At 47.4% G+C, this 60,948-nt stretch overlaps 1 protein-coding gene and 1 pseudogene across 1 annotated transcript in view; both read right to left on the minus strand.

The window, feature by feature from the left end:
* The window catches only part of Ankrd60 (ankyrin repeat domain 60), a 7,811-nt gene extending 5,026 nt beyond the window's left edge, over positions 1–2,785 (minus strand). The window contains exon 1 of the mRNA XM_090352895.1: positions 2,422–2,785. Coding sequence (XP_090209021.1) covers positions 2,422–2,752 — 331 coding nt within the window. The 5' untranslated portion in view covers positions 2,753–2,785. The remainder of the gene's footprint in view (positions 1–2,421) is intronic.
* A 1,546-nt stretch (positions 2,786–4,331) lies between these two features.
* Positions 4,332–59,784, minus strand: LOC150050649 (serine/threonine-protein phosphatase 4 regulatory subunit 1-like; annotated as a pseudogene).
* Between the last annotated feature and the right edge of the window lie 1,164 nt (positions 59,785–60,948).

The raw sequence follows: 60,948 nt of genomic DNA on the forward strand, positions 1-60,948 counted from the left end.
TCCTATAGGAAAAGAAATATGTCATGGAAAAATGTTTAACCGATTCTCAAGAGCACAGAGGCAGGCGATTTGGCCTTCCCTGCGCTTTGGGAGATTCCAGAGTCATTTCTGTCCAAGGAGGAACCGCACCGAGCATTCTAGACATTATGGGACTCGGCTGGAATGGATTAGGAGGCTGAGGCCAGGAAGAGCAAGAGGGCAGTGAGTGGAGCTCTGAGCTGGCGGAGGCAGCCGTGTTCAGATCCGACTTCCAGCCCTGCGGTACCACTGCCGTCTGCAACATCAGTGCCTCACAATCTCTGGGCTGCTGCACAGAGACCGTTTTCTTGAAATGTTTTATTGTTTTGTTTTTTGGTTTTTTATTGTTGTTTTGCATTGATTTCAACCAAGAGGGGAGAAAATGGAGCCCAGAGGCTTTGAACCTCTACCCGTATCCTAAATAGTATAGAGGGGTCAGGATAGGGGGGCTGCGCCCTGGGATGGAGGGAGGAAGAGGCAGCCTGCAGGATCCTCAGTTCCACTCGTTCCTTGCCGCGTGGGATCTGTTGGGACAGGGGGTCTTGGGATCCTGACGCAGGTACAGTGAGCTTCGGGTACTGGGTTCTGATTCGGATGGCTCTAACTCTGAGTTCCTAATGTAGCCAAGGACCTAGACTGGAATTTGGGGTTCTGATACAGACTGGGTTAGTGCCAGTACTTGGACAAGGGTCAAAGGTGGACAGGGTTTTCTTTGAGTTTGGGGTCTCTGATAAGAGCAGAATTTACTCTGGATTTGGGGTTCTGGTGAGAGGCAGATCTCTTGTCTGTGGATCCTGCTCTGTTCTGGGACTGGAACCCCTTATGTGGCCAGGAGTTGTTTGGGGAATTGCAGTTCTAATGGAGTCCTGGGAAGAAGAGGGAAGAGGGGGGTGCATGGGGCAGGAATCAAGCTGGACTACCCTGAGATTTGGGGGATCTTGATGCTGATAGGTTCTACTCCAAGATCTGAGACCCTAACATAGGGAGGGTTTGGTTTACAATGTTGGGTTCTGATGAGATGGTTTGACTAAAGGTTTGACTGTATATTGGAAAGTTTGCTCTTAGTTTTGGGGTCTGGCTGCCAGCAAAGTTTACTTTGAGCCCTGACTTCCTTATATGGGCCTGGTTGGTTGGCTTCTGTTCTGAAACAGGTAGACATGGTTTTCTTAGGGATTGGGAGAATCAGATGAGGGTAGGTTTCACTTGAATTTGGGGGTTCTGTTGGGGGCAGGGTCTGGAACCCTTGTGAAGATACTTGGCTTAGATTGGGATTCTGGTGTGGGGCCAGCTTTCGGAAGTAGAAAGACTTGGTTTTGGATTTTGGGGTTCAGATACGGACAGGGCTCACTTTGGGCAAACAAGTGGCTGCTGGGCTGGGGTTGGAAAGCATGAGTGGCAGGCCGGAGACTGGGGGCTCGGAACTGGACAATCTGCTTGGGAATTTACATCTGTGAGGTGGGCCTGGTGAGGTCTGCTCTGGGCTGAAGGTTCTGTGGTGTATGGGCCATCTGTAGACTTAAGTTTAAGCATGGCAGAGTGGGCTTTTGCCTGGGACACTTTGGTGGGCAGGGTTGCCACGGCTTTATGTTGCCATGGGGCAGTGGTCCTGAGGGACACACGGCCTGCCAGAGCTCTGGGGCTCAGCTCTGGCATGACAAAGGTTTGGGGGTCCTGAGGTGGGCAGGAAGTGTTACTCTTTGGTACCTTTGCAAAAACAAGGTGGCTGGAGGAGCTAGGGTTCTCGGTGGTGGCTGCCCTGGAGATTTGGGACCCAGTCTTGGATCTTGCCCTGGTGCAGATTTGTTCAGCCTTGCATTCTGTGTGGACATCACAGCTGGGGAAGGGGTCAGGGTTCTGAGGTTGTCATAGCCTAGGGGTTTGGGGTTCAAGTCTGGCCACATTTGCTTTTTCCTTTTTGGTGTGGTCCTACACCTCTTTGGGTAGTCACAGATGAAAAACTTCGGGGTGTTGAGTTAGTTTGTTCTGCGTTTGGAGACTCTGGAATGGGCTAAGCTTGGCTCAGGCTTTAGCCTCTTAGTGCGGATACAATGGAAGTCTGAGGGTTTTGCCTAGAGATTTAGGGGTGCAGTCTTGGGCAGGTTTGCTCTGCTTTAGGGGTTCTGACATCAGCAGACTTTCTGGCTGACCGGCACCTGGTTGCTTTGAGTGTGGGGTGCTTTGGTTCCAGGAGGTCCTCAGGGCTGGCTTCACCCCAAATCCAGCAGTTACGGGGACTTGCCTGGCCCTGGGACCCAGGACACAAAGGCCCGAGGCACCTGGGGCGGGGGAGGGGGTCTGGGCTTCTGGAAGGTTCTACTGTGGTTTTGAGATCTGGGCCCTGAGCTGGGACAGGGTCCCAGGACCTGGGTGTGGGGTGGGGTTGCGTGGGGGCGGGGCGGCCACCTTTGTCCAGATAGTGCAGGTACTGCAGGTTGAAGGGGACGCCCACCATCAGGTCCAGCTCCTCCTTCAGCTCCCGCACCGTCATGTCGCTGTGGCAGTTGGGGATTCGGAAGATCTCCCCTGTCTCCTCCAGCCGCACCCGCATGCAGAATTCGGAGGGGGCCAAGTCCAGTGACAATGTGAGCACCTGTGAGTCCAAGGCCCGGGGATGACTTGGGCCCCGGCTCCGTCTCCGGCGTCGGGGCCTTGGGGAGGTGGACTGGGCCCTGTGCTGGGCCCACAGGGCATTCTCCGGCCGCCGTCTGGGGCCTGTGCCCCGCATCTGCTGCATGGTGCCCCTTCGACTGGTGGCAGCGTCACCACCCCACTGTGATGCTAGTGGAACGGCCCTGTGCCCCACCGGGCCCAGCGCCCCGACTGGGCCCTGCGCCCCCACCGGGCCCTGCGCCCCCACCAGGCCTTGCACCCCACCGGGCCCTGCGCCCCACCTGGGCCCTGCGCCCCTACCCGGCCCAGCTCCTCTGTTTAGGCCTGCACCCCTGCCCCCCCCCAGAGCCCCGGGGTGAAGGATAGGCCCTCAAGTGATGCGGAGGCGGGTCTGGAGCCGTTGGAGGCTCCCCCGAAAGCGGAGGAAAAGGGAAGAACTCGTCGGAGAGTTCTCGGGTGCTCCGCACGCTCTTTCCTCCACGTGTGCACACGTGAGTCTCGAGCGCAGCTGGAGGCTCGCGTGGGCTGGGGCTCTGGGCAGCTGGGCGGGGCGGGCAGCGTGAACGCCCGTCTTGAGCCTGGCAGGCGGGCAGCAGCGCTCGGGGAAACAGATTTGTGAAGTTGGATTCGACCCACCCACTTGAAGTGACCGCGCCCCCGCCCTGTCCGCGGGGAAAGCCGGCCTTCCCGGCGCCCCAGCCACCAGTGGCCTCCAGGAAGCCACCAAGGCCCTTCCGGTCCACCGTGCGGACTCCCAGCGGGGCCCAAGGCAGACAGAGCAGTCCAGAAGAGCAGGCGGCGGCCCACGGGACACAACCCTCAACTGCTGCAAGAAGAAGAAAACGAGAAGTCAGTCATTAAAAACGAAACCACAGGCCCAGTGGTGGTAGATGGAGATTCCCTTCTTGAATACCTGTCTGTTAAAGACGTCATTTGAAATATGATGTAAAAATCAATGTTAATAAATTCTTTAATTAAAAAAGATAAAAAAATAAAAAACAAAACCACAGGCCCAGCAGCATGGCCTACTGGTAGAGTGCTTGCCTAGCATGGTGAAACTCTGGGTTCGATTCCTGGGTGTACGACATACACAGAAAAAAACGGAAGTGGTGCTGTGGCTCAAGTGATAGAGCTCTAGCCTTAAGAAAGCTCAAAAGACAGTGCAGGGTCTGGCAAAACAAAAACAAAGAACACTTTCCATTGGAGAGGCATTCATATTGTTAGGTAATTTGACCATTTACACAAATTGTGAAGGTTGGGTAATTTACTAGTCTTGGAATCTTTACAAAAGCCTGTGATTCCACATGTAAATTCTGTACCTCACATCACAAGCTGAAGCTCCCTCTTTCCTTAATGGAAAATTAAGCTCTGCATAAAACATAAAATTTCAGCTGAGTAGTCTTAGTTGTTGCTACATAACAGATTTGAACAAGAGGATAATCTCACTTTGTAAGCAATAAAAAGAGTTAAAACATTGTGAAAGCAAGTTTCTCCAGGCAAGGACTAAAAACAAAGTCAGTACCCATACCATTCACCTACCAACCTTCCTCCCTCGTCTTAAAATAGGGCAAATCCAGCAGCCTTCTCCCTGTCAAAGACCAGAACACTTCTTAGGGACGGATTTTTGTAAGGGAAAGCCCAAGGGCCTAAGGGAAAGTTCCAGAAGTACAGTATCAGAAGGGCTGCCATAAATCATTCTTTAGATGTCTTTGAACTATCACAGCTTTCAAAAGTAAACAAATGGAGCTCTATTTGCAGTAACTCAAGTGGAACATAAATTTAAATGATGTATTTATTCAACTTGCTTGTGGGAAGCTAACAGTCCATTCATAGATTTTCTTCCTGTCAAGAGTTATTTACATATGTACAATATTTCAGTTAAAAATAAAAAATAAACTATATTTTATAGAAAAGCACAAGAAAATATGCAGGCCTATGAAAGACTTACATAAGCTTCTAATAAATTTATGACTTTATTGGCCAGAGGGAATGTTAAATAAAAGTCTATCAGAGAGATGCAAATTGCTGGCAACAGTCTGCTGGTGTGGAGGCCCGGGGCGCCAGCTGCCTGAGCCCAAATCTACAGGGGTGGAGAAGTAGAATGCCAAACAACTGCCTGAAATAGGCCCCAAATGGAGTTCTGGTTGTAGGCTGTGTGTCAGAAAAGAAGATGGCCTTCTGAGCGGGCCCCAGGTAAGTACAGGCTTCTGCTTCCACTGGCATGGTGCAGCCAGCCCTCCTTCCGTTGACAAGCCATGTGTGCCTTTGCGTGCAACTGTCCACATCACAGTCAGTGCACCACAAAGGAGCTAGTTCTGCTTGACTGATGCAGGAGAGTCTAGAATATTCTTCCCCTTTGGTTCTAGGGTGGCAAAGAAGGAAACATCTTGGTCCTGATCAGATTGCAAAGCCAAGACGGTTGCTTCAACGACTTCAAGATGAGGGTTTCTGGCATTTCTAAAATAAGCTAAGACGAAAACAAAGTTTGAATCACATGTGCCATGAACTGTGTTCCCAAACACCCTGTAGTCTTGCTGACTTAACACCATGTCAGGCACTACATGGCAGCAAACCATGTCTCACAGAATAGCCCTACACCATCCTTTGCAAAATAAAGTGCCATCAAAAGATATTTAATAGGCCTACTTAAAACATTAGACTTTTGTAATATTCTATTCTTCCTACAACAATGAGACTTCCATGTAGAGACACATGGAAGAGCGGAAGCTTTCTGCATCAAGCCATCCAAGAGAGGTACAGCTTCTATAACACCTCATTCCAGTTGATAATAACTAGCTAGGTCAGATTTGCTGGCTATAAAATAATAAAATTTTCAATTCAATAGCAGCTGAGGCATAGTCTGCTTCTTCCCTAATTATTTTCCTAACTCAAAAGTTAGGGAGTTTCTCTTCTTGCTGGAAAGACAGGAGGTATTTTATATTTTACACTTTTATTACACACAGATCAAGTTACATCCAACTTCTGTGTCATTTTATACATAAAGAACATTGTGCACTAAAGTTGGAATGTTGATTCATAGACTAAAGGCCCAACGTGCTGCCCTGTAACCTGCCCTGGTGAGCCAGAGGCTCGCGGGTGGTTCTGGGAAGTGTAGAGGGTGCTGAGTGCCACATATACCCTTCTCCTGGAGGGTGTGTTGCAGGGCCTTGGCCAGCAGAAGCCTCATGTTGGGCACAGGGTTTGACACGAGGCTCAGAAGGCTGGGAAGCAAGTGCTCCACGAACTGGTCCACAGGGATACACTCCTTGAGCACCACAGACAGGACCACCACAGCCCACAAGTGACCTTCACGTCTTCTACACACACACACACACTTCTGGAATCCCAAAGAAGCCACTTTGGAATCAGCACATCTGGGGGATGCTTGCTATGTGCAAGCTCTGGGCTTGGCTGGGCTACAAACTGATTCACTCCACCGTAATGGGGGACAGGTGCGTGAGATCCGAGGGGTACATGGGGGTTTGAAGCCAGACAGTCTGAAGCACAAGTGAACTTGGTCAAGGTGTAGCTCCCTGGCTGGTCAGCATAATTGGTGGTGTGGACTGAGGTATCTTGTATTGCAGGGAATAAGTACTGTGAGCAGTGAGCACTGCATCGGGGAGCACTGCGCAGTGAGCACTGCAGTGAAGAGCACTGGGCAGTGCGCACTGCCATGAGGAGCAGTGCACACAACAAGCACTGTCGTGGTTACCAGCTGCCAGCTACTTCTTCATGTACAGGAGTCACATCTACTCCATCTTCGTGGTGAGCCGAGGACCATGCCTGCGTGTATGCTGTGTCCCGTGGCTATTCCCACTGCAGGACAGGTGCCAGGGGGTGTCCACGGGTGTGTGGCACACACCACGACAGCCCTGAGCCACTGGCACCCTCACCAACCACAGCTGGAGGAAAGGCACCCATGGCACCCCAGCAGGAAGGCACACTGACAGGCAGACACAGGCTTGGCCCTCGCCTCGCTGGTCTGACTGCAGGTCAACCCTGACCACTGCAGACGCCTCCCCAGGCAGTGTGGAGGCAGTGGTAGCTGGGCCCCGGGTTGCGGCAGTGCGGGGCTTCTGGGCCCCCCTTCCTCTGGTTTGTGTTCTTGTGAGAATTTTGCACAGTTATTGAGAATGACCACCAAACATGCCTCACGGATTTTTCTTGAACGTTTGTCAGTGCACTTTTAATTCTTACAGTTTTTTCCAAACCTTAAAGAATTGAAAAACAAGGGCAGAAACCCTTGACTTTCTGCTTTCCTGATTCATGCTTCTTCAAAAAGGCTGCTCTGCTGTAAAATGTCCAGTCATACCCCCAGGGTCCCAACAGGGGGCGCTCGCGAGTCCTCTGGCTGTGGAGGTTAGAGGCTGAAAAAGGGCTAGAGGAGTGAGGTCCAGTAGGGCCCAACCCTGGCTTTGGTCTGCTATCACACAGTAGGGATGAGACTCTGCGGGGAAGGGGGGCACCAAAAATCCTCCTTTACCCCTGTGAAGACGGATGTGGTGCAAGGCACAACTGCAGAGAGGGCTGTGGGGCAAGAGACTGCAGGAGCAGGCTACAGTCCTGGTAGTAGAGCTGGGCAGGAAGAAGACAGCCCAGGGAAGGGCTGGGCATGGTCTGGGTGTGGGGTGTGAAGGAGGGCTCGGCAGGGCCTGGAAGGGCAGGGCAGGCACCCTTCTCCGGTGGTGGTCTCCTAACCTGGCAGATGAGAGTGAAGGCCTGCCTCCCAAACCACTTGACGCAATGTCCGAAGTACAGCACCAGCTCCTGGATGCAGTGCAAGCCGAGGGGAGCCTCCTTGTGCCAGCAGAACTTGTGCAGCATGGCTGCAACCTGGGGAAACAGCAGGGCTCTGGTTGACTCTGGCCAGCCGAGGACCGGTCGGCTGGCCAGACATTCTCATGTGCTCTGCCACTTCCCAAGAGCAAGTCATTCTGGTCACAGTAATCTCAGAACGCAAAAGGGAAAAGATGTTCCAATTTATGGAGACACGGACACACAGTAAACAACATAATGCTCTTCATTAAAAATGAAATTAGAGCCAGGCACCGGTGGTTTGTGCCTATGATCCTACCTACTCAGGAGACTGATGCCTGAGGACCATTGTTTAAAACCAGTGGAGACAGGAAAGTCTCTGAGATTCTTATTTCCAATTAACCCCCCACCAAAAAAAAGGGGGGGACAAAAATGGAGCTGTGGCTCAAAGGGTGGAAATAAATAAATAAAAAAAAAATCCAGGGAGAGCGCCCCAGGCTTTCACTGAAGCCAGGACTGACACACACACAAAAACCAAAAAAACAAACAAAAATAAACACCAAAAAGCACAAAAAACAAAATAAACAAAATAAACAAACAAAAAAGACCCCAAACCAAAAAAGAAAAAAAGAAAAAAGGAGAAGAAAAAAAAAGGAATTAAGAAAGTACCGGCAGGAGATAAATATAAATGCATAATTAAACTGAAGGTTCCAAATTTAAGAACATTCCCTCTTGCTAAGTAAATCATTCTTGTTCGGAGCATGTCGTTTTTATAATTTTAATATCTTCTGAGGATCTTAAAAAAATTAGTTTTCACATGAGATCGTCTCTGTCAATGTTCAGCCGGTATGAGCCGGGGGAAAAAAATCAAGACTGGATTTTCTGCAGTGCAGTCTGTCTCGGTAAACACTATTCCACAGAACCAAGCTGTGCAGGATTAAAAAGAAGCTATTAAAGGGTTTCACGCAGGAAATGACCGATGTGCAGTTTCCATCCCCTGCACGCTGGCCGAGCTGTAACAGGTCTCCTGCTTTCCGAGGGCAGGGCTGCGCGGCGGGCAGCGCCGGGAGGAGGCGCGCCGGGGCCGGGGCCGGTGGTGGCCGTGGCCGGTGGTGGCCGGGGCCGGTGGCGGGCGGGCGGCGGGCGGCCTTGCGAGCCCGGGAAACTGCGCACAACTACCTGCACGGCGCTGTGCATCAGGTAGCTGTGAACATGGCGGGGCTGCGCAGCTCCGCAAGCAGGGCCCGCTGCCTGCAGGGACCAGAACGCACGCACTTCGGTGCTCGGCTCCGTCGGCGCGGGGCGCGGGGCGCGGGGCGGCCGCCGGCGCTCGGCCTCGCACGCGCCGCCCGGGCTCCGGGGAGCACGCGGGACCTCACACGAAACAAACACCGCCGGGCGCGCGGTCGCCCGAAGAGGGGCGGCGGCGGCGTGGTGCCCCGCGCCCGCACGGCGGTGCCCGGCGGTGCCCCGGTTCTGCCGCCAGGCGCCGCCCGGCGCCCGCCCGGCGGCTCCGCCCGGCTCTGCTCGGCCCGCGCCGGCTCCGCCGCCAGGCGCCGCCCGGCGCCCGCTTGCGGAGAAACGGCCGCGCTCCGGGCGGCGCGGAAACACACGGGGCCGCGGCCCGCGGGGCGGCGGGCGGGATGCACACGCGCGCGGGGCGCGGCTGGAGGAAATGAAAAGGAGATGGTGGGGACTGCGGCCCCGCGGCGGCTTCGCGCGCGGGGAAGGCGAGCGAGCGGCGACTTCGCCGCCCGGCCGGGGATGCTTATCGCGCCCGGCTCCGGAGAGCGCGCGGCCCGCGATGGCAGATGGCAGATAGCGCGCCCGCCGCCGCCGAGATCGGACCGGCGATCGGCGGGATCAGCGCGAGGACCGGGGCCCGGCCCGGCCCGGCCCGGCCCGGCCCGGCCCGGCAAGCGCGAAGCCCGGTCCCGGTCCCCGAGCGCCGAGCCGCCCGCCGCTCCGCGCGCCGCCGACAGAGGGCGCGAGGCAGTCGTGGAAAACCGGGGCCTGTTTTTCTCCATCCTCCTGCAGGAGTGGGCAGAGAACAGGGCATAATGACTAAACCTCAATCCCTCAAATTAAGCATAATGATTAAAGCTCACAGCAAAGAGAAAATCTTCAGTCTGCCCCTGGCATCAGCCAAATCATATCCTGAATAGCTGCAAAAGCCTGATGAATTTCTTTGGGGAAGACAATTATTGGAGATTTTTGGTTGCGGATAAGAAAAATGAAAACTAAAGATACGGAAATGAATCTCAACCAGGTGGAAACAAAACCCCGAGAAACACCACAAACAAATCTGCTCTGTGTCAGGAAAGTGCATTACATACCCCGGGAAAGGGCCATTTAAAATACATTCTCTCTCTTTCAGAACCACTAAAACCTCCAACATTGTTTTTGCCAGCACAAAATGGAACTGAATGACACCTTTGCACATGGATGATGTACAGATATGAGCCTTGGGGAATATTTTTATTTAATAATCGTCTCATCTGGCTGAGACCTTTTCAGATTTCTCCCTACCACCTGGTTTCCCCTAGAAGAGAAAGTACACAGGCAGAATGGACCTTACAGAAGGAACTGCACTCAGAATGTTCGAGAAAGCTCTGAAAGCCGGCTCCGATTAATAGGAAAATATTGAAGAGTGGGTGATTCATCTTTTATTTGGTTCAAATAAATTGCCTATAGAACAGCAGAGCACTTCGGCCGCAGAGTCTTCCTGTGGAGACAAATGTCTCCCCAGAGGCCACGGTATTTGTAACCTAGAGCTTTAGAATTCACTTTATACCTTAATAAAAACACACTCTCTTTATCCAAAAGAACACTATCACTGCTGGCTTAGGAATCAATTATAGGTAGGAAAATGAAGGATGACTCCTGGTCTGCCACTCACACCTTGGATAGGTTGTACTTACTCGGCTAGTTCATACTGAAATCTCCAGTTCCTTCTGTTGTCAGTCACTACGAATTCTCGAAGCTGGTAAAGATATTCTCTTCTCTTGTCTTCATGGAGCAACTATTGGGGAAGGGGAGAATGTATACATGAACAAAACACAGCATCACAACGACTCAGATGCCCCTCTTCCTTTTGTTTCAGGTTGCCTGTGTATCCTGTCAGGCTCTGCACTGCCTCTAGCCCTGGGGTCTGCTGGATGGCCCCCAGGTGGCTGTCTTGCTCTCGTGTGTGTGTGTGTGTGTCGGTGTATTCTGGAGGCCCCTGGGACTTCTTCCTTGTATAATTTCCACCTACGGAAGACAACATGGCCGAGCCTTGGGGCCGAGCCTGCTCTGTACCAGTGGAGGCTGCGTGGTGAAGCCCTGAGGGAAGCAGGAGCAGGCTCGTCGCTTATGTAGGTGGGCTAGGTCTTAGTTTTATACTCATCCTTTATCCTTTTTTGTGGGGAGGGGAGAAAAGCCGAGAAAAGCAGCAACCTCTTGTAGAAAAAAAGCCCTTCATGTGGAACTGAGACCGGATTTCAGCCAAGGCTCTTTCCCCGGGTGACTTCTGGGCCTCGGTTTCTTTTCCTGTACAGGGCGGGCCACCTCCCTCACCCCACCACACTCTGCAGTATGGGCAAATGTTTCCTGTTGATGCAGCAACCCCGCGCGGATGCTGCAGTGTGCTGAAGGAGGCCTGACTGCGGCACTGGCAGCACCGCACCGCAAGACTGACACGGAGGAGAGCATGGCATTTGTTTTTAACTCTTTCCTACCTTCAAAAAAGCACACAGATGCTTAAGCACTCTCATGCCCCCTTCATCCAGATCCTTTAGAAACCCACTGAAGACAGGCACCAAGTCCGCTGCTGTCCGCTGGTCCTCAACAATGACAGCCAGCTCGTGGCCGGAGGAGACGAGGGTCCGATGGACTTCCACTGGGGGTGCAGAGCAGACACGCCAGCACAGTGAGCAGTGGCACTCAATGTCCCCAACATCTTAGGTGGCATTTCTGAAGCAAAACAAATGCTTCCAGGCATCAGCCACTTAGAGCCTCATTGGAGCCGAGACCAGTAAGGGCTCCGATTCCTATCTACATGCAGCTTGGGTCCTGGGCCTTGCTGCAGCCTCTCCGTGCCTCCTAATGAGATGCCCCTACCCCATCTGCATGTGCCTATTAGAGGCTTCCTTTACCTGGACATCGGCAGCCAGCGTTTCGTATGTATCTTTCAGGCAGTGCCAATTCTGCCTGCCCAGCAAGAGGGCCACCCCCGGGAGGTGGCAGGCACAGTGCTTGGTTATGTCTGTATCAACAGTCTAGGCCCGAGCTGGGTCAGTCATAGACACAAACTGGTCGAGCAGAGGTTGAGAGACGGTGTCCGAAGGATGGGAGAAGGAAGCCATTATGCTTGCAGGGCAGACCTGGGAATGGAAGGAGAGAACAGCAAAGCAGAAATCTGAGGACAAAGGGCTTGGGAGTGGTAGGCTGGTTTTCTCCAGGGCGAGGGGTTTCAATGCTGACAGAATTTGTTAAGGCCCTGCCCATGGGACCTCTTTGTCAGACTGGTGTGTCTGGACCCTGGAAAGTGGAATGGGCAGCAGCATGTGCAGGCTGGCAGCCTGGCTGCTAACAGCCAGTGCATTCATCTCTTCTCAAGAGTCTAGATTTAAAAAAAAAAATCATTTACAAGGCAGGCGCCGGTGGCTCATACCTATAATCATAGCTACTCGGGAAGCTGAGAGCTGAGGATTATGGTTCAAAGCCAGCCCAAGCAGCACAGTCCCTGAGACTCCTATCTCTGATGACCCACCAAAAAAAGCTGGAAGTAATGCTGTGGCTCCCATAGTTGAGTGCCAGCCTTGAGTACAAGAGCTAATGGACAATGCCCAGGACCTGAATTCAAGCTCCAGTACTGGAATATATGCACATACAAAAAATCATTTACTTAACTTTTTCCACCTGATGGAAGGCCTCTGACATCACCAGTGTAGGTTTTTCTCAAGTGAAGTGTGTCACAGTGACTTTAAACACTACAAGACACTACATGGCACAAGAGGCAGACCCATAGGCTATAACAAATGAAACACAACTGAAGAAATAAACCTGTCACACAAAAATGCAAAATGACTCCTATAAACAGACACTAAACATCAATGCTAGATAACAGTATTTTTTTTCTTATGCTGATTACCTTTACTAGCAAGACAACCCTAAGGACCCAGTGTGGTGGTGCCCCTTGTAATTCCAGCTGCTCAGGGTGACCGTAGCTCTGTGGCGGCTCCAGCATTAAGGAGAGCTTATCTAAAAACAGACCAGACACAGGAGCTCACACCAGGCACGCAAGAAGTGGAGGCAAGAGAATGCCAGTTCGAATCTAACTAAGGGAAAGCACAGGAACTTTTTTGGAAAACTAAAAACCAAGGGACTAAAGGTATGGCTCAAGTGGTAAAGCACCTAGCTAGCAAGCACGAGACTCTGAGCGCAATCTCTAGCATCACTAAACCAATCAATCAATCAATCAATCTTGATTGTTCAGAAGACATTAAGCAATATATGGAGCTAGACAGGAAATACTGGTTAATATCAACAGAAAAAAATATTTGGCTATCCTTGAATGTAAGCTTTAAAAAAAACATATAAAGCCCCACAACCAACAAAAACAAACAAACAAACATATATATATATATATATATATATGCATGAGGTGCATTTTCCCCTTTTTGTTCAATGAACAAACCTGCAATTTAAATTTATTCTCCTTCGGGGTTGTGGGTTCACATCTCTGCTCAATCTCCAAATGGCCACTGGCTCTGTTCCGCAGGTTGCCTGGACACTACAGAGTTGATAAGTTACCAACGCACGTGGAGACCTCGCCAACCAGGCCAGTGTCGTCTGCCCACGTGGCAAAGACTACATGTGCGGTGACGTGTGGCATCACACGGCACGGCTGCCCATGTGTCCGGGAAAACAGCTTTCGTGCATTTTGACTCCACGATTGTTGAGGCCTTTACAATAAACAGATAAACATAAAAAGCAAGGTTCACATGAAAGTTACTAAGAAACAGCAACGTGGCCCCCACCACCCAGTCTGCAAGCTCTCCATTACCCTGGTGCAGCTTTTCTGCAGAGGCTACAGGACAGCCGCCTTGGACAGAAGCTGGGGAGCGAGGCCAGGGGCCGATGTGGAGAGTGCTTACTGGGTAAACTGTCCTCAAGTTTCATAAGCACAAACACTCCTAATGTTTGATGATGAACCTTTACATTAGGTTAACAATTAAAATGAGCAAGAACGTTCACTGGTGACATATTGGTCTCTGATCATTGATTAACATTAACTGAGATGGACCTGACCTTCTCCTTCAACCATAACGTGGATTTCCAACTTGCACTTGAAATGTCATACTGTCTACCAGCTTAATGGATTCTGACAAATCAGTTCAATATAGGGTCTGGGAAAAGTCGATTCATATACCAAGAGATGATGCCTTTGCTCTGACCATGCTACCAGAACCTTCGCATCCAAGGTTTTCTCTGCAATGCACTGTTTAGCAGAATGGATGAGAGAACACAACTATTTTAGAGTGAGAAATGACAACTTCACTTTCTCCAAGTTCATAAATTCTGGTGTATATGCTGCCAAGATGTGTGACTGGAATCGTAGTATCATTTTAGGAACTTACTTTATTCCAAGTCTTTAATGCAACTGTTAGCATAGCCCTTTCTTCAGGGGACAGGTCAAGCTTGAAGCCAACACCTAGCTGCCTTTCTAATGGCCCTTGGGCGGAGGCCAGAGGCTGCCTAAACCCACCATGGCCCAGCAACCCCATGTAGCACACCCAAAAGCACAAAGAGCTTCCCTGGCTCTGGGTACAAGGCTGACCCAGTGCCTGAGGAAGCAGCAGGGCCTCCAACATAGCACCACTTCCCACCATCCACTCTGCCGAGTGCTGTCCTCATTATCACGCCTTGAGTTTCTGCTGCTTCTTCTTCCTGCTCTTACAACTGGAAGTCCCTGGTTGACCCCAGTAGAACCTTGTGGCCAAGCTGCAATCTACAAGGTCTAAACTAAGGTGCAGGAGCACACAAGCCTTTCCAGTCCCAACCAACAGCTGGAGGATGCTGCTTCTTTGTTTGTGCTTTGGTCTGATGAAGAAGCCCAAAGATCACCTCCTTCCCCCAGAAGTCAACGAACCTCACCTCTGTACATTACACACCTGATTTCTGTGAAATGTGAAACAGGAGAGCCCCTTTCCTCTCACCCATCAGAGATAACCTAAAGTAACTCCTACACATCGTGTATTTCTAATTTTTGCTTGACGGGAGTAGGCCTATGGTGACACATGTAAACTGTCACTACTGTGAGTTTGATCAGGGTACACAGTATGCATGCGTGGAAATATTGTAATGAAGCCTCCCTTCCACAATTAATGTTTGCTAAACAAACAACTGACAACTGGTCCAGAAAGATGAGTGTGAAGAGCCTGCCTTCACAGCCCACACTGACAAGGAAGGCTTTCCTGCTCAAAGTCCTCCTGGTGAGACCCTCTGCTGTCACCCTACCAAAGGGGTGCAAGTGCAGGCAGAGCAGAATAGCAGGTCAGCCTCAGGGGAGGTGTGCTGAACTGTCCCCTAGGAGACACCAGGAGTTCCCCTCCCCACTCAGAACCCAGAGATGGGTGAGGCCAATGGGGAAATTATATAAGACTCTGAATATAAAAAGGAGCCAGACTCAGCCTTCGGAACGAAGAAGTAACTATTAACACAGTCCAGCTTCCCTCCTTTGAAACGAGGTTACAAGGTCAAGCACTAAGGGGAGCTGGCTATCTAAAACCCTCCTCTCTCTGAACTCCAAAACCTGGCAACTCTCTGAGAGTGGGTAAGAGACATATCTAAGGAAGGAAAGCCCTAAAGCTCAAGTCCTCCATTTAGGGAAAGCCTGGAGACTTCATGCTTTAGAATCCTAAGCAATACCTATCTTGACTGGCTTTAGGCATTGGTAAGAGTGAGGGGATTGTTAGATACTTTCCCAGCAGTAGGTTAAAGGCAGAAGGCTTCAGTGCCCTTTTTGGACTCTGTAATTCCCATTTCCTGATGGGAGTGGGAAATGTGCCCCTGGCTCTTTGGTCATCTAGCTGAGGCCACCATTTCTCTCAACAGTATGCTGTCTCTGTCTCTGTCCTTCTCCCTCTTCCTCTCCTCTCCTCTCTCTTCCTCTCACTGTCCTTGCTCTTTGGCATTTTATATTTGTGTGTGTGTGTCCTCATTCACTTCTTTGTTGGAGATACCAAGAACTGGGGATTGTCAACTACATGACCACTCACCAGTAATCGGATTAGGGGTTCATAAGAGCCCCAGAAACAATGAAGGCTAGAAAGCATCTAGAGAAATCAGACAGAGGGACTGGGAGCAGAGCCTAGTGGTAGAGTGCTGGCCTAGCATGCACAAAGCCCTGAGTTCAATTCCTAGGTACCACATACACAGAAAAAGCCAGAAGTGGTGCTATGGCTCAAGTGACAGAGCTCTAGCCTTGAGGAAAAAGTGCCCAAGGGCAGTGCCCAGGCCCTGAGTTCAAGCCTCAGGACCAGCAAAAACAAGAAGGAAGGAAGGAACGAAGGAAGGAAGAAAGGAAAGGAAAGGAAAAGAAAGGAAAGGAAAGGAAAGGAAGGAAAATAAATCAGACAGAGGGTACACAGGCTCCCCACTCAACCTCAGGCCAGGCCTCAGGGAGGCTGGCTGTAGATCACAGGAGAACAGTGAGCAAGGCTGGGTTTTCAGAATCCATCCAAGAAGCAGTATGCCAGACCAGTCCTGGGGCTGTGGTGAGCTACAGGTCTTCCACAGACCAAGGGCTGGAGAAAGGATTGCTGGCCAAGGCCCTGTCAACTTCTGATTGTAAGAATTGCATGGATTCATGTGCCATGGTTCTTAAAAGATGTACAAGACTGTTAGCAGAGACAGTGCACTTATGTTGTTAATCCCCCCTGAAGAACGAGTTCTTGTCATTTTTGAGGAAGGGGAGGTGCTTTCTGGCCCCCACCCCGTTTCCACAGAAGAGAATCGGGGTTATCAATCACCTGATTGATCGGTTGTCTAGTTATCCAAAACATGACCTTAAGAAGGAGATGAAATTCGCCATTTATCTTCTCTGGAGAGATGTGTTAATAAGAGACGCCGAGGGCAGGGCACACGCTCACTGTGGTCTGGTGCATCCTGGCTGCTAGGAGCCGGATCTTGCACGATGGGGCCCACAGAAGGGCCTGACTGTCGGAGGCAGAGCGGGGAGTGGGCGTGGACGCTTCATTCGGACCTTCTGAGGGTCTGCGTTTAGGCTCATTCATGGAGTCAAGCCTGAACCTGAGCTGCAGGAAGAGAAGTTTCCAGAATTTCAATCACTTCATGTGGCTGCTAGAGGTGTGCACTGTGTGTGTGTCCAGCCCAGAGCCCCGCACTGCCTCACACACCTGCTCCCTGCAAGTCGAAGACGACACGGTAACTGGTTTTTGATCTCAAAATGAGTTCTCAGCGAGGTGTGATGCTGGGCCATTAATGGTAACCATTCCAACTGAGTGCCAGCCACGCACCGAACAGCACAGCTGAACTCCTGAAGCCTCCAAAACAAATTAACAGTTTGATTCCATCATTTTTCACGGAGGCCCCATGATGTTACAGGACAGGGGTCTGGAAGTCTGGCTCCTCATTCGCCACCTCTTCCCACCTACCCCCCACGCACACGCATGTACACAGGTGAGGAAGGATATGATAGGCCGAGTCCAACCTTGGGTCCCTGGAGTAAGTTCCCCTCCCATAAAGGACACATGGCTCCAAGGCTTTCTATAAAAATAAAGCTGTCGGGGCCGGGAGTATGGCCTGGTGGTAGAGTACTTGCCTAGCATGCAAGAAGACCTGGGCTTGATTCCTCGGTACCACATACATAGAAAAAAGCTGGAAGTAGTGCTCTGGCTCAATTGGTAGAGCTTTAGCTTTGAGAAAAAAAAAGTCTAAGGACAGTGCTCAGGCCATGAGTTCAAGCCCCACAACTGGCAAAATAAATAAATAAATAAATAAATGAATGAATGAATAAATAAAGCAAACTGTAGCTCCGCCCTCATGACACACACACACACTACCTCCAGTGTTCTATGTCTACTAATGACATTCAGTAGACCCTGACCACCGTTAGCATGTGGAGAGCCTGTAGCTGGCTTCCCACGGTGTCCAGGCAAGGCCCACCAGCCTACTGGGCCTTCACCAATAAGAAGTGTGATCTGTTCTCAATCTTCCAGGGGTTACAAAGCCAGACATTAATCCTTCCTCACAAAGATATTTAGTATGTGGAGAGGCACACAACTCTGGAGCCCTGGCTCCAGGGTGCTGGAAGAACCATCTCTAGGGGCTTCTCCCCAAATGTTCTCTGTGTCTGGAGGCCCAACCACCTTGGGCAGCTTGTTAGTCCCCTCCTCAGCCAACCCCACAGAGGGCTGCGACCCCCTCAACCAGACCCCAAGGACCTGTTTCTGCTGCCCAGCTGGTCTGCAGCTCAGGGCCTGGCGCTGGGAATAAGGACAGCTTCAGTAACACAGTTCTCCCCCATAGACCTCTGTCCAGAGCTACTAGAAGTACTACATTAAAAAAAGTACGCTCATTCCTGAGGCAAACTGATTTCATTTTACTTTACTCATAAACATAAGGACAAAGAAAAAGCATAGGGCTAACTGCATCTTCACATTTCTCTTCCCAAATCTTTGCCCAGCAACAGCAAGCATGTTTTTTTTGTTGTTGTTGTTGTCTTTTTGGTTTTGGTTTTTTTTTCCCCAATTTCTCTAACTCAGGGAAGAATACAAATACAGTGCTGTTTAGCGAGAGAAGAGTCGTGATAATGGATATGGATTGCAGGGTCAGGCTCCCCCCAGATCAGGTCCTCAGTGGGAGCGCTAGTCATCAAATGAAAAACACCCCAAAGGAGAGCCTGTGCTTTTCCTGGCGCTGTGAGGGCCTTGGAGCTTAGCAAACGGCTGAGTAGTTAATAGGCTTCAAAAGGAGCACTAGCCTTAGCTGCTCGGAGCCAGAAGGGGCATTAGGTACAGGAGTGACGTCAGTGTTTCTGGAGCTAATCAATCTTCCACTGCCACGGACATGCCAGGCCAGGGCCCCTATTCCATCAGGACCGACTTCATGCACCATACAGGGCCTGCCTGGAGGTGCACAGCGGCCCTGGCTTGGTGAGACCAAACCTGTCTTCCTTGCCATGTGGGCCACACAAAAACGCACAGGCATGTATGCAAACACCAGTATGCTGGCCCAAGGAGGAAGGAGAGACACGACTCAGAAACACCCCGTTTCCTCTTTAATGGCAAGGAAGTTACCCTGACCACCCGAGTCACTCGTCTGCCCCTGCAGGCTATCCAGGACTTTCTGAATCTCACTCTTGGCCACACAACTGTTGCCCACAGCCTCAGGTCTGCCACAGGCTGTTTCCTAAGGCCCAGCCTCGCTCAGAAGCAGCTCCCTGTCCTTGCTTAATGTTAGGCAGAGGGGTTCAACAGTACAGGACATTACTGAACACATCTGCTGACCTCCTGGGGCCTGCTTGGGGATCTGGTCCAGCAGGGACTCTGACCCAGAAATCATTCATGTCTGGGAGCTTCCTGAGCAGCTCAACTTCAGCAGAAGCAGGGCTTTCCACTGGGTTTTCTGCTAGGTCTTTTGAGTTACTGGCATGCGGGGAAAGACCGCTTTCGGTTGAGGTCCATTCCGTGAGTGGACCTGGCTCTGTCGGCAGAAGCTTTGTGGAGCTGAGGTAAACAGAGGGAAGGGCCCTGTAGCAAACTGGAAGTAACTACTTGGTGAAGCTGGCACTTACAGTCTCCTCCCAAGTCCTCTTCCCTCCAGCCTGATGCCATCCTTCATGTCTTCCAGTGTCAGATTAAGACCTCATGGACCAATCAGACATCCCGTCAGCCCTTTAACCAGGACAGCCAAGCCAATCCTTCTCTAGTACCAAGTGGTGAATGTCCTGGTTGCTACACAGACACCTCCAGTGAGGAGACCTCACCGATGCACACATGCAGAATAGCTGGCACCCACACCCCTGAGCAGCCGGACGAGGGAGGTGCAGCTCAGGGCCTACCCTCGAGAGAAACTCAGAGAATCTACATTATCAAAGGCAAACTGTCCACTTGCACACTCCTAAGATTAACTTGGAGAGACACTGATAAGCGACCTCAAATTGCCTGGCGATCATCCTCTGAGGAATGACATGGAAGCCCAAGATGAACTGTCACACTAGAAAACATTGCAGGCCCACACACAGTGGTCACAGAACATTGCAGGGCCCACACACAGTAGTCACAGAACATTGCAGGGCCCACACACAGTGGTCACAGAACATTGCAGGGCCCACACACAGTGGTCACAGAACATTGCAGGGCCCACACACAGTGGTCACAGAACATTCTATGTTGCTAAGTACATTCATGAGTTTTCGCATTTTTCTCTATGTAAATTATCCAAAGAATTTCATTAATCAAAAAAGAATGAGAAAATTTTCTTTATAGGTTATTTAATCACTACTCTCAATGAATATTTTATCTAAATTTAGGAGACACGGTAGCTTCATTATTTATAACTCAGTAGTCATGTTTCAAAATCATTATTGCAATTACTTTTTGCTTCTTTACATAATTAAACCTCTAATATTCCATCTTGCCCAGAAGGTCACTATTACTAAAACTTGAGACAAGATAATTGCTGGAATTCTACATGGATGCTCAAGGTGAAACTGGAGGTCCTGGCAGTTACCTGGCTGAAGAGTCATTGCCACAACTGCTGGGCCTGGGTGGGTCAGGGCGACATCCACCTCCATGTCTCAGCACGGGGCATGGGGGGTAGATTCTGAGAGTGCCCCCCTCTCCAACATCCAGGCCGGCTTTGGAAGGGTTGGCGAAGGTGGAGACGATGGGGCCAAGTGACTGAAAAGCGGCCTGGTCTACCTAGAGCACAGCCCAGAGAGTGAGCCCGGCCTCGGCCTGGCAGCGTGTTCCTGAGCTGAGCCGGATGGCTCTTCATCAGACAGTTCCCAAACTATATCCACCCACGCTTCCTGCCATCTCAGACCAACCCAAATTCACTTTTTGCAGCAGAAAATAAGTAAATCAGCACCGCCACACAGGAACAATACCAGAATTTGCAAAGTATTGACACAGAAGGCAGCATCGCTGTGTTAATGCACAGGTAAACCCAGCCTCTCTGTCCTGATTTCTATGACACCTGTGAGCTGCGAATGCTGCAGCTGTCAAGTTTTCAGATTGTGTTTGCCTCCCCTGGGCCTCACAAGGCCTAAATCAGATTATGTCCCTCAGTTATTGAAAGGACACAGACAGAGTGGAGGTGAGGCCTGGACATGGGAAGGCTAACTGGCCAGTCCAGCACACTGGCACTCACCCATCGGCAGGGGTCACTGACAAGCCCAATGAAGGGAGGTGAGGCCTGGGTCCTGGGGACCTCAGAGGAGATGTCATAGGACATGGCCTCGAAGCACTCGGCACAGGCTTTCCTCATCACCCACACACTGTCCAAGCAGAGCTCAGAGAACTTTGGTACCTATCAAAGCAAATCACACAAAGAGCACCGCCATTAGACTGCCTTCGGGAAGGGCAGAGGTACAAGGCATAGAGAAGAGGGTTCACCGAAACAAACACAAAGTGTAACCAAAGAAAGGGACTTACTTCACCATCTAACTTTATACTTGGTGACTTGGTCAAATTAACAGGATGACAAAAAAAAAAAACACCTTCCAGAAAAGTTGAATAACTCCTATGAACTACTGAGAAAGACTATAAAAGACAAAAACGTAGTGGCTATCCATTCCCATTAGGTTGTGCACAGGTGTCTGTGTCTCTCAGGTATGGGACAACTGTCCTGACAGAAAGCAAGTTGTATAAGTGACCGGAGCACGACAATTCCAGTCCCCAGAAGTACAAAGAGGGTGCAGAGCAGACAATCAGTCACCACCTTGGCTTCTGGCCAGGGTTACAGTCCTCTGCAAGTTTACTTCGGCTTTCCTTCATTACAATTCCAGATTGTAAAGTGTGGATAAGGGAGCTGCAGTAACGTGCTCATTTCTCTCATTAAGAAATGAGTTAAACATACTCTTCAGCATATATTCACTGGTGTCTACATGGAGGTGATAACTATCTTCTCTTAAAGTCTATCCTTTTAAAAGGCCTGGCTTTACTATCCTAAAGTAAAAGAATTAGCCTAAAATCCTTCACAAGCGGGCATTCAGCACAATGGTTACATGCCATCGGCAGGACGGTCAGCCTGAGGGCCATAGCTGCTCTGCGTTCATATGCACTATATAGACAGGACAGCGCTCATGGTGTCTTCAATGCCATTCTTTGGTTACAGTTGTGCTGACATGGTCTATGCCTTAAGTGAAACAGAATGAGCATCTGCACTTAAATTTAAAAATCAATGTAAAGATGATAATTTTGCAGAATAAATTCCAACTACACGAATAATATATTCTGTCAAAATAAATATGACAAATGAGCATTAGGCAAAGAAAGACCACATAGCAAAGGTCGCCCCATCCCTGCTTTCTCGAGAGGTGCTCTGACTCCTAACAACAGGCAATGGGGCTGAGGAGAGAGAGGAGGAGAGAACAGCCTCTGGCACAAGCCACATGCCACAAGCACTCAGGCCAGAGGTCCACTGGGTAGGGTGGGTCTCTCAGAGAGGAGTGGCAAGCAGAGGCTGGGGGTGGGGGGAGAAAGTGCAGGAGGTCTCTGCACAGAAAGTCCCCTTGTGCTGCAACAAGGCAGGCTCCTCAGCCCTGCTCCTTTCTACCAGCTCCCAGGACTGAGGGGTGTGGCCTGGGCAGGGTGAGTGGAGGTGAGGCAGAAAGGGTACTTGGGAAGGCACCTGGGGAAAGGCCTATGAAGCAAGAGAAAGCCCCTGTGGTTCTGAGGCTCATGGAAAGAGCCGTGGAGAGGGGACGTGTGGGGGTTCTGACAAGGGGGCTGTCTTCTCAGATGTCGAAGCAGCTGCATGACTGGAAAGCACACACCCTAAAAGCCGACCTGGGAGGCAGCAGCAGCAACTGTGACCTGGGAAACTTCACCTACCAAATACTTCTCGTTGGCTTCCTGTCCAAAGACAGGACAATATCACCAAAACATGTAGCACACACCTTAAAAGGGCAAAAGGCAAACCTGTTATTCTTTCTTTTTCTCTAAACAAATGATAAGCAGTAATAAGAGGAGCCTTGAAAACAGGGCCCCCCTAGTCAGGCACCTAAGGCGCCATTCCCAGCCATGCGCCATGCTAAGGCACTGCCATGGCATGGAAAACCTTGTTTCCATCCATGGGTGGCAAAGGCAAAGCAGCTGACACCCACCACGCTACTCAATCCAGCCCCAGCACTGGATTGTAGAGCAAAGGTAAGGAGATGCTGGAATACAGCATCTTAAGTAATCAAGGCTTTGCTGGTGGCATGTAGGCAGCAGGTTTACTGACACTTACATCTCTAGGCCTCTATTTCCTAACGGCAGTACCCACGCAGATCACTGCTCAAGTATTTTCCTGTCACAGCTCCCACCGTCCATAATCTCTTCTAGACTGTCCACTGAGGAAGTAGACCTGGAAAGTTCACAGTCCGAGAGCTTGAACTCAGGCTCTTGTGCCCCTGCTCACTATCCTCTCCTACAGCTGGCACCGCTGAGCCACACTTCCACTTCTGGTGTTTTGCTTGTTAACTGGGGAGAAGAGTCTGGGATATCTGTCTGCCTGGACTGGCTCTGGACCGATCCTCAGATCTTGGCCTCTCGAGTAGCTGATCACAGGTGCAAGCCACCAGTGCCTGATTCGGAATTTTGTAACCTCAACCGTTTTGGAACTCTCACGTTCCCACCTTCCGAACTTGAGTTTCCCGTGGCTGCACAATTCTCAGAACCGAGGGAGCAGCAGGTTCTCAACGATGCTCTGGCTCAGCACTGAAGCTATTGTGCAAATTACCTGAGACTAACAAGAAAACTAGGAGTCACTGGAAGAACCAAAGCGCCCACCTCACATGTGTCACTAGTAACACATACCCCCGCTGACAGTACCGCCAAAACCAAGATATACTCCAAAGCAAAAGTCCAAACATTGCTAAAATATCCAAGAAGGATAAATGGAGAGTAGCTTTTGAGTTCTGCAGTATGATCAGGAGGAGGCCAGGTTCAGTCAGATGAGGGCTCACTGCACGGGAGCCTCCAGCTCCCTACCTGGAGGCCATGCACGGCACATGGCTGCCATGCACGCGCTCTTCCACTTCCCACGAGCATGGTTTGTCCCATGTCTCCAGATCAGGAAAAGCATGCTGAAAAATGAATGGTAACCTAACGCAGTGGCACGTCACAGCATGCAAGAATGGCGTGTAGGCAGGGGGTGGGGAGGGGAGAGGGTCCCAGAGGAGCCCAAGACCCGAGAACAAGAGCCACACTGGTGAGAATAGCACTTCTCATTCTGCTGGCACCTAGAGCTCTGGAAGAGCCGGCACACATGGCGCACCTGCCAAAGCAGCTGTGAGTGCAGAAACCCTAGTAGAGGCGGGAAGAGAAAAGGAAGGATGGTGGGATGGAAGGAGAGAGACAAAGGGAGCCCCAATATCCAGGACTAAACCCTACTGAATCCTTGACAGACCTCCACGTATGCACGTGAAGCTAGAGGGTAATGTTTGTGGGAGAGTGGCATGTAGAGGCCTGAAAGAACCAAGTATTTACAACTTTGGCCTACTGCAGTTTCAGAAACAACATCAGAGCTACCACCCGAAATATAGTCAACACTCCAGAAGAAAATAAAGAGAATCCAGGGTTTCTACAATGCTTTACTGACAAGACACAACAGAAAAGTAAACAATGCCTAAGCATAATACCAGTACCACTAAAAAGAATGTGGATATTAAGAACTAGGAAAATATGACCAATATTCCAGAAAAATAACAGTCAGTACAAACAAACCCACAAAAACTCCAAGTTTTAGAATTAGCAAAAGCTATTATAAATATGCTTGAGGACTATAAGGAAAAGAAATTTATAATAAGTACAAAGACCAGAAGTCTTATCAAAGAAATGGAAACTCTAAAAGAGGATCTGGGGGCCAGGAGTTTGGCCTAGTGGTAGGGCACTTGCCTAGCATGCATAAAGACCTGGGTTCAATTCCTCGGTACCACATAGAAAAAAGCCAGAAGTGGTGCTGTGGCTCAAGTGGTAGAGCTCTAGCCTTGAGAAAGCCCAGGGACAGTGCTCAGGTTCGAAGTTCAAGCTCCAGGACTGGCAAAATAAATAAATAGAGGATTTGGTGATACCATAGTAGCTTCATGATAATCGTGATTGCCAATTTGATTGAGGTGTGAAATGCTTAGATTAGTAAAGCACATCTCTGTGAGGTCATTTCCACAGTGGATTACATCCGGGCTCTTGATTTATCAGTGGATTCAAAATCTGAATAGACAACTGGAAGGCAGGGGGAACGGGATGGAAGGCTGCCTGGAGGGAGTGGCTCTCTGGAGGCATCTGCTTGGGGCTAATGTTTGGTTTTTTTGCTTTGTTTTTTGTTTTTGGTTTTTTCTTGCTTTCTGCCCCAGTCCTGGGGCTTGAACTCAGGGACTGGGTGCTGTCTCTGAGCTTTCTCAAGGCTAGCACTCTACCACTTGAGCCACAGCACTATTTTGGGCTTTTTGTGTCTGTGGTACCAAGGAATCAAACCCAGGGCTTCATGAATGCTAGGCAAGCACTCTACCACTAGCCACACTCCAGACTCCCGGAGCTAAATCTTGCTTGGGCCCTTTCTGTTTCTACTTCCTATCTGCAAAGACATGAGGCACTCAATCACACCATAATGGGGTGAAATCACTGAACCTGTGAGCCAAACACTCCTTTAAAGTTGCTTGTTTATGGCAGGCATTTTGTCAACACAAGAGGAAAGCTGGACTAGCCTTTCTATGGACAGACACTGATTACAAACAAAAAGCAGTCACTGGAAAGCAGTGAAAAAGCTGCCAAAATGCAAAAGATACGCTTAAAAGATTTTAGTAGTTGTTCACTGCAAGGGAGACCACTGGAGTAGAGATGGGTTCCATTACTGCCCTCTAGGACAAAATGACATCAGAGAAATGTAACGGAAGGCAGGGTTTCTTCAGTGTCCCGTTAGAAATGGCCACTCATGGGCAGACAGTAAAAAGTGGCCCATGATACAAGTAGTGAAAGGAAATCAATATCAAGATGATCCAAGTATGGCATCAACTAGACAAAGGCTGTACAGAAGTTGTGACAAAAAAATTCAGAGTTAAAGAAAACATCTGTAAGCTGGGCGCAGCGGCTCACGCCTGTCATCCTAGCTACTCAGGAGGTTGAGATCTGAGGATCAAGGTTCAAAGCCAGTCCAGGCACAAAAGGACCTGAGAGTTCAAGCTCCATGACCCACACAACAAAAACAAAAACAAAAAACATCTGCAGAGAAGGAGAGACAAGCCTGCAATAATCTGCAGAGCTAAAAAAGGGGTGGGAGGGAGGACACTGTGAAGTACATGAAAAGAGCATAATGAAATCCACAAATATTTTAAAAAGACAGGAAAGGGAAGTGAAGAAAGGATAGCCCAGAAGGCTAAGTCTGACCAAAGTGCCTTGTATGCATGCATGTAACTATCACAATGAGACTCCTTGATGCAATCAATTATGCTAACACAAAGAGGTGTTTTTAGTGTTACTGGGGTTTGAACTCAGGGCTTTACACCTAAGGGCAATCTACCTCTTGAACCACAAGTTCAGTATGAAAAAAGGAATCCTTGATAAGAAAAAAGAAAAAGGACACTGTGAAGATTCGACCAAAATGGAAGTACTAAAGCTAAAAAGATGAGCTGAAATGAAAAATTTACAGGCCAGGCATCACAGTAGATTGCAGATGACAAAACAAGGCATCGAACTTAAGATAAATACAAATGATTGAAGAAAAAAATAGAGCCTCAAAACCCTGCTGGGTAATGTCAAGGTGTGAAAGTGGACAAGCCCTGGAGTGAGAAGAGAAAGAGAGAATGGCAAAGAAAATATATTTGAAGGGACCATACCCAGAAACACCCCAAACAAGTGTCAAATATCAAAATACAAACCCAAGAAATTCCAAACCCAAGAATAAACCCTTCACTAAATCTAAGACAAAAGAAAAATCTCAAGAGTAGCCAGAAGAAAAAGGGTACTGTCTGTAAGCATAATTCATGGAACGCTGCCTTCTATGAGAAGTGGCCCAGGAGGCAACAGTGGTTCTCACTTCCAATCCCAGAGCCGGTGAAACTGTCACTCCAAAATGAAGTGATGGCATTTTAAAGGTTACCAATTTCATCAAAAGATTCATAGTATAATACATATGAAAACACAGATGCTTCAAACCCTAGTACTGCCTCACTTTCCAAAAACATGAGTTGCCTTCTGTTTTGAAAATTCACCTACAGAAACTTTATATCTAATATCTATTGAGAAGTATCTAATATTTATTATTATCTAAAATATTATTAGAAATAAACTATCTAGTATCTTTTAAAATATCTGATACCTATTAATAAAATGCCTATTTAGAGGAACTACTTATCTTACAAAATATTCAGTTAACCCAGAATGAACACGAGAACAGAGAAACATAAGCTAATGAGAAAAATAAAAAATAGAAAAATACCAGAAATTAATACAAATGTATCAACAATTTCAATACATCAAATGGACTAAACCCTCCACTTAAAAGATAGAAACTATCAGACTAGAAATAACAGCAAGATTCAACCCTATGTTGAGAAAACCAGAAACACCTTCAACATAATGCAGGTAGGATGCAAGTAAAAGAATATAAACTAATACATTAGAATAAACACTAAGCTAAAAATGCCAGAGTGGTTATATTAACATCACAACAGATACAATATATGCAAGACTGTCAGCAACATCTCCTAATGATAAAAGGATCAATAAATCACTAAGGCATACACATTAAGCATGCATCTTGGTACCTAACATGGAAAAAAAGGTAGGTTTAAAACTATTATTTCCTCTTCATGGAGCTGGAAAAATAAAAGCAAATTGAATTCCAGAAAGCAGAAGAAAGGAAAAAAATAAACAATAAAAATCTAAGTCACGGAAAATAAGCAACAATCTTAAAAAGTCAGTAAGGACAAATTTGGGACAAAAACACTAATAAAATGGATAAATTCCTACCAAGATCAAGAAGGAAAATAGAGAAAACATAGAGGGAAGGAGATAAAAGGGCTTACTGACTTTAAAAAGGATAAAGGAATGCTGTAAGCAAGTCTAACCTAATGCATCTGACAACTTACATAAAATTAATAAATTCCCTAAAATATCTAATTCAATGATACAGATGAAATATGAAAAATAAAGCCTTATATCTGAATTGAATCTGCTACCAAAAACCATATCACAAAGAAGACTCTTGAGCCAGAGGTTTCACTGGTGAATTCTAACAAATATTTCAGGGGGAAAAAAAATAAATCCAATCTAAAACAAAATCTTTCAGAAAATAGGAAAGGAGGAAATGCTTCCCAACTCATTTTTTGAAGCCAGGATAACCCTGATTCTAAACCCTGACAAAGATGTAATAGGAAAAGAAAATTGCTGCCACAGCCCTCTTGAATACAGATGTGAAAATCGTCAGCGAACGGTTGGCTAATAATGGAGAAGGGACACTTGGCAGGAGAATGTCAGGAGACTGTCAGCTGGAATCATCAAGAGGCACAAACACCAGAGGGGAAAGGTTGAGGGAACATTCCCTGCCCCAGTCTCAGGGAACGCCCCTTCTGCTTCCAAGGAAGAAACTCTCCAGAAGCTGGAGCTGGAGTCTGTGTCCTGCATCACTCACAAAATACCACCTAAATGGCTGGTCAGGAAATCTGCATTCTGCCATGACACGTTGAGAACATTGATATGATATCCTTGGCAGAAAAAAAAAATAGAATCCGAACCCAAACCCAAGAAAACAGCAGACAGGGCCAAATTAGTTGACACTCTACAAAGAGGGTGCTAGCAAATTCAGACTTTGAATGGCCCCACATTACTAGAAATCAAAGAGATCCAACAACAGAATGCAATAAGATTCTAACCTGAATCCTTGACCAATGACAACAGGTCAAAATGTTACTGTGGATAAGAGATGTCTGTATTGGTGGCTTTTTTATTTAATTATTCTCTTTTTACCATTAATGATGCTTGAACTCAGAGCTTCTTGCTCTTGCTCAGTTTTTTTGTTTTGCTCATAGCTGGTATTCTACTTTAACAACACCTCCAGTTCCTGCTTTTTGATGCTTAATTAGAGCAAGGAGTCTCATGGGTTTATCTTTTCCGGCTATCTCCGACCCTGGATTTTCAGAATCTTCACCTCTTGAGTAAGCAGGATCATAGATGTAAACATGTGACATCTGGCTGAATCAGTAGTAGATTTACTTATTCTGATCTTTGAGCTATATGGCTGCATACAAGGGAATTTTCTTATGTTTAGGATATGTACACTGAAGTATTTAGATGTAAAAGGGCATTATGTTTCCAATGTACTCACAAGTAGCTCAGACTGTGGGGTAAGGAGAGAAGAGGAGATAGAAGAAGAGGAAGAGTGGAAGATAAGAATAAAGGACATAGAACACCAAGTCCTGGAGAAGCTGTGTGAAGTATATATTACAATTCCTATAATGTCTCTGCAAGTTTGAAACTAATACAAAATGAACAGTTGTCTCCCATGCACACAAATTTAATTCCCTCTGCAACCTGGACAAGGTACTGGTGGCTCATGCATATAATCCTAGCCACTCAGGAGCTGAGATCTGAGGCTTGCAATAACAAAGCCAGACAAGGTAAGAGAGTCTTCAATTAACTACCAAAAAAAAGCCAAAAAAAGAAAGAAAGTTCAGGAACAGTGCACAGACCCTGAGTTCAAACCCCCAAACTGGCACCAAATAAATAAATAAAAAGCCCCTCCCCCAAACAAGAGTTAAAAGGGGTTAGGAAGGGAATTTGCACATGAACAGATAAGAGGAGAAAACTAATTGGGGTGAGGGGAAGGAAAATGGCCCCATAACACAAGTAAGCCTTATCTTCAGATTTAAAAGACATATTTCGGATTTGCTGCTGATAGAGTTATACAAAGTGCCAGCCATAGTAAATGAGGAGGAAAGGCTTCGGTATCCAGGGTAACAGGCAACTAAAGAGCTCCTGGCATGGAGGCCCGCCCTACCCCGTCTGCCCGCCACACCCACACGACCTTATTACCACCCAGTACAAAACAAGCCCAGAATCATTAGAAGTCAGCGCACGGATAGCAAGGAGTGGCATCCCGTGACCCTGGGAACGCGTGGATGGGGGCGGGTGGCACACAGTTGCCTGGAAGGAACTATTCTTTACAGTACATAGCCATCACATTCTTTTTAAATAAATGCAGAAATAAAAATGAGCTTAAAAATGGGAATGACGACAAAAAATGAGGAAGCCTTAATGTGAAAATGTGTTGAGAGAGAAAAATGGGCTTCTGACAATTAGTTATAATCTCAGAATGCTAATGGCCTCCCTGCAAGCAAGAGGAATTATAATTGGTCTCCAGTGGCCTGTTTATCCTGTCTAGATATAATTACAAGATCCAACTCTTGCAGTTTTTACCAATCCATTCAGCCAACAACTAACATTTACTCAGTACCGACTCGGGGCCTGGCACTGTGCTGGGTGCTAATGGTACAGATACCATGGCTGGGGTGAAGGAGCTCATCATCTTGAGGAAGGTAAACAAATAGCTTCTCCCTGAAGAGTGGAACCACTCACGTGGCTTGGACTACCCAGAAAGGCCTCACCAAGGACAGTGTGCATGTGTGTGGAAACCAGGATGGTACCTGTGCCATCAGGGAAGCATGTGAGAGCTGAAGCAGGCCCTACCATGCATGCACTGGTAGCTCGGAATGGAGACACAGCCATACATCTGTCCATGTGATAGTTTTCACACCTCTCGTGGCTGGGTTCTGAGGGGTGTATGGTGATGGGCATACAGAAGGAGCCATGCTCATGCCAGGGCGCTTCAGAGAAAGCCCTAAGCATCAGGGCACTGCCCAGCTCAATCTGCTACTTTCCTTGTCCAGCACATTGGGCCAATAGGTCTCAAATACCAAATCTCCCTCCAGACAAGATATTGGGGCTGCAGCGTGAGGGCCATGCATAGGCTCGGCAGAACTCCCACCCCCCCTTCCTCCCCCACCAGGCAAACACATGGCCTCTTCTTTGTCACCTTCACTTCCCAGATAGAAAGAGATCAGCTCTGTTGGTGCTCCAGCTTCCGGTGCCCAGGCCCCCATGGCCTCTGGCTCTGGCCCCATACTCTGCTCCTACTGGGGCTTCAGGTCCCACCAAAGCACATGTGAGGAGGAAGGTCTGTACCTAGCTGGGACTGGTTCAGGACCATCCCAGGCCCTGTGGCCACAGTAAAGCCAGCAGCTCACAGTGAATAAAAAAGAGCAATTCATGTGAATTAACGTTTTCCAAGTGATTGGTGGAGACAGCGTTTGGAATGCTTGTTACATTTTCCAGACATTTTCGCCATCACCACAACTACCACCAGCCACAGAAGCAAGGGAAAAAAAAAAAAAAAGATATTGCTGACAAGAGCAGAGTGTGGAAGCAAAACAACTGAAGGGTGCAAGGGTGCATGAGGGTGACTCTCACAGACCTCTTACACTTTGGGGACAGTGGATTTGGTTGTCAGCCGCAACCTTGGAAATTCACCTAAACAACTTCTAAATGAAAAAGATCTACTTGGCAAAGTTCGCTGCTCAACTGCCAAATGCCCCAACTAAATGTTATTATCCAGGTTCATTTTGCAAAATAAATTTAATTTCATGTAGAGAAACTTGAAATTCATAAAAGAACCCTGGAGAATTTGAATTTTAATAATCAATTATTCTTCACCCTGATTCATCTTATAAACATATGGAATATGCAAATAATTAAATTAGCTTAAAAAGCCAGACCTTTAACGCATAGTTGAAGAAAACTTTTACATAAATGAAGAATAATTGCCAAATGTTCTCATACTGTAATATAATTTTTTAGCTTCGTGGTGTGTAATGGTTTTGCACTTTGGAAAAGAAAATAGTTCTTTCTCCCACATTATTCTTTTCTAAACCAGAAAAAAAAACTGTTTTCTACCTTTTAATATGTTCCTAAGAGGTACGTGCGAATATTTCCTCAACCACTGGGTAGACTCAGAGCAGCACAAACAGAAAGGACTGAGCAGCATTCACACAGGTCAATGGAGAAGCAGCAGATAAAGACAAGATGGCCCCTTCCCCACGGCCTGAGATCAGAGGAGGTGGAAGGACAAGATGGGCCCAATGTCTGGAAAGGGCAGCTCAAGCTGGCACAGGCTCATGAGCTGCTATAACCCGGGTTCCAGGAATGAGGACTAAGGCACGCTCCCCATCCCTTAACCGTGAGTGTGGATCCATATACCCCCAAAGCACCACATCACCCCGAAGGGTAAATGGCTACTGATTACTGACAGCACTTCCTGTACTGTGCACAGAAGCACAAATGCTCTCACTAGGGGCCTTCCCCGAATGACTGTCAGCATTGTCACCTCTGCACTCAGGACAGATTGCATGCCTAATTTATAGAAGAGACCCATGGGCCTATTTAATTTTTAACAGTCCAAGTACCACATAAAGTGACTGCGCATGCCATGCTTTTCTGAGAAACAAGGTCCATGAGCCTGGCACCCCTGGAAGCCCAGCCTCCAGCCTGGCGGAGACCTAGCTTGACTGCCCACAGCCCTGGCTTCTTGAGTTTTGGCTGCTTCCACCCAGGTTCAGGGTGGTTGGTGTAGATACCCCTATCTTGCTTATGGGAACAGTGTTGGCCCAAAGTGAACCCTGGGGTAATTCAAGCCCACAAATGGGACAGGAGTCCCAACAGGCACTGGCAGGCCCTCATGGACAGACTTAGGGCTCATGGCTTCCACTCTGCATTCATTATCACGGTTTGGGGCCTGGGGCTACAACATAATCGAACACACGTTGTTCTTAGTATCATGTTGGAAAAGGAGGTCTTGTCCCAAAACAATCAAGAGCACTTCCTGCCTGCATTTTACAACCTAGAGGTGAAAAGATAAACGATGAATCACTTGATGAACAGATGTGCACCCTTGAGCACATTTCCCTGGATCTGTCTGGCTTTCTGTCCTTCCTAAGAGGTCCTCTTTCCTGGGGTCCTCTTTCCTGAGGTCCTCTTTCTGGGGTCCTCTTTCCTGAGGTCCTCTTTCCTGAGATCCTCTTTCCTGAGGTCCTCTTTCTGGGGACCTCTTTACTGAAGTCCTCTTTCTGGGGTCCTCTTTTCTGGGATCCTCTTTCCTGGGGTCCTCTTTCCTGGGGTCCTCTTTCCTGAGGTCCTCTTTCCTGGGGTCCTCTTTCTGGGGTCCTCTTTCTGGGGTCCTCTTTCCTGGGGTCCTCTTTCCTGAGGTCCTATTTCTGGGGTCCTCTTTCCTGGGGTCCTCTTTCCTGAGGTCCTCTTTCTGGGATCCTCTTTCTGGGGTCCTCTTTCCTGAGGTCCTCTTTCTGGGGCCCTGTTTCCTGAGGTCCTCTTTCCTGAGGTCCTCTTTCCTGAGATCCTCTTTCTGGGGTCCTCTTTCCTGAGGTCCTCTTTCTGGGGTCCTCTTTCCTGAGGTCCTCTTTCTGGGGTCCTCTTTCTGGGGTCCTCTTTCCTGAGGTCCCCTTTCCTGGGGTCCTTTTTCCTGGGATCCTCTTTCCTGCGGTCCTCTTTCCTGGGATCCTCTTTCCTGGGATCCTCTTTCCTGGGGTCCTCTTTCCTGGGATCCTCTTTCTTGAGATCCTGTTTCCTGAGATCCTCTTTCCTGAGATCCTCTTTCCTGAGGTCCTCTTTCTGGGGTCCTCTTTCCTGAGGTCCTCTTTCCTGGGATCCTCTTTCCTGAGGTCCTCTTTCCTGAGGTCCTCTTTCTGGGGTCCTCTTTCCTGGGGTCCTCTTTCCTGAGGTCCTCTTTCCTGAAGTCCTCTTTCCTGGGGTCCTCTTTCCTAAGGTCCCCTTTCCTGGGGTCCTCTTTCCTGGGGTCCTCTTTCCTGGGGTCCTCTTTCCTGAGGTCCTCTTTCCTGGGTTCCTCTTTCCTGGGATCCTCTTTCCAGGGTCCTCTTTCCTGAGATCCTCTTTCCTGGGGTCCTCTTTCCTGAGGTCCTCTTTCTGGGGTCCTCTTTCCTGAGGTCCTCTTTCTGGGGTCCTCTTTCCTGGGATCCTCTTTCCTGAGGTCCTCTTTCCTGAGGTCTTCTTCTTTCCTGGGGTCCTCTTTCCTGAGGTCCTCTTTCTGGGGTCCTCTTTCCTGAGGTCCTCCTTCTGGGGTCCTCTTTCCTGGGGTCCTCTTTCCTGAGGTCCTCTTACCTGGGATCCTCTTTCTGGGGTCCTCTTTCCTGAGGTCCTCTTTCTGGGGTCCTCTTTCCTGAGGTCCTCTTTCCTGAGATCCTCTTTCTGGGGTCCTCTTTCCTGAGGTCCTCTTTCTGGGGTCCTCTTTCCTGAGGTCCTGTTTCTGAGGTCCTCTTTCCTGGGTTCCTCTTTCCTGGGATCCTCTTTCCTGGGGTCCTCATTCCTAAGATCCTCTTTCCTGAGGTCCTCTTTCTGGGGTCCTCTTTCCTGAGGTCCTCTTTCTGAGGTTCTCTTTCCTGGGTTCCTCTTTCCTGGGATCCTCTTTCCTGGGGTCCTCATTCCTGAGATCCTCTTTCCTGAGTCCTCTTTCCTGAGATCCTCTTTCCTGAGATCCTCTTTCTGGGGTCCTCTTTCCTGAGGTCCTCTTTCTGGGGTCCTCTTTCCTGGGGTCCTCTTTCCTGAGGTCCTCTTACCTGGGATCCTCTTTCTGGGGTCCTCTTTCCTGAGGTCCTCTTTCTGGGGCCCTCTTTCCTGAGGTCCTCTTTCCTGAGGTCCTCTTTCCTGAGATCCTCTTTCTGGGGTCCTCTTTCCTGAGGTCCTCTTTCTGGGGTCCTCTTTCCTGAGGTCCTCTTTCTGGGGTCCTCTTTCTGGGGTCCTCTTTCCTGAGGTCCCCTTTCCTGGGGTCCTTTTTCCTGGGATCCTCTTTCCTGCGGTCCTCTTTCCTGGGATCCTCTTTCCTGGGATCCTCTTTCCTGGGGTCCTCTTTCCTGGGATCCTCTTTCTTGAGATCCTGTTTCCTGAGATCCTCTTTCCTGAGATCCTCTTTCCTGAGGTCCTCTTTCTGGGGTCCTCTTTCCTGAGGTCCTCTTTCCTGGGATCCTCTTTCCTGAGGTCCTCTTTCCTGAGGTCCTCTTTCTGGGGTCCTCTTTCCTGGGGTCCTCTTTCCTGAGGTCCTCTTTCCTGAAGTCCTCTTTCCTGGGGTCCTCTTTCCTAAGGTCCCCTTTCCTGGGGTCCTCTTTCCTGGGGTCCTCTTTCCTGGGGTCCTCTTTCCTGAGGTCCTCTTTCCTGGGTTCCTCTTTCCTGGGATCCTCTTTCCAGGGTCCTCTTTCCTGAGATCCTCTTTCCTGGGGTCCTCTTTCCTGAGGTCCTCTTTCTGGGGTCCTCTTTCCTGAGGTCCTCTTTCTGGGGTCCTCTTTCCTGGGATCCTCTTTCCTGAGGTCCTCTTTCCTGAGGTCTTCTTCTTTCCTGGGGTCCTCTTTCCTGAGGTCCTCTTTCTGGGGTCCTCTTTCCTGAGGTCCTCCTTCTGGGGTCCTCTTTCCTGGGGTCCTCTTTCCTGAGGTCCTCTTACCTGGGATCCTCTTTCTGGGGTCCTCTTTCCTGAGGTCCTCTTTCTGGGGTCCTCTTTCCTGAGGTCCTCTTTCCTGGGGTCCACTTTCCTGAGGTCCTCTTTCCTGGGGTCCTCTTTCCTGGGGTCCTCTTTCCTGAGGTCCTCTTTCTGGGGTCCTCTTTCTTGAGGTCCTCTTTCTGGGGTCCTCTTTCCTGAGGTCCTCTTTCTGGGGTCCTCTTTCCTGAGGTCCTCTTTCCTGAGATCCTCTTTCCTGAGGTCCTCTTTCCTGGGATCCTCATTCCTGAGATCCTCTTTCTTGAGATCCTCTTTCCTGAGGTCCTCTTTCCTGGGATCCTCTTTCCTGGGATCCTCTTTTCTGAGATCCTCTTTCCTGGGATCCTCTTTCCTGAGGTCCTCTTTCTGGGGTCCTCTTTCCTGGGTCCTCTTTCCTGAGGTCCTCTTTCCTGAGGTCCTCTTTCCTGGGATCCTCTTTCCTGAGGTCCTCTTTCCTGGGGTCCTCTTTCCTGAGATCCTCTTTCCTGAGATCCTCTTTCCTGAAGTCCTCTTTCCTGGGGTCCTCTTTCCTAAGGTCCGCTTTCCTGGGGTCCTCTTTCCTGGGGTCCTCTTTCCTGGGTCCTCTTTCCTGAGGTCCTCTTTCCTGGGGTCCTCTTTCCTGGGGTCCTCTTTCCTGAGGTCCTCTTTCCTGGGTTCCTCTTTCCTGGGATCCTCTTTCCAGGGTCCTCTTTCCTGAGATCCTCTTTCCTGGGGTCCTCTTTCCTGAGGTCCTCTTTCTGGGGTCCTCTTTCCTGAGGTCCTCTTTCTGGGGTCCTCTTTCCTGGGGTCCTCTTTCCTGAGGTCCTCTTTCCTGGGATCTTCTTTCTGGGGTCCTCTTTCCTGGGATCCTCTTTCCTGAGATCTTCTTTCCTGGGGTCCTCTTTCCTGGGATACTCTTTCCTGGGGTCCTCTTTCCTGAGGTCCTCATTCCTGAGGTCCTCTTTCCTGGGATCCTCTTTCCTGAGATCCTCTTTCCTGAGATCCTCTTTCCTGAGGTCCTCTTTCCTGGGATCCTCTTTCCTGAGGTCCTCTTTCTTGGGATCCTCTTTCCTGAGGTCCTCTTTCCTGGGATCCTCTTTCCTGAGGTCCTCTTTCCTGGGATCCTCTTTCCTGAGGTCCTCTTTCCTGAGGTCCTCTTTCCTGAGGTCCTCTTTCCTGGGGTCCTCTTTCCTGGGGTCCTCTTTACTGAAGTCCTCTTTCTGGGGTCCTCTTTTCTGGGGTCCTCTTTCCTAGGTCCTCTTCCCTGGGATCCTCTTTCCTGGGATCCTCTTTCCTGAGGTCCTCTTTCTTGGGGTCTTCTCTCCTGGGGTCCTCTTTCCTGGGGTCCTCTTTCCTGAGGTCTTCTCTCCTGCGGTCCTCCTTACTGAGTCCTCATCGCAGCTGATGCTTCTACCATTCTTCCCCTTCAGCTCAATACCCCTCCTCTCCCACCTGCACTTTGGCAGCTTCATGAACTACATTTAGTGCCCTGCATTGCTTCTCAGCTATCATTCCAGATTTTGCATATACAGATTCACAAATTATGTATATATATATGTTTGTGTATATATGTACATATACATACACATACACATTCCCACACACACACACCCTTATACTTCATGATTGCCGTTCATCTCCGCCTCCGCAGAAGGGGACTCGGTGGACAGGAACCAGGCTTGCCTTGCCCCCTCTCCGCATACCCTCTCAATACCTGCATGGGACACGCCACTTTTCATCTTCTGGGATCTGTTGAACAGACGAAGATGTGGTCCTTCCCTGCTCCTCGTGGGCGTGCACTGAAGCACCGTGTCACATCCTGTTACCCAGCAAGGCCAACTTTCACCATGCCTCACACATGAACTCTGCGTTGTGCAATGGGATGCCACAGGAAGGGGCCAGGAACCCCAAGAGCCCTGCCTGGCAGGATCTGGTCCTCAGTGCACCAGGCGGGAGCCACGCTTGGCCTCTGCTATGGGCAATGGAGTGAGTCAGTGCTGCAACTCAGCTGGATCCAAAGGAGCTGGAGAGATATTTTTAGGGAAGGGAATGTATATAAAATCCTGGCAGGCATAATGTGTTATTACATTGATTAATATGTATCTATGATATACAAACCCTTAGCCTAATTTTGATTATGTTCTAAAAATTAAGAGCCTGGGATTGTATATAGATTCCCTTCTTGAATACCTGTTTGTTCAACACATCATTCGAAATATGATGTAAAAATCAATGTGAATAAAATCTTTAATAAAACAAAGTTTAAAAAAAATCCTGGCAGGCAACAAAAGTAATAGCACTATGTAGCTCATCCCTGGGATGGGACAACAGAAATGGGTCCAGAGGTCAGCAGACAGACAGCGATGGTCAGTCGGCAGCAGGGTGTCAAGAGGCACAGAAGGTGTGGCAACGGCCATAGAGCACCATGAGTGATAGCTAGGCTTCTAACCTGGATGGAGGAAAACAATATGTCAGAAATGCTGTCAGCAGCATTCTGTGTGAGTTGCAGGCAATGGGAGGTGGGGAGGCCAGCGGGCAGTAATTACAACCGGGGCGGGAGGGACAAGGCCCTCTCTGTCTCTGTAGAGGGAGGTGATCGTCTGGCAATATTACCTAGCGTGGTGACAGGTCTGGGTCCAGCCTGAAGAAGTAAATGTCTACAGTGATAGGAGGTGTCAAACTCTTGCTGAAGATCTGCCCAGTGTGAGGAGCAGAGTTGTGGGGAGACGAACCCAAGCTGCCATGCTGCTTGACTGTTTCCCACGGGAGGGGGTCACAGCGCACCCAGCTGTAGCACATAACACAGAGGGTAAGCAGGGTATGGGACAGGTCACACAGTCCAGCCACACATTCAAAGACTGGACTTCCAAGGGCAGTGGGTTGCATGGGGGCTCCCAACAAGATCCCAGGAATCTGTGAAAATGAGCGCTGGATCAGACGCGGACTGACTGACCCATAGGCCCATGTGTCAACACAGCCTGCGGTCCTGTGGAAGGTGGCAGAACCCCCAGCCTGTGGTTCTAGGGAAGACGGCAGAACCTCTGCTGGATAGGAAGAAATAGAAGGAAGTGAGGTCATTGGGAACATGCCTTTCAAGGGACCTAGTGATCACAGATGGCTTTCTGGCCACCAGTTATGCTCTGCCACATACTCTCTGCCATCATGCTGTACTTACCTCAGCCCCCAAGCAAGAAAGCCAACCAACTACGGACCAAAAGCATGAGTCAAACACACCACCTTTCCCCCTTAAAAACCAGTTTTTCCCCTCGGGTATTTTGACACAGAGACAGAAGGTGACTAACACAGTAGGGTTCTTTGGAAAAGGGACTTTACAGGTGTGATTGAGGATGGTGAGGGTACAGGAGGAACTGGGTGAGCCTGCATGCCATCAAAAATGTCCTAATAAGAGAAAGTAGGTAAAAGCTTCAAGGGTAAAGTGATCTGGCCATAGCCTAGAAGCCAGGAGAGATGAGGAAGGAGCCTTCTAGGCCAAATCCAATCCTGACGCCACTGCCTCAGAACTGAGAGACAACACCTGTCAGTTTTTTTTAGCCTCACGGTTTGCATTATTTGGTTATTACCCCAAGAAACTCACCCAGAAAGGAAAGAATAGAAAAAGGGCCCTACAGGTCCAGACAGCAGCCTGTGTTTGAAGGGACAGTGTGATCAGCTTTGGGGGTGCATGACAAGTCCCAGATGGCAGGAATAAGGAGCTGGGGCAGAAGAGAAAAAAGTGTCAGGGTGGCAGAGGAGGGGAATAAGGGCTGAGAAGGAGAATGAGGTGGGCTGGTATCAGGTTGGAAGGTTCTCAAGGCCCCTGCAGGAGCCATCAAGGACTGAAAATCAGAAGAGTGAGAGTGTCATACTGTCTCAGTGAGGACCTAAGCTGGTCCCAAGGCCAAGCACATGCAAGGATCTCCTGGTGTCAGCAGACATTAAAGTGAGCAGATAAGGTGCCAACGAGAGCCGATGACAATCACCCTGGATAACCACAGGAACCAAGGTGAGCCCTGACTACCCAGGCAACCACCAGCTTGGAGACTCAGATGGCTCAAGCACCGAGTGGATGCCAGTGTGAGGGGTGAAATCCCCCAAGCTGGGACAGGATCTTATTTAGCATCCCTTCCACCAGTGGGTAGGCTGTGACATCCTACACACAAAGATGGTAGTTTCTACCCCAGGGGAGAGAAGCCAAGCACTTGTAATCACAGCTATAACCATAAATCAAAAACAAAAAGGTGCCAGGAAAAACTGCAAGCTGGGCAGTGGTGAGTACGAGTGGGAGTGTTTGGGTGTTTATTACATCGTCCTCTCTCCTGTGAGTAAGCAAGCATTGTAAGATATTGCTAAATTTGAAACTTCGTGAAAACAAAAGCATGGAATTTACAAGAAACCAATGCAGTGAGGTCCTTAGTCACTGCCCCAGTTCCTCCACGGAGCTCAGCCCTGGGGAACGTAGGACATGGCAAACTCTGGGTGAAGCAGAGCCACAAGGGAGAGCTGGAAGTGTGGGCCCAGGGGGGAAAAGAAGCCCATGTGAAGAAGACAGGGCCGGAGAGCAAATGGAGAGTCTCGATACAGGGCAGACACTGAGCACAGGAGCTCAGGACCACTGAGGAAATGAGCAAGAGGGTGAAATCTCATGTCCACAGCTACTCCAGGCTCATCTCCTTCAGCAACACACCTCCAGGTATCAGCCTCAGGCCAGGCCACAACGGTGAAGAAAGGAAGACTGGCTCCTGCAGTCGGGATTAGAATGGAGGATGGGCACAATGAGCCTCCATGCTCTCCAGACAGACATAGGGTAAGGCTCAGGAACCCAGGCCCGCTTCTAGACACAAGCCACTCCCTGCAGGTCAATCTCCTGACTTTGAAGACAAGAATGAATGAATGAGTGGCCTCCCTATTTCCCAGGCTGGTAGGCAGAGTGATGTCTCCACCAGGCCTGGCGCACGGAACCCCCTGCCCAGCAATAGTTCAAGGAAGAGCATTTGTGAGTGGCAGCAGCAGCTATAAAAATTCAGTATCACCTCCATCGCAGAGGACACGTACCCAAATTGTGTGCCACCCAGTGCTCATGAAGTCTCTTGCCAGTCCACTGATACCCAGCAAGACATGCCAGCCGACCTCCCACCCGCCCTGGTCTTCTCCTCCACTGAAGTAACATCCTCATGCTTCAAGACTTCTGTACAGCTGGTTGTGTGCTGTGCACGTCCGTGAGGGTTAGCAGGAGGTGCTGATGCCAGGGTGGAAGGGGCATTGGAAGAGCAGGCAGGCCCCAGTGAGCGGAGCCCAGCAGGGCCCAGGGTGAACATGGTGGGACAGGATGGCCATGGGGCAGGAGGCTCAGTAGGATGGACTTTCTCTGGATGTCGTGGTGGAGGGACTGAGAAGAGGGGCCACTCAGGGTTTGTGTTTCAGATAGACACAGGAGCTGTGGCCTGGGTGGAACTGCACATAGGAGGGAGAAGGGAAGAAGGGCGGATGGCTCCCAGGTTGCAGCTGGAGGAAATTGAATAAAGCCCATGGTGGTTCCATTCACTGCGATAGGGATGAAGATTGAAGGCCTCTATTTCCTCTGCGATGTAAAAGGCAAGGTCACCTGCTTGGTGTGAGGCAGGGCGAGGTGAGGGGGCCTGATGGAAGTGGCAAAGGTCTGTGAGAGCTGCCGAGGATAATGGGAAAAGCAGCTGATGAGGGACAAGGAGAAGGATTGCAAAGCAGAGCCGCACGTTCAGCCGCGATTGGAACCCATAAATTTGTGATGGCACCAATCAATGCGTGAGGGGGGCTCTCCCCCTCCCGAGAGGAGTGGGGGCTGGGCTGGGCCAGGGAGGCACTGGCGAACACATGCAGGGCAGGGATGGCACTGCACAGGCACAATGAGAGGGAGCAGTAGAGGCAGCTGAGAGTGTCAATGGAGCCTGTAGTGGGCTGAGAAACCAAAGGCCTCTGGGGCAAGGCCAGAGCAGAGGGGACGAGCAGGAAAGAAAGCAGTGGTCAGGACGAAGGCCCAGCTGCAGGGGCTCAGAAGCCAAGCAATTCCAGAGACAGCAGGTGGCAGGGAGCCTACAAGGGTCATCACTGGGGTAGGTGGTTACAGATCCCCACAGAGGCCACTGGGGCCCATGTGCAGAGTAAGCTGCAGACACTCCTCCTCAGTAGACAGCCCAGGGCCTGGGAGCAAGATGACTCCACTTCCTGTCTCTACCACCCCAGATCAAAATAAACAGCAACAAGAGATGGCACAAATAAAGAAAACGTCAAAGCCCTGGACCCAGTATGATCTCATTTCCAAGAATGTATCAAAGGAGAGAGAATGAACTGAATGATGAAAGGATGTCCTTTGCAGCACTCATTGGATCTAAGCACAAAAGAGAGCTGAGAAACCCTAAGAACTCAACAACAAAACTGAAGTCCTGAAGGATTATGAAGAAACGAGGAATGCACCTGGGGCCCGCAGAGGAGATTCAGAGGGTGGGGGGTGTCCTGCTCATTCCCAGCCCAAGCACAGAGCTCTGGGCTCTGCTCCCTAATGGGCGCTCGGGAACTGTCAAAATAAATGAACGAATGGAAGAAATGACATCGCATTATGATTAGACCCACACGGGAAAAAAATGCAAGCATCCAGAGAAGAAAATGCAAAAATAATCAGAACGCCCATGTTAGGAGAGGAGAAACTGGATGACTTTTTCCTTATTTGAAAACTCCATTGAGTCCTGTCAGACTGTTTAACAGTTACAAATGAGTGTCTGCTCTTCCAAACACACGGCATCAGAGAAACGCACAGCCTGAAAATTTAGCATTTCTTGAAAATAATGATAATGAAAACATGGCCAGTCATTAAAAATTAACACACTGGCACAAACAGAAATGATGTAAGACTATTCGGCACAACAATTTTAAAGTGGCAAAAGATTAGAAAGGACCACAAATCCAGTACATTATGCTCCATTCCCCACTGGGGTGGGATACTGTGGGGAGAGGGAGAGGGAGAACAGGGAGGAGCGGAGGAGGGCAGGAAGAAGCAGAGCTGGGCAGAGAGGAGCAGCAGCAGAGGTGCTTGCTGAGGCATAGAACACAGGAACACGATGAAATGGAGGAGGAGTCAAAACCTAAAAGATATTCAAAGATATGTTAGCTAGAAGGGAGGGAAAGAACAGACTGGAGGGGCCGGAGGGGGGACAAAATGTAGTCTACCAGGAATACACACTAATAAGCATTTTAACTTTGGAATTCAGTGTATATTTTAAACCAAAAAATGTGAAAAAACTAAAGCTATTCTTAAAAATAAACAAATATAGCTGGGCACTGGTGGCCTACACTTATAAGTCTAGCTACTCAGGGGGCTGAAATCTGAAGATCACAGTTTGAAGCCAGCCAAGGCAGAAAAGTCTGTGACACTCTTGTCTACATTTAACTACCAAAACACCAAAAGTGGCATTGTGACTCACAGTGGTAGAGCACTAGCTTTGGGGGGAAAAAGACTCAGAATGGGTCAAAAGACAAAACTCCATCAATATTTGCATTCTGTTATGGGTTATTCTTAAATTGATTAAAGTTTCTACTAATTATGATATATATATATGTCTTTTAATATATTACATGTATGTCACAGCTACTAGATAAATATTAATCTCTGATCTTACATAAAAGAATTCAGACACATATATTTGCACAAAATAACATACTCTTAAAATATAAAGAACATTATAAAGGCTGTCAAATTAACTTATATAGAAAACACCCCTACTGCAAACAAAAACAAAAACAAAAAAAGCAGCACAGGGTCTTTTCTTCCTCTACCACCCCACAAAACAAAAAATAAATAAATAGTATCACAGACAGTTATAGCATCATTTTCACACAATATTATTATACATATAATAATTAACTAGTACATTAATTAACATGGTATATAGGTAAATGAACCCCCAATCTCAAGTTATTTTTGTGGTATCCTGATGGAAATTCCATGTCTGTATAACTTAGAAATCTGAGTATAAGTTTTGTAAAGAGATCAGTGATAAAAATAATTATAAGGCGAGGTGGCTCACACCTATATCCTAGCTACTCAGGAGGCTGAGATCTGAGGATTGCGGTTCAAGGCCAGCCTGGGCACTAAAGTCTGGGAGACTCTTATCTCTAATTAACCACTAGAAAAGGGGAAGTGACACTGTGGCTCAAGGGGTAGGCCTTGAGCTGAAGAGCTCAGGGACAGAGCCCATGCCCAGAGTTCAAGCCCCACAACCCATAAAAAAATAAAAAATAAAAATAAAAAAGCAAATTAAAGGTAAGAAAATAATAAGTCTAGAGAAAGACATAGCTTAGGGATTTGCCTCATTAATTTCATACTCATTGTTGCACTGACTCTGCTGGCACACAATGAATAATATTATTCAGTCAAACTTAATTAAGAAAGAAAGAAAGAGAAAAAAAGAAAGAAAGAAGCCCCCAAATGTGTGGGTTGGGTGAAGCATACCAGTAGCTACTCCAGAGGTTCAGGCAAGAGGATCATTCGAGCTCAAGAGTTCAAGGCTGGTTTGGGCAACAGCCCAGGATGTCACCTCAAAAAACAAAAAGAGGTAGGCATGGTGTTCCCTCAGGAGGGAGGTAAAGGTAGAAGGACCAGAACTTCAGGACCAGCACAGACAACTCAGCAAGAGCAATAGTCTGTCCCAAAACAACACAAAAAGGGCTGGGGGTGGAAAATTTGCCTCACTTATGCAAAGACCTAGGTTTAATCCCCAAATCTCACCCCTACACACACACACACACACACACACACACAAACGCACACACGAACATAATGTACAAAGTTGGAAGCCACAAAAGAAGAGCTAATGTAAGAAATTTTAAGTGTGGCAGTGTCTCAGTGGACGTGGGCTTCTGGAAACCAGGATTGCAAGCAGGCTTAGACTCCACCGGTAATCCTATTACACGATGGCAATGCTGCAGAGGTCGTGTTTTGAATAAACACATGTTAATATCGTTAAGAAGCAGGATTTGTATTGTATAAGATGACAAAAATACAAATATAAAATTAAGAAAATAAAAGCCCTGCACTCTAAACTACAGTATTAGGAAGTGGCACTGTGGCTCAAGTGGTAGAGCGGTAGCTCTGAGCTGAAGAGCTCAGGGACAGAGCCCAGGCCCAGAGTTCAAGGCCCACAATCAACAATGAAAAAAAGAAAAAGAAAGTAAAATTATAGTATGAATTCTCAGTAGGAGTTTAGGAAGGATTTTGTCTAGAAAGAGAGAACTCTATCACTAGAAGCCAAGGTGGATGGTATGGCTATGAGCCTGTGGCCATGTGGCTTCTCAATCCATCCCCTGGACTAGGGAGGAGCGGCCAGCTCTAGTGGAGATGCACCCCTCCAATGGGTCATGTCAGAAACAGTCCGGACTCCCCGAAGGACTCCACTGGCCAAAGCTAGAACCACTTGACCACCAAAGGAGCAGTGTCTGCAGTAGATCGAAATATATTTACATGTGTTGAAATTCAGGATTTCATGATAATGTTAAAACCAACCAATTGTTAAGCCTTTGTAGATTAAGAGGACATCAGCTAATTTGTTTGCAAACTTACAAGCAGAGAGATTAAATAAAGTATTTATAGCCTGTCTTTTCTGTGCAGACTTTCCAGGTTACCAAATGGTTAACGGAAGTTCATTTTTTATTTTGCTATCAGCCCTGGGGCTTGAACTCAGGGCCTGGGCGCTGTTCTTGAGCTCTTTTGCTCCAGGCCAGTGCTCTATCGCTTTGAGCCATAGCTCCACTTATCTGTTTTCTGAATGCTCACTGGAGATCAGACTATCATGGGCTTTCCTACCTGGACTGGCTTTGAACCGTGATCTTCAGATCTCAGCCTCCTAAGTAGCTAGGGTTATAGGTGTGAGCCACAGAGGGCACCCATCTAAGTTCTTTTCAGAAGGGTTCCAGCCATTACACCAAGAAGGAAGACAGACAGGATCAACAGTCAGGAGTGAATGGCCTGCAGAACCACACAAGGCCTGGGCAAGGCTTGATAGGGTTGCTTGCAGGTAAAGGGTTGCTCAGGGCAAAGGGCCAGGCTGGCAACACTTGCACAATCACCAAGCTCAAGAGTGGAAACACAGGAAGCTCTGCGCTCCTGGTTGAACTTGCACAAAAAGAGTCTGCATCTTATATCAAGCCTTTAGACTTAACCACCAGCTTTGAGAAAATACCTAGAAGGAAGGAACATGGGAATACTAGAGAAGCAACCACCAGATCAAAATGTGGGAGAACTACTCTAGGACTAATCACCTGGTTTCCTCCAGAGATAGAGAGCGGTGGGAAAGGGCAGCCATGACAGCTTAAGTACTCAGTGTGTGGACAGACCATCTAGAAAAATCACCTTGCAGCTGGATGCAGAGTCTGCACTATAATCCTGGCAGTCAGGATGCGACAGGAGGACTGTAAGTTCAAGGACAACCTGGGAGGGAATGTGTGACTGGCGTGTAACGTCTAGTCCTTTTCCCCATTTCCTCATAAATGTGGTTTGTTTGTTTCTGCTGAGATAACATAATGGTGAAGTGACTGCTGGTATTTTTTTTTATAATTGTAATAATGATATTTTACATTTCCCCAAAGGAGTCTTTATTTCTTAGAGCATCATGCTCAAGTCTTTACCACTGAAGCGATGGGCTAGAAGAGGAATGGAAACTGATGTCAATGGGGAAGGGATGAAGGGAACTGCTCTCGCTTTAGGACTGTGGCATTTGAGCATTTCCATTTGGAAAACTTAAAAGAAGAAATCTGCTGCCGAAAAAGAAAGAATGAATGTTGTTTATCTTCTCATGGCCTGAGATGAGCCTCTCCCTAGTCACGTGACTCTAAGAAGGTGCATTCCAAATGAAGATGACCAGCAAAGAGACTTTGCTAGGAGTCTTATGGCAACCATGTTCACACCTGGTTGTTGGGATCTGTGCGTTCCCTCGAGATGACGGGTATGAGGCACTCACAGGGCACGGTGGGGAAATCCAATCTGTTTTCTCGTAGGAAAAGGGCGATGAGAGGCATCTGCTCTATCAGCTCGGTCCTCACCAAGGGCTCTACAGCAATGAAAAACAGAGAAAGAATTACTTTAAGAATAAGTGAAGCATCTTATACACTACATACTGATAGTTTCTAGCTTTGCTCACTAAAATACTTCATCAAGAAAATTAGACAAATGCAGTTTAAAAATCATTTCCCATTTAGAGTATTTATGCCACAGACAGGCTTAAAAAGCTAATAAGCTATTCAGCAATATAAAAACATAAAAAGAAGAGAGAATGACAACTCTATTATAAGAAGCCATATATAAATCGGAGAAGGAGCAAGAAGTCTGCATGCTGGGCCAGCGTCCAAAAGCCATTACAACTAATGGCTTACATGCCAGACCTATGGGTTGCGCTTATTTAAATTCCAGCCAGAATGTGTACATTATAAATAATTCTTTCATAAATGCACTCCCCACAATCCACGCATCCCAATTATTTCTCAGGCAAAGCATTAAACAAAAAAGCGGCTCTAACTTCAATATACCACATTAAGTTTAACACAAGTATATAATTGCCGCAGTACTGTAAATGGAGATTCATTCACAAAGAGAATCCATTTAAAGACTCAAAACATCCACTTGGGCCTTTTTAAAAGCGTTGTGTCCTAGTCACATGAATATTTTAAACTAATATGGGAGCTATATGGAAGGCTTATTTTTCTGTTTTCAGTTAGAATCATCAAATTCTAAGGCCTAAGATTTCTGGAACTTTCTGAAGCTGCTCTCCAGTCATTAAGAATGCGAGAAGGAGGGCTGCTAGGCAGCTGTCAGCGCTGGCAAGCCCACTACTCATTCATCTTACTTGCCTCCACTGCAAAGGGTGGGGGGGAGAGCGGAAGGGAAGAAGACAATGTCCCAGTGTCTGCCATGCACCAATGTGCTTTCCTTCCAGAACAGCAACCAGGAAGAGGAAGAAAGAGAAAGGGCAAAAGCAAGATTAGCACATAGAGATCATAGGTGAGAGAAACTAATGTCGGGGATTGTTCTGATCCCAAAGGCCTATTCTGATTAGGTATTTCTTAGCAACCGACCGTCTGGCAAAACTCAAGAAATACAAAAGGCCCAACTGTCAGAGCAAATGGCATTCGCAGCCATTAGTCATTCTAATTTTCCAAAAATAAGTATAATTTGAGTCACTTTCAAATAAGATGCCCATTCCTCATGACAAAATGCATTCACAGTCAGACAATGCTAAATGATGATTAAGAAACAGGTTTTGAAAATTTAGCACCCACCAGGAGTATATGATTCTTTTTTCTTTTTAGAAATACACAAGGTGCTGGCGGGTCACACCTATAATCCTAGCTACTGAGGAGGCTGAGATCTGAGGATCACAGTTAAATGCAGGTCTAGTCAGGAAAATCCACGAGGCTCTTATCTCTAATTACCACCAAAAAGCTGAAAGTAGAGGTGTGGCTCAAGTGGCAGAGTACCAGCTTTGAGCAAGAGCTAAAGATCAGGTCCAGAGTTCAGGCCCGAGTAATCCATGATCTCCAGTGCTGTGCGAAAGTCCTGTTCATTATTGCTCAAGCCCTCTGACAATAATCTGACTACTGAGACAAGAAACAGTTCATGCGGTTACTTGGAGATGCTGACGGATGCCGAGTGGCAGGCGCCATGCGAGAGCAGCAATATAAGCCTGGAATGGAAGAAAGAAAGCCACTCTGTCCAGGAGGAGGGTGGGCAGACACCACCAGGGTGATCTGGAGACAGACACTCCCATGTGGATCCAAGTCCTCACAGTCCCACCCGCCAGTCATCGGGGTTCACAAGTGCCCACTGCTTTGCCAGCTGATTCTCCAGGCCTATGAAGCAACAAATAAATACAAAAAAAGAGGACAGCGATTGCTGGTCCACTCAATGGCTGGGGGATGAGGAATACAGTTGAGGAGAGTCAGGGGAGATTCTATTTTTTAACTTGAGCATTTTCCATTTCCTGTTAGTTTTTACTAATCCTCATAAACCCCATGCTGGTTTTGAATGAGAGAAGCTATGGGCAATCTTGGTTTAAGAGAACCAAAGGCCAAGAGACAGTGATGACCGGGCCTTGAGGAGGAGCAGAGCCCTGATATGGAGGCTGGCAATAACGAATGATAGGCACTTAGGGCACTGGACACAGGACCATCAAGAGTGAAAATGTGACGGTCACTTCAGGACCAAGCTGCACCCTCAGGAGTGCTAGGGACCACTGAAGAGGACCATTAACACCTGTGTCCACTAAACCAGAGCGGCAAAGATGAAGGACACTTGGAAGGGCCTATAATTCTAGCTACTCAGGAGGCCGAGACATGAGGATCATGGTTCAAAGCCAGCCTGGGCACTAAAGTCTGTGAGACTCTTATCTCCAATTAACCACCAGAAAACCAGAAATCGTGCTGTGGCTCCAGGGGTAGGGCAGTAGCCTTGAGCTGAAGAGCTCAGGGACAGTGTCCAGGCCCAGAGTTCAGGCCCCATGACCAACAAAAGAGAGAAGGGGGGGGGGGCAAACCATGCGATAAACAGAAAGCAAGCAGGGAAACTTAAAGCTAACCACACCAATAAAATCGCCTTAAGTGTAGCTGATCTCAGCACCCTAGCTTAGAGACAAGGCTTGGCAGAGTGGATAAAAAGCATCATCCAACTATATGCTGCTTATAACAAAACATACTTTCAACATAAGGGTGCAAATGGTGACAGAAGATATTTCAAGCTAATAACAGTTAAAAGAAAGGTGGTGTAGCTATCTCATCATCCAATAAAATAGATTTTAGACAAGAATATCACCAGGATAAAGTTGCTTCATAATGGTAAAAGGATAAATTTACAAAGAAGACACAATAGACGATACAATCCTAGTGTCTATGTATCTAATAAGAAAGCTTGAAACACACAGAACAAACCCTCTAAGCTAAAAAGAAGCCTGCAGAAGTCACTAAGGGTCCAGACACAGACTCATTTATACATCACCAAGTGGTTTTGTTGTTGTTTCTTTAAGTAGCAATAAAGGGGAAAGGTTAACCTTTCCAAAAAGTGGAGCTAGAAACAAACATGTTTATCTGGGGAAAAACATGCCTTCACTTTTTTGGGGGGGGCAGGGGGCAGGGCAGTCCTGGGGCTTGAACTCAAGCCCACAGGCTTTTTTTTTGAGTGAATCATTTATTGGAGATAAAAGTCTCACAGGGACTTTTATGACAGGCTGGCTTTGAATCACAATCCTCAGATTTCAGCCTCCTGAGTAGCTAGGATTACAAGGGCAAGCCACTGACACCAGCTCTCTTAACTCCTATCTTATACTGCACACATAAATCCAAAATGTATTGTAAGTTGAAGAGCTAAAACGTAAAAATTTCTGAAAATTATAAAGAAAGAAATACAAAAAGTTGTGACCTTATATTAGAAATTTTCTGAGGCTCCAAAATACATAACACATAAAAATGATAATTAGACTTCATCAAGATTAAAAACTTTTGCTCCTCAAATCATACCAGTAAGGAAAAAAAAGACAAGCCACAGATTAAATATATGGCCAACACCTTGAACATTTAATATATAAATAACTCTTATACTCAGTAATGAGACAAACAGCATAATCTTTGAAAACATTCAAATGGTCCCAGTAGTATCATTCATAACAGAAAAAATTGAACATAACCTAAATATATATAGTGGTGAATGGATAAATGAATAGAATACATCCACTTAGTAGAATTTATTCCTGAGTAAAAAGAGAGTGAGGTACTGAAACATTCCACAACACAGATGTACACTCGAGGTGGGATGCTGATTCAAAGTTACGGAAGACCAACTGTCACATGATTATTAGAAAAGACAAAGAAATGGAGACAGAAAGTGGTTTGTGGTCTCCCAGTGCTGAGGACAAATGGGCAGTGACTGCTAATGAAAGCAGGATTTCTTTCTGAGGTGATAAAAGTGTTTCAAAATTTATTGAGTTAAAAAAAAATCACTGCTGTGACTGGGAAGGTGGCTTAACGGGAGAGTGCTTGCTTAGCAGGCATGAATCCCTGGGTTCAATTCCTTAGTACCACATAAACAGAAAAAGCCAGAAATGGTGCTGTGGTTCAAGTGGTAGAATGCTAGCCTTGAACACCAAGAGGCTCTGGGACAGTGCCCAGACCCCAAATTCAAGCCCCAGGACTGGCAAAAAAAAAAAAAAAAAATCACTGTAGAGATGTTACACAATTCTATGAATGTATTAAAAGTCATTAAAATATATACCTTAAGGTTGTAGGTTATATAAAATATATAAGCTAAATTTCAATAGAATTCAATAGAATGACAAGAGTCAATTGTCTACATTTTAAGTCTTCAGGAAAACAGAGGTCTAAGCCTGAACCATGTGATCAAGGTTAGCATCAGCAACAAGTGCTACCGTCATCGTGAAACTCCTGCTACCATGCTACCAGAATGTCCTATCACCTCTGAGGGACAGATTCTAAAATCCTACAACCTCAGACTAATTATGAGAAAATGTCAGATAAACACATCTTGAAAAATATTCTACAATACAACTGATCATTATTCTCTGGAACTGTTCAGGTCTTGAAAGGTAAGGACAGGCCAAGAACTCATCACACATTTTAACAACTAACTGTGATGTGGACCAAGGATGAGATCCTGAAACAGAAAAAAAAAAATCACCACTGGAAAGACACAAAGTCCAAGTCAAATCTGTCATCTAGTGCATAGCTTTGAAGCAACACCAGTGTCGGTGTCTTACCTTTGACAAATGCAGCATGTTTATACCAGACATAAACACTACAGCAAGGTTTTCTGCCCTTAGCCCTGCTGACATTTTGGAGTGGATGATTCTTTGCTGTGGGGCTCTTCTGCGCGTTATAAAGTATCATTAGTGTGCCTGGCCTACTCGCTAGATGCCAGGAACATTCCCTGCGCCACAAGGCAAGACAAACAGAAATGTCTCCCGACAGAGTCAAAGGCCCCCCCGAGGGTGGAAGCCACAGCATTAGCAGTGAGTAGAGGAGTTGCAGGGGCTGCCCCAGACTACCTGTGTAACTCCTACAAACCCACCACTACCTCAGAATAAAAAGACAAATGAGGATCTATAAAAACAAAAGGAAAGCTTTAATAAACGAATGCTACAACCACTAAACTAATAACACCACCAAGTACATGGAAAGGAGAGTATCACCAAGTACATGGAAAAGAGGAACCTGCAGACATTACTAGGGGACATAAAAGGGCAGGGTCAAGCGGAAAATAGCTCCACAGTTTCTCAGAAAGTTAAGGGGTGAGGTGGCTCACATTTGTAATCCTAGCCACTCAAGAAGCTGCAATCAAGAGGCCAGTCCAAGCAAATAGTTCATGAGACCCCATCTCAAATAATAAAAAGCTGGGCATAGTGATAGCCCCCAGTCATCCCAACTGTATGACATGGATAAATAGGAAAAATGTGGGCTAGTCTGGCCAAGGAGAACAGCAAGACCTTATTCAAAAATCAACTAAGACAAAAAAAGAGTCAGGGGTATGGTTCCAGTGATAAAATGCCTATCTAGCAAGCACAAAGAACACTGAACTGCAAATCACAGAACTGCAAATAAATTAAGTGTATGTATATTTGTTAAACATACTTTTTCCTTTGCTCAGTAGTATATTTTCCTTTTTTTATTTTTGTGGGTCATTGGGCTTGAACTCAGCCTGGGCACTGTCCCTGAGCTCTTCAGCTCAAGGCTACTGCCCTACCCTTGAGCCAAGTCCCACTTCTCATTTTCTAGAGATTAACTGGAGATAAGAGTCTCAAGTCCTTTTGTGCCTAGGCTGGCTTTGAACCTTGATTTTTGGATCTCAGCCTCCAGAGTAGATAGGATTACAGGGGTGAGCCACCATGCTCGGCTTATATTTTCCTTTTAAAAAACAAAATCTGGGCCGGGAGTTTGGCCTAGTGGTTAAAGTGCTTGCCTAGCATGCATGAAGACCCGGGTTCAAGTCCTCAGTACCACATACATAGAAAAAAGCCAGAAGTGGTGCTGAGGCTCAAGTGGTAGAGCTCTAGCCTTGAGAAAGTCCAAGGACAGTGCTCAGGCCCTGAGCTCAAGCCCAGGACTGGCAAAAAAAAAAAAAAATCTTTAATTGTACAAAGAGGATGCCATTCAGTATGTCAGTTTATATGTACAACGCATCTTCATCGATATCACCCCTTTCACCATTCTCCCCCAAAATATACACTTATCATTCAGCCCAACAATTTCACCTTTAAGTATTTATCCAAATAACACGGACACATATCTGCATAGAGTATGAAAGTGTGTGTTCATCTTTGTATATTATAGCCACAGAATGTAGGCGCCTGGCGTCCACCCACGAGTTCGTACAGACACAGGAGGCAGGGCACCCGTTGCATGGAATAGCCCGCTGAATAAAAAGGAAAGATGATAGATCACAGGAGGAAGACATTGCTAATGCCATAAGGAAAAGCAGCCAGACAAGTATGACTACATACCATATGACTCCACTTACATGAAATTCAAGAACAACAAAACTTACATCAGAAACCAGGGCAGTGGGGGTGAAGGGTCTGGCTGTGCAGGGGCAAACAAGGACATTTGCTGGGTGACAGACACATTCGCCTCAATGCTGGTGATGACTTCATGCTGGCATAAATTTCCCAAAGTCATCCGGACAGGCACCTACAGTCAGGGACTGCTACTGCTTGTGACGTAAGCCACTCCACACAGACAATGGCGAGGGGAAAGTCAGAATGACCAAGCATGGTCATGGTAGAAGGTTCCTTTGAACAAAGGCAAAGTTTTCCACCACCACCACCTCCACCCCCTCACCCTCGCCGCCTGCCTGCTTCTCCCCTCTCCCTGGAGCCATGGACACCTCAGAAGCCTGGCACATCATTTCTGGGCACATGTGCATCAAGGAAAATGAGCTCATGTCAGAAACCAACCTTCATGGGTAGGAAAAGATGGCCAGAAATACAGAATTCAAAGAGGCAGTCCTTTGGCGCAGCACACTGCGGGAAGAAATCCATCACCTCAACATGTCTAGGGTGAGACTTATTCCACCCAGGGGACGGAAGGTTGAGATCTGGCAGCCGGCAGGCGTGGGAAAGTCAAAACAGACACTAGGGAGAAAGTTGCTGGCTACAATTCACTAGGCCACATGTATGTCAGTCTCCCCTGGGAAATCAAGCCACTAAGATCCCTAATCTGCTTCTAGGGCCATAGAATAGATAGACAAATCTGCACCCAGCCTCAAGTGGCCATGAGGGACGTGCCCTCTTAAGGAAAGCGAGGAAAGGGATGAGAGAGCCCCAAAGCAGGGATAAGCCACTGCAGTGAATAGATGGCTAGAGCTCAAGGCAAACAAACAGGAATTTAGATTATTCTGGATGGACAGAGTCTAATAAGACTGAGCCTCAGTATCTTCTATGGTCAGCCACATTAATGAGATGGAAGAAGAAAGAGACTGCCTGTGCCTGCCACAAAGGTCCAGTAAGAGGTTACAAAGCAAGCTATAGCAGAACACTTGGCACTTTCAGAGTGGCAGTCATGATGGTATAGTAGCAGAAAAATGAGAACACCCTTACTGTCTAACAACAGAAGGAAGCTTAAACAAAATTATCTGTATTTAATATCTATATCTTGGCACGCTAAGCATCCATTTAAAATATACTCTAGTCAGATGCCAGTCACTCATGCCTGTAATCCCAGCTACTGAGGAGGCTGAGATCTGAGGAGCATAGTTCAAAGCCAGTCTAGGTAGAAAACCCCGTGAGATTCTTATCTCCAACAAACTATCAAAAAACCAGAAATGGAGATATGATTCAAGTGGTAGAACACTAGCTCTGAGCAAAAACACTGACAGTGAGTGCCTAGACTGAGTTCAAGCCTACATACCCAGCACACAAATAAGTACTTCTAGGTAGACATGAAATTAGAAAGACATCCAAGGTGAGGAATTTTACATATAAGACCGACCATTCCTTAGCACAAATGATGTTCTATACACATGTGTAGGGTATGTACACATGCTAATGGTGGGTAATCTCACAAGTGAAAAGCCCAGACTCTCAGCATGTCCAATGAAGAAGTGAATGAAGACATTTTAACAAAGTGGCAGAGCAAGGAGTTGAGTGGAGAGAGTAGATAGTTAAACTACCTGTTAGATGGTACAAGAGCAGGCATGTGGGTTAAAATGTCTGTTTCCTGGGGCTGGGGGAGTATGGGAGAAGTTCACGGTAGTGACAGTGGGCTGATCGTAGTGACCTGGAGGATTTCTGGGAAGAGATGTGCACATGTCTGCGGCTACCACCTCTTAAAGAGTACATAGGAGATGCAATCCAGATGCATGAAACCTCAAGGAGGAGTTTGTTGGGCAAAGGTCACACAAGGTGACATGTGGTTCCATTGTGCAGGTGCCTTGATCTGATTAGAACTAATCTAGAGTTCTTCTGCCACCACTGAGAAGCTCTAGGTACACAATGACCACTGACAATCCCCAAAGAAGTGCTAGGGAGGAGAAGGAACTCCTGGAGTGTGATGAGAGACGGGTGCAGCTCAGCATTCTTTCACTATATACTTACTTAAGAAGTCTAAGAGGTAACCTGAAAGCTGATTTTGCTGGACCTGCAAAATAACTAAAAGCTGGACACCCAACCTTCCCCACTTTATGTCTGCACCCTCTGACCTGAGGCATTCCTGCTGCAGTTACGCTGCAGTTACCTTGGACTCCCCTCAAATAATCAAAACCATCTTCTCAGCATCTTAAAGAGAACAACCAAAAAGCTCCAGAGACCACCACCAGGCAGCAGGTTCCAGTTCCATTCCCACAGGAAACTGAGAGATAACAGCTTCTCCAGAACTCCCCAAGAGACAAAGACTAAAAGAATCACCTGCAAGGCCATACATTGATCAGGACTGCGTTAACTACATTTTCCCTTCTTACCCTCTGCCCCCAGTTCACCCTGTTAACCTGAAACCAATGTCTGTATTCCTGAAGATGGTTGCAGACTTGCTCCTGTGCTGTCTTGAGGGTACCTTCCCTGGCTGACTTTGAGGCCAATGGCTGAACCTCAATGTGGGATGTTTGTGCCTTGGGTCTAAAGACCCAGTGCTTCCCACCCCCCCCCCCCCCCCCCCGCCTCAGACCTGGGGCTTGAACTCTGGGCCTGGGCGCAGTTCCTGAGCTCTTCAGCTCAAGGCTACCATCCTGCCCCTTGGAGCCATAGCCCCATTTCCCATTGTAAGGCTCTTACATGATGCCCGCCACTATGTGCAAAGTGATACATTCTGTGATAGGGAGAAGATGTATAGCATAATCCCTAGAAAGAGGTAGAAGTAATAAATCCAATATTAAGGTAGAGTAGAATTATTATTTTTTTTTTGCCAGTCCTGGGCTTGAGCTCAGGGCCTGAGCACTGTCCTTGGACTTTCTCAAGGCTAGAGCTCTACCACTTGAGCCTCAGCATCACTTCCGGCTTTTTTCTATGTATGTGGTACCGAGGAATCAAACCCGGGTCTTCATGCATGCTAGGCAAGCACTTTAACCACTAGGCCAAACTCCCGGCCTAAAGTAGAATTATTTTAAAACATTTATAAAGGCAAGAGAAGGGGGAGATAAGAATGAGTGGGAGAATTAGACAACAAATCATACAATGATATATTTAGAGTCACATCAAGTTTAAAATGACCTGAACCTTCTAATTAAGACACAGGATGGTTAAATGTACTTTTCACAATAAGCACACTTCAAATTCAAAGACAATTCATAGGTTAAAAGTATGCAGCACAAATATATACCATGCAAGCATGAATGAAGAAAAATCTGGAACGCATATAGTAAATATCAGATCTAGTAAGCTTTAGAGAAAGAATTATTACTAGTGGCAAACAAGGTATTACATAATAATTAAAAGACCATTTTTTTTTCAATCAGAGAGAACAATTCTAGGTGAATATGTATCCTAACATCAAAACTTCAAAATAGCCAGGCAGTGGTGGCTCATGTCTGTAATCCTAGCTACTCAGGAGGCTAAGATCTGAGGATCGTGATTCAAAGCCAGCCAGGGCAGAAAAGTTCCCACGAGACTCTTATCTCCAATTAACCACCAGAAAACTCAAAGTGGCTCTATGGCTCAAAGTGGTAGAACACTAGTCTTGAGCTCAGGGACAGTGCCCAGGCCCAGAGTTCAAGCCCTGCCCAACAGACAAAAGGATAAACAAATTCAAAATATCTACACATAGAAAGAAAAAATTAGATGGCTACACAACTATAGTTGTGGATACTAACATTGCATTCTTGGTCACAGACAGAATAAGTAAACAGAAAATAAATAAGAGTATAGAAGCCTAAGCATGGAAATGTATATTCTTTTCATGCATACTTAGTTTAAAGAAAAACAAACCCTGAGCCATAAATCTCAACAAATATAAAGACAACCAGGAAGCACAGTTCTCTGATCAAACAAATAAAGAAGAAATCAACAACAGAAAGACACCCGAAAAATCCTCAAATACTAGCAAAACATGTAGCACACATTTAACTAACTGGTAGATCATGAAAATACTATACATCAAAACTTGACAAAATAGCAGTGGTTAGGAAGCAGCAGTTAAGAGGTACCATGGCCTGGACTTAGAATGTCCCTCCAGGGCATATAGTGCTTATTGGTAGGTGGTGGAACTTATACAGGTAGGGCCCATCAGAAGGAAGTTGGTTCATGCCCTTAAATGGGAGATAGGAATGACAGTCTCTTTCTGTCTCTACTTCCTGGGCCCTAGGAGTGAACAGCTTTGCTCCATTATAAAGCTCTCAGGCCCATAGCAATGGACTAAAACTTCTGAAATCATGAGCCCAAATCAACCTTCCTTCTTTTGAAGTTGACAATTCTCCATTTTTTTTTTGTCACAGACACAAGAAGAAATCACATAATGTAAAATGTAGGTGTTACAAAAGAAAAAGGGAGAAAAACACTGGAAGAACTAAGTGCCTTCACAGAAATCAGAGAACTAAGTAGTCTGCACAGGAAATGAGAAAGAATAGCAGTTAAATTCAAAACTACTCCAAGGAAGAAGATAGCAGAGAGTACAATAGAAAGAATCAAAGCCAAACTTGATTTTTTGACACAACTAACAGAATGAATAACCTTCTGAAGAGAATTGCCTATGGTATAAAATAGAGAGAAAGGACATAGTAACAAGGGATAGAAAATGGGGCCATACTACAGATCTCACAGGCAATAAAAAGAAAATCGCCATTTTTAGAACAGGCCAGAGCCAAGATGTGTAATCACTAAAATCATTAGAAGAAAGGCTGTTGAGAAGTTTTATCATAAAAGGGTACGACCCCTCTGTTCATTTTACCTTCTCTAAAAGCAGACAACCAGACATTGTTTCCTGATGTTTGTAGTAAGTACACACAAAAAATATGAAGTTTAAAAACAAAAAGACAACTGAGGCAGAACCTAGTCAAGTATGTAAGTCTAATTTTTATTTTGTACAAGACAGAGAGCAAACTACCACCTGAGAATAATGACCAACAAATCTAGAATGTGGAAAATTCTACAAGACCAATGACTCCTTCAACAAATAAATGACGTTAGGAAAGTGAAAGAGATCTGAGACCCAAAGGGGAGAAACTATACACAACAGAGACTTAAGAGATCTAACTACCCAATGAACTGTGTGGACCTTATTTTGATCATGATTCAAATGAGCCAACCATGGAAAAGCATTTTGAGATGTCATGGAAACTGCATGAAGCTTGGGCAACTAGAAGGCATTCCCACCGGTGGCACTGTAATGACTCCATAGTCAGATAGAGAACATATTCTGGACTCACAAAATCTCTACAGAAAAAAAAGATCAGGGTTTATTGAGACATTAAGGAAGGTTTAAATGAATAGAAAGATATACCACATTTATAGATTGGAAGTCTAAATATTATAAAGAGGGCAATGTTCTCCAGGCTGATGGAAGGGTTCAATGCAAACCCAATCAAAATCCTAACAGGTACTCTGCTTTGTTGTATTTTGTGGGAATCTTATGAGGTAGATTTAAAATCTATATGGGAATGCATACGACCACAAGAAAAATAAGGTGGGAACACTCATTCCATCAAACATCAAGACTTTTAGTCAATCCACAGCAATCAAGACTGAGTTACTGGCTAAAGGGGGAAAAGGGAAGATTCTAGAGACAGTTCATAGACAGAGCTGTATTCAAGGCTGGATTAGACAGACACTACAGTGACAATCAGGAAAAGGAAGCCTGGCCCAGCTTTCACACAGCAAATTAAGCTCATTTTCAGACTGATAATGGAACTAAATGTGAAAGAAGAAAATGGAAACCTTTAAAACATTAAAATAATAGAAAAGGGCTGGTTGGATATTTATTTTCAATATACAGGAACCCTAGGTTCAATGACCACACACATACACGAAAGCAAGCAAACAACAACAACAACAACAACAACAAACAGCACAATTACTCAAAATGCGCTAAGTATAGAGGAAAATGTTGGTAATACCCACACTAAAAAGAACAGCGCCTGGGGCAAGGAGCATGGCCTAGCAGTAGAGTGCTTGCCAGCATGCACAAAGACCCAGATTCGATTCCTTGGTTCCACATACACAGAAAAAGCTGGAAGTGGTGCTGTGGCTCAAGTGGTTGAGCGCTAGCCTTGAGAAAAGCCCCAGGAGAGTGCCCAGGCCCAGGATTCAAACCCAAGCATTAGCAAACAAACAAAAAAAAACAGCCCCCAGTGACCAAAAGAACTTGGTAGAGTTAAGACACGAGCTACAGACCGAGGAGAGACACTTGCCATACACAAGCAGAATGTGCAGAAATCCTACTGCTAATACAGACCTACGTCTTTCCACAGGGAAAAGGGAGGGAGGATGGTAGGGCCGGGGCCTGATCAAAATGGGCAGCCATGCAAGACTATGCCTCCCTTCTTCTACCATCTGAATATGAAAAAAAAAGTTTGTGAAGACAAAAACATGAAAAAAACTAAAGCCAAATCATACCTAAAAGTTGATAAGCTGTCAATTACTTCTAACTTTTGAATGAGTACCATCATCCCTCTATCTGTAAACTGGGGGACAACTGGATTCACCTAGTGACCCAGTTGTAAGTACTCTATGATTAACCTACGTGTGACACAGACTGTAACTTTGACATGAAAGGCCAGGACAGAGTCCCGCACGTCATTCCTGCTCTGGAAGCCCCCACCCAAGCCTAGGGCAGTGAGACCTGGAGCACAAGAGAGCACTTAGGTGCCTCTTGCAGCATATGGTGTGTTCCAGAAACTGGCTCAGCAGGCCTAATCAGTCAGCCGCCAGCAAATTTCATCACTGCTTCCTTCCTGGCTCACCAGGTGGTCAGCAAAACAATAATAAAAATAACAGAAAGCCCCAGAACTGCAGACTGAACTGCAGCTCCTGTGAACAGTCTGTGTCTCCAGCGCCATCCTGGAGAAGGGCTGCCAACACCAGGACAAACCCAACCGCTGCACTCAGGGGTCAGTGAGAGAAGGTGGTGCTCACCAGCTGAAGACGCTGTCACTGACGGTATCCTTCTCAGGTAGGCGAGTGGGGACAGGTGGTCCTGGCCTGGAACATCCAGGAAGGCCATCATCCCTTGCCTTCACAGTCAGGCCCACAGTCTTCAAATCCATCTAGAGGAAGAGCAGGTATATTAAGGCAAGATCCAGCCATGACAGACCACGCTCACAGCCTCTGTGGCTGGAAGTCCCTAGAACCCCCATCTTCAGAAGTCATCTTGAGTGAGGGACACAGCTATATAACCCCCAGAGCTGCTGGGGACCCCTTGCCGCTTGGCTTTGATGCCACCTGTCTGGTGTAGGAGTCAGCTCTGCTTGGTATGGGCAGGACCACTCTCCTGGGGACTCAGCTTCCCCTGCACACCCGCCAGCCTCATGGCTCCATTCAAATGGCGGCCTCGGTCAAAGGAGAGAGGAGAAAAGCCTTGGCCTGTTGGTAAGGATCTGACATCTGTCTGCCCTCATAAACTAAGAACTTCATGCTTCTGCACCAATTCCCACCTTGGTCACATCTCTGGTCTGCCATCAAGCATTTGGCCTGACATGTCCAACAGGTTCTCCCCCACTCCATACCATGCACTCACATGGAGGCCTGTGTGGGACCTTTACACTCCCCCACCACCTGGCCAGCCCTGACCACCTGTCACACCTTCCTGCACCTCATGCTTTGGGCTCTCAATCCTCTGGGGCCTTCTACAGAGGTTCTCCACCTTTTCTTTCCTTCTGGCTTCAGAAATCCTCCCCTGCCACTCTCCTCCTATCTGGAGTGTCCTGAAGGGGGCCAACTCACTGAGCCCTGCCACGCCATAGCCCAGCTCACTGGGGCGAGTCTGGAGAGTGACAGCACCAGGTCTCTGGTGGATTCTCCAAGCCAAGCATGATGCCTGGCACACAGCAGATGCTCATTAAACCCCCAGTGAATGAATTCATCTTAAAGCCATGTATTTCACCAAGAGAGCTTTTAGCCAACAGCTAAATTAGCAAAACTTGTCCCACTCTATGAATCACTCTGACTAGTCCCAGGGCTCCCTGCTCACTCATCACTGAGAGGGGAAGGGATGGTAAGAGGTGGCCAGAAAGAGAGGAGTAAGAGCTCTGCCTTTTGAGTCCTGGCAATAAGCTGAGGCAGAGAAGTACCTTGTAGGTAATAACCATCACCACAAGAACTCACCAAATAGTTTCTTTTTTCAGGCAAGCAGAGCGACACCTGGGGATGGCTCCTGCAGCTGCCCTAG

The sequence above is a fragment of the Megascapheus bottae genome, chromosome 18 (genome assembly GCF_031878675.1).
Source record: "Megascapheus bottae isolate mThoBot1 chromosome 18, mThoBot2.hap1, whole genome shotgun sequence".
In the NCBI taxonomy this organism is placed as follows: domain Eukaryota; kingdom Metazoa; phylum Chordata; class Mammalia; order Rodentia; family Geomyidae; genus Megascapheus; species Megascapheus bottae.